This window comes from Oncorhynchus kisutch, linkage group LG11, assembly GCF_002021735.2.
Source record: "Oncorhynchus kisutch isolate 150728-3 linkage group LG11, Okis_V2, whole genome shotgun sequence".
NCBI classification, from domain to species: Eukaryota; Metazoa; Chordata; class Actinopteri; order Salmoniformes; family Salmonidae; genus Oncorhynchus; species Oncorhynchus kisutch.
Window position 1 is genome coordinate 44,677,264 of NC_034184.2, and position 69,259 is coordinate 44,746,522.

Consider the following 69,259-nt stretch of genomic DNA (forward strand, 5'->3'; position numbering starts at 1 on the left):
ATACCCCTGACTCCTCTCAAACTACTGAACTGCTTTTCCTCACTGTTGCCAGAGATTTCATAGCTCTCATTCCAAGCTGTTTCCTTTGGCCCTTAACTTGTCCAAATATGATGCTGACCATCATGCTCAGAGCTGCGCTTGGCTCTGGGTTTGTTTCCTAGCATCCATTCTACTCCCAGACCCCATTCAAACGCAAGTGAGGGGAAGGAATGCAGGCTTGCAGCATTTTCGAAACCCTGCGGTGAGAGAGAGTGTGGTTGCACCATTGGTTCCAAGAATCTGTATCTTTATACTAGGTTGCGCACAGAGGGCCACACAACTTAAACAAAGGATACAGTATTAGGAGCCTTGCATAATGATGGTAATGGGGAAAGGAGAAAGGGTATGTTCTACAGATAGTGATATCCAGTGAGGTGTAGAATACATTCGTCACAATCTCGCTAGCAGCCTACATTTCTGCTTCGATTTACTTTAGTGCAGTGGCCATTTTGTAACAAACACCAAAGATTGTCTGTTGCATTGACAATATAGTCAAGTGACCTCTCCAACAATTGAAATACATGTCCTCAAAGATATAGAGAAGGATGGAGGAGGCGTGATCAGGTGGGACCATTCTAGCCAATGGAAGGGCAGATACGTGTGTGAACAACAGGCTATAGAGATATATCGAGGACTCATATTTGTATCTGTGCAATTACAGTGTCTGTGAAAGCATGGTCAGCGCCATTGAGGCTATCTCCATTTTAAAGTTGAACCTTTTCTTCTTAATTGGCTGATTACTCCCAACTCATAGGAATCCCCACCCAGTAGACTACTTTAAAATGGTGAAGGGCAATGTCCATGCTAAAATGGGTTATAGCCATGATGAGTCCTCTATCTATCTCTGAAAACAGGCACGCAAATAGTTTTTTGTTGCAAAGTTTCCGAAATGCCATGTGGGTCCACTTATATCAATCAATCAATCAAATGTATTTATAAAGCCCTTCTTACATCAGCTGATGTCACAAAATGCTTTACAGAAACCCAGCCTAAAACCCCAAACAGCAAGCAATGCAGGTGTAGAAGCACAGTGGCTAGAAAAAAACTCTAGAAAGGCCAGAACCGAGGAAGAAACCTAGAGAGGAACCAGGCTGAGGGGTGGCCAGTCCTCTTCTGGCTGTGCCGGGTGGAGATTCTAACAGAACATGGCCAAGATGTTCAAATGTTCATAGATGACCAGCAGGGTCAAATAATAATCATTGCAGTGGTTGACGAGGGTGCAACAGGTCAGCACCTCAGGAGTAAATGCCAGTTGGCTTTTCATAGCCGATCATTCAGAGTATCTCTACTGCTCCTGCTGTCTCTAGAGAGTTGAAAACAGCAGGTCTGGGACAGGTAGCACCTCCGGTGAACAGGTCAGGGTTCCATAGCCGCAGGCAGAACAGTTGAAACTGGAGCAGCAGCACGGCCAGGTGGACTGGGAACAGCAAGGAGTCATCAGGCCAGGTAGTCCTAGGGCCCAGAAAGAAAGAGAGAGAAAAAGAGAGAGAATTAGAGAGAGCATACTTAAATTCACACATGACACCAGATAAGACAGGAGAAATACTCCAGATATAACAGACTGACCCTAGCCCCCCCGACACAAACTATTGCAGCATAAATACTGGAGGCTGAGACAGGAGGGGTCAGGAGACACTGTGACCCCATCTGATGAGACCCCCGGACAGGGCCAAACAGGCAGGATATAACCCCACCCACTTTGCCAAAACACAGCCCCCACAACACTACAGGGATATCTTCAACCACCAACTTACCATCTTGAGACAAGGCCGAGTATAGCCCACATAGATCTCCGCCATGGCACAACCCAAGGGGGGGCGCCAACCCGGACAGGAAGATCACGTCAGTGACTCAACCCACTCAAATGACGCACCCCTCCTAGGGACAGGATGGAAGAGCACCAGTAAGCTAGTGACTCAGCCCCTGTAATAGGTTTTGAGGCAGAGAATCCCAGTGGAGAGGGGGGAACCGGCCAAGCAGAGACAGCAAGGGTGGTTCGTTGCTCCAGTGCCTTTCAGTTCACCTTCACACTCCTGGGCTGGACTACACTCAATCAAAGGACCTACTGAAGAGACGAGTCTTCAATAAAGACTTAAATGTTGAGACCGAGTTTGCGTCTCTCTTATATCAGTGCATTCATAACAACCTAATGATTACAAAATGTATATACTATCAAATAACTATTACGTAGCATTAGCAATAAAAAATGTTGTTGATCAAATTCGACCCTGTCATTGACCTCAATACAAAAATTCCTCACTTCGTGGGCTTATTTTCATGGACAGATTTTGGGCTGAGTAAAACTTCTTGCTTTGCTTTTTCCTCTCTGATATCACTCATTTCAGAACCACCTCTGTAACCATAATGATTTCCTATGTCTCAGCCAGAGGGTATCTCGCTCCCTCTTGGTCTCTCTGCTGGTGCCCAGCCTAGTGGGACATCACAGTGGGCTTCATCGCTGCTGAGTGGGCCCCAACCATCTGCTCATGTAGAAAGGAGAGGGGAAACAGGGTAATTGTGATTAAATCAGAGAAGCCTGGTGAGAGGAGCTATAGGAGGACAGGTTCATTGTAATGGCTTAAATGGAATCAATGGAATGGTATCAAACACATCAAACACATGGAAACAATGTGTTTGACTCCGTTCCATTGATTCCATTCCAGTAAAATGAGCCCATCCTCCTATAGCTCCTCCCACCTGCCTCCACTGGTTTAAATCTAAAGCTCCTTCTGGTCCTGCATGTCCCAACCTGTAGCAGGGAAACAAGCGCCATCAAGGTTAACCCCTGTTGATATAAAAACACACATGCTCACACAAGCACACTCTGCATCTTATTAATCCCCATACATTCTGACATTGAATTAAGGGCTCGTTCACATGTGCTATCAACTGCCACACATACATAAAGCCCACTCACATCCCAAGTACTGTTTTTCATGTACTACCACGTAATAGGAGTATGTATGCAAGTAAGCACACATACACACATATGTATACTATACAGTGCCTTCAGAAAGTATTCACACCCCTGGACTTTTTACACATTTTGTTGTGTTACAAAGTGGGATTAAAATGGATTTAATTGTAATATTTGGTCAACGATCTACATAACATACTCTAATGTCATAGTGTGGGAAAACATCTAACAATCTAACCAAAAGTATTCAACCCCCTGAGTTATTACATCACATTTGGCAGCATAATCACCATTGACAGCAATTACAGCAGTGTCTTTCTGGGTAAGTCTCTAAGAGCTTTCCACACCTGGATTGTGCAACATTTGCACATTATTATGTTCCAAAATCTTTAAGCTCTGTCAAATTGGTTGTTGATCATTGATAGACAACCATTTCCAGGTTTTGCCATATATTTTCAAGCAGATTTCAGTTAGAACTGTAATTTGGCCAATCTGGATCATTCACAGTGTTCTTGGTAAACAACTTAAGTGTAGATTTGGTCTCGTGTTTTACGTTATTGTCTTGCTGAAAGGTGAATTCATCTCCCAGTGTCTGGTAGAAAGCAGACTGAACCAGGTTTTCCTCTAGGATTTTCCCTGTGCTTAGCTCCATTCCATAAAATTTTTAATTCTGAAAAACTCACCAGTCCTTAACGATTACAAGCGTACCCATAACATGATGCAGCCACCACTATGTTTGAAAATATGGAGAGTGGTACTCAGTAATGTGTTGTATTGGATTTGCCCCAAACATAACACTTAGTAAAACATTTAAACGTGTCAACTCTCGCAAGGCTGCAGGCCCAGACGGCATCCCCAGCCGCGCCCTCAGAGCATGCGCAGACCAGCTGGCTGGTGTGTTTACGGACATATTCAATCAATCCCTATCCCAGTCTGTTGTTCCCACATGCTTCAAGAGGGCCACCATTGTTCCTGTTCCCAAGAAAGCTAAGGTAACTGAGCTAAACGACTACCGCCCCGTAGCACTCACTTCCGTCATCATGAAGTGCTTTGAGAGACTAGTCAAGGACCATATCACCTCCACCCTACCTGACACCCTAGACCCACTCCAATTTGCTGACTGCCCAAATAGGTCCACAGACGATGCAATCTCAACCACACTGCACACTGCCCTAACCCATCTGGACAAGAGGAATACCTATGTGAGAATGCTGTTCATCGACTACAGCTCGGCATTTAACACCATAGTGCCCTCAAAGCTCGTCATCAAGCTCGAGACCCTGGGTCTCGACCCCGCCCTGTGCAACTGGGTACTGGACTTCCTGACGGGCCGCCCCCCAGGTGGTGTGGGTAGTCAACAACATTTCCACCCCGCTGATCCTCAACACTGGGGCCCCACAAGGGTGCGTTCTGAGCCCTCTCCTGTACTCCCTGTTCACCCACGACTGCGTGGCCATGCACTCCTCCAACTCAATCATCAAGTTTGCGGACGACACAACAGTGGTAGGCTTGATTACCAACAACGACGAGACGGCCTACAGGGAGGAGGTGAGGGCCCTCGGAGTGTGGTGTCAGGAAAATAACCTCACACTCAACGTCAACAAAACTAAGGAGATGATTGTGGACTTCAGGAAACAGCAGAGGGAACACCCCCCTATCCACATTGATGGAACAGTAGTGGAGAGGGTAGTAAGTTTTAAGTTCCTCTGCGTACACATCACAGACAAACTGAATTGGTCCACCCACACAGACAGCATCTCAGGAGGCTGAAGAAATTCGGCTTGTCACCAAAAGCACTCACAAACTTCTACAGATGCACAATCGAGAGCATCCTGTCGGGCTCTATCACCGCCTGGTACGGCAACTGCTCCGCCCACAACCATAAGGCTCTCTAGAGGGTAGTGAGGTCTGCACAACGCATCACCGGGGGTAAACTACCTGCCCTCCAGGACACCTACACCCCCCGTTGTCACAGGAAGGCCATAAAGATCATCAAGGACAACAACCACCCGAGCCACTGCCGGTTCACCCCGCTATCGTCCAGAAGGCGAGATCAGTACAGGTGCATCAAAGCTGGGACCAAGAGACTGAAAAACAGCTTCTATCTCAAGGCCATCAGACTGTTAAACAGCCACCACTAACATTGAGTGGCTGCTGCCAACACACTGACTCAACTCCAGCCACTTTAATAATGGGAATTGATGGGAAATGATGTATCACTAGCCACTTTAAACAATGCTACCTAATATAATGTTTACATACCCTACATTATTCATCTCATATGTATATGTATATACTGTACTTTATATCATCTACTGCATCTTTATGTAATACATGTATCACTAGCCACTTTAACTATGCCACTTTGTTTACATACTCATCTCATATGTATATACTGCACTCAATACCATCTACTGTATCTTGCCTATGCCGCTCTGTACCATCACTCATTCATATCTTTATGTACATATTCTTTATCCCCTTACACTTGTGTCTATAAGGTAGTAGTTTTGGAATTGTTAGCTAGATTACTTGTTGGTTATTACTGCATTGTCGGAACTAGAAGCACAAGCATTTCGCTACACTCACATTAACATCTGCTAACCATGTGTATGTGACAAATAAAATTGGATTTGATTTGATTTGATTAGTATACTTTGCCACATTTGCCTTGTTGAAAACAGGCTGTACAGGCTTCCTTCTTTTCACTCCGTCAGTTAGGTTAGTATTATGGAATAACTACAATGTTGTTAACCCATTCTATCACAGCCATTAAACTGTAGCTGTTTTAAAGTCGCCATTGGCCTCATGGTGAAATCTCTGTGCGGTTTCCTTCCTCTCCGGCAATTTAGGGAGGACACGTGTATCTTTGTAGTGACTGGGTGTTTTGAATACTTATTGACTCAAGCTCACATTTCAGCTTTTCATTTTTTTATACATTTGTAAAAAATCAAATACAAATGATAAACATAATTCCACTTTGACTTTATGGGGTATTGTTTGTAGGCCAGTGACAAAAAAAATGAAATGTAATCCATTTTAAATTCAGCCTGAAACACAAAATGTGGAAAAAGTCGAGAGGTGTGAATACTTGGCAGTAGGCTGCTGTGTGCAATTACTGCTAATGATATGCCTCCATGCAAGCTGTGGCCACAATTAACTTAGAATGAGCCAAGGCTGGGAACCAAATATTATTTAAAATATATTTTACCTAAACCATCCCTGAACGCTTGAAAAAATAAATAAAGTGACCCTTCCCCTATAGGCCCAAAATAATCATTAACACAAAGTGGATAGCAGAGAACATGTCTACCACTTACCCTTACTTCTTGGAAAGACCAGAACCTTTGATATGCAATTTAAAAATCTGTTCTTCATCCTGTATGCATTATATGGCAATGCAGGCATTTTGAAAGCACACAGGGCTGCGGGCCAGATGGTTTTGGGTTCGCAGACCACCGTGGATAAAAGTAGGGGTGGAAAGATCTCCTTGATAGTAAAAGCATAGCATGAATCCATCATCGTCTTTTTAGGTTCGAGAAAAAAATGCCCCTTTTTATAAAAATGTCATGCAATTCTACATGATTTTAGACATTGGCAGAATATTTTTTTAATACCACACAAATTACCGGAGTTACAGGTTAAGTATGGACAGAGAGATGTGTTCATTTTATCATATTTCTCCAATGCCAAATCAGTGTGTCTTGTTCGCAACAAAACTGTCCCTGTTTGCAAATAATTTAATCTGAGATTGGGAATATGTACTTTCAAAAGTTAGGCCTACCTTTCCACCCCAGACATAATAGGTCTTCTGACAAGGGGTAGATCTGTGCTTTTTGCCATTTTCTTTAATAGAAAGCAGGCCTCTCATACTCCCTCAATTCAAGTCTTGGTTTTAATTTAACAGCCCTTCACTGACAAAGAGGTAGGCTATTTAAAGAATGCATTGTGGGTGGAAGAATTGACAGAAAAATCTATGGATATATCAGGCTATAGCCTAATTTAATCTGTCAAACAGGTAGGTCTACCTCATTTAAAAAAAAAAAAGCTCAACACAAAGCCCTCGTTAATAAAGTCGAACTAAAATGATTTTGCCTGCTCTAAATTGCCTACTTTCAGCACCATAAGCTGTCCATTTCCGATTGATTGTGTCTCGGCTGCTGCTTCAAATTTCAGTACCACAATGTAAATTACTCAAATCAGGCGTATTGTGAGGTCAATAACTCTGAAAATAGGCATACATTATGGCCAGAAACATATTGTTTTTAAACAAATAAATTATAGTAGGCTAGAAGCAAGCTATAAAAGTTGGCCTCCACAGTCCTCATCTTCACGCTCTTTTTCTCAAACTGAACATAACATGAAATTAACAATTGTGAATTGTTTTGGACTAGGCCTAATCTAAATGTATTTTAAGAAGAAGCCTTTGACTCTCCTCCTGAACGGCCTCTGTCGGCTTAGACAGCACAGCCATTGGTTAGGCAGCACACAAAAGTTCAGCAAGGGCCCGATCCCGATTTAAGAATTTATGCCTGTCCTTTTCAGTCATGTAACGCGCTCTGCAGGTGTGGCTACCTTGTGCGCTCGGGATAAATGTCATTCAACTGCTAAAAACCCTCCCACTTGCTGGCCAACATATTTTCTTGTGGAGTTTTCATTCAATGGGGTTTTCAGTACATTTATCTTAAGTCATCCCTTTAAATATGGTTCACCTTTAATTAGAATACATACTGAATAAAATACATCCAGAAAACAGGGTCAGAATATAGAGATCAATTAAAGAAAGCCATATATGCATATTTGTCTCCATTTCAGCACCAACTGGTACATTTAAAAATACTCTGATTTTGTAGATTATTTAGGCACATTTTGGGGTATGGCCAGACAAAATGTATTCACTGTTTAACGGATTTTCCCACCAGAAAAGTGAGGCGAGTGAACAAAAAATAAACTAACAAATACAAACTTAAGTGGATAAGGAATAACAGTACTTTACTACATTGTCCTAGGCACTTGTGCATGCTCGAGGCCTAATTCTTAAAAAGAATGCATTTGTTACAATGTTGTTATTAACATGACAAATTAAACCCAATAGGAAGTATAACTTGTGACAGTTTCTTTATTCCAGATTTTTTTTTATTTTAAATGTCTGATAAAAAATCAAGAACAGCTTCACAAGACACCATAACTAAAGTTGGTCGTGTACAGTAGATCACCTACTGGATGTCAACAAACATTGGCGATTCAACATGTAGAATTGTCTGGAAATGAAAATGATGGCCAGTGTTCTGTAGTCCGAGGCAATAGTACAATCACCTGCTTCCTTTTACTGTTCAACAGCGCGACCTGTTCTGTCCTTTATTTGTTGTTTATTCTGGTCTCTAGGGTGTTCATTTATTTGCACGATTTATCCCTTCTTGCTTACACACGGGGCACATTGGCCTGACGTGTTGGAATTGTTGTTTGAGCCTCACCACCTCTTCCCCCTCAAGAACATCTGGACATCCACAATGGACACGCACATCTGGGAATGACACTGTGATTGCTGAGTAATACCGCGTCTCCACTTGCATTCCGCAGGTTAGCCCCTTGAAAGCAACTATCGGCTCGTGATATGGGATTGTCTTCTTGGAAAAGCTCTGAACCACATGTAATAATGTTCTCACCCCGGATGCGTTGGACTGCTTTCTGTTCCGCTTTAGACAACTTGCTATTGGCATACAAGCACCTTGGTTTCTCACATTCAACACAGTTGATGGTTGCACTCACCTTTGCACGGGCCATGGCAGCACTCCTCTTTACATGTTCTATATTTGGTGTCAGAGAAGGCCTATCCTTGTCAGTGTTGTCCAAGCTGTACACATCATATGTCTGGTATTCATGTCTGTCTGCTGTAAATGTTGAATCGGGCACAAACCTTAATTTCTTAAAATTGTTCTTCTGGCAAGTGTGGAGGACTCATTAAGCAGTACCAGCATGGATCTTCTCCCTTGCATTTCTTGATCTGTACCATCTATTGTGACATCTCGGAATGTACTGTTCCTTGTCAAGGTCTTTTCTGCTGAGGTCATGCATCATGTCAACTTCTGGATCAATGATGTTGAATTGTTGTGCAATATTGGCAATTTCTTCCTGTGTTGCAGGCTAATGTACTTCTATGGGTGTTCCTTTCCACTTCAGACGCTCAAAACGGCCAATCACGAGCTACAACAGGATGCATAAGCTTTTCAAAAAGCCTCTTTCAGCACCGGTTGTTTGGTGGCTGTTTCACGTAGGCGTGTCATTGTGCTACACTCCTTCAAACGCTTCTCATTTGATTCTTCCCATCTTCTCCCTTGCCAGGGCTGTTCCCTGAAGCCCCAAGGGAATTAGCTCTCTTGGCAGGGTTGGCCCAGCTATCACCTGGTGCTGTTCTACAGGCGATAAACATGTCAAGATCCAGTTGAACAAACAGGAGTGTGTGGCATGCATGAACAAAGGCATATGTGGTTCTGTGTGGTCTGGCCCACCATCAGATTGAATGGTCAACATTGTGGAAGGCCCTCCGAGTAGCACAGTGGTCTTAGGCGTGTCCATCTCTGTGCCACTAGAGATTCTGGGTTTGGGTCCGGGCACTGTCGCAGCCGGCACTGACTGGGAGACCCAATTGGTCCAGCGTCGTCCGGATTAGGGAAGGGTTTGGCCGGCAGGGTTGTCCTTGTCCCATTGGGCACTAGTGACTACAGTGGCGGGCCGGGCGAAGTGCACGCTGATACAGTCGCCAGGTGTACGGCGTTTCCTCCGACATATTGGTGCTGCTGGCTTCCGGGTTAAGTGGGCATAGTCTCCAGAAGCAGTGTGGCTTGGTTGGGTTATGTTTCGGAGGACACACGGCTCTCGAACCTTCGCCTCTCCTGAGTCCGTACGGGAGTTGCAGCAATGAGACAAGACTAACTACCAATTGGATACCATGAAATTGGGGAGAAAAAGAGGTATACATTTATTTATTTTTTATTAAAAAATGATTTGTTGAGAGAGACATCTTCACTGTACTGTAGTTCTCTCCTCGGAGGATGCTGAGATTTTCAACTGTTTGTCGAAGGGGTCTGGATTGCTGGAAAACCTTGACAGTGACATGAACATGAAGTAGATGGAGATGCTGGGATCACATGACAGATGGTACATGTCCACTAATGTGGTAATCATAGTCGGCAGCTGCTAGAACTGGCCCACTCACAGGAGCAATGCTTGGATGTTACAGGTCCCTATAGGCTGGCCAGGTACTCCGACAGGGATGATTGCCTTATCATCCACACATAACATTTCACACTCCTTCTGCCACATGCAGGCAAACTGTTTATTGTAGTTCCACTGTGCTGCAACAAACTGAGTCTTGATGTCCCTTTCTTATCACCCAAGACTGGACCATGAACCTGAGGTCAAACCTTCCTGTGTGCTGGAGAGCAGACATGGACCATGGATTCTTGGGTGTAAACTGCAGTCGTAGCCACTGTATTGATGGGATTTTAGTTTCTGGTGGAAGCCACTTTTCCACAAAAAAAAATTTCACCTTCATTTAACCAGGTAGGCAAGTTGAGAACAAGTTCTCATTTACAATTGCGACCTGGCCAAGATAAAGCAAAGCAGTTCGACACATACAACGACACAATGTTACACATGGAGTAAAACAAACATACAGTCAATAATACAGTAGAAAAATAAGTCTATATATACGATGTGAGCAAATGAGGTGAGATAAGGGAGGTAAATCAAAAAAAAAAGGCCATGGTGGCGAAGTAAATACAATATAGCAAGTAAAACACTGGAATGGTAGATTTGCAGTGGAAGAATGTGCAAAGTAGAAATAAAAATAATGGGGTGCAAAGGAGCAAAATAAATAAATAAATACAGTAGGGGAAGGGGTAGTTGTTTGGACTAAATTATAGATGGGCTATGTACAGGTGCAGTAATCTGTGAGCTGCTCTGACAGCTGGTGCTTAAAGCTAGTGAGGGAGATAAGTGTTTCCAGTTTCAGAGATTTTTTAGTTCGTTCCAGTCATTGGCAGCAGAGAACTGGAAGGAGAGGCGGCCAAAGGAAGAATTGGTTTTGGGGGTGACCAGAGAGATATACCTGCTGGAGCGTGTGCTACAGGTGGGTGCTGCTATGGTGACCAGCGAGCTGAGATAAGGAGGGACTTTACCTAGCAGGGTCTTGTAGATGACCTGGAGCCAGTGGGTTTGGCGACGAGTATGAAGTGAGGGCCAGCCAACGAGAGCGTACAGGTCGCAGTGGTGGGTAGTATATGGGGATTTGGTGACAGAACAGATGGCACTGTGATAGACTGCATCCAATTTATTGAGTAGGGTATTGGAGGCTATGACTATGTCATGCAAGTCATCAACTGATATAGCAAAAGGTAAGTACAAGTACTCCCCATGTCTGCGATAGTTGACCTAAGCTGTGTAGTCATTAAAATACTTCTGTACTGCATCCCAAAAGGGCTGGAATGAGGATTGTGGTTTGCCATTCAGCTTCCTTAAATCAATGATCAGATCTGGGTCATCACTATCAAGGAGGAACAAGGATACTCTCTCATCAAGTAGGCCCTGTTCATCATAGTTCGCTGAACTCGTCATCTGTCAGAAACCGATACATTTCTCTCAGCAAGTAGCTGTTCACTTTGGCAGCATGTGCGTATTTGTTCAGGACTGCTTTTTTCATTTCTCTAGTGTGGTATGTTGGTATTTATTTTCTCAGTGTGGAGATGACAGACGCCTATCTGGTCTCATGAACGTCATTGGGGTCACTTAGAAATGACATTGTTTTTGAAAGAAAACCAATAATTTTGTGCAATAAAATAACATCAAATTGATCAGAAATGAAGTGTAGACATTGTTAATGTTGTACATAACTACTGTAGCTGGAAACAGCAGATTTTTTATGGAATATGTCACGTTCTGACCTTTATTTCCTTTGTTTTGTCATTATTTAGTATGGTCAGGGCGTGAGTTGGGGTGGGCAGTCTGTTTGTTTTTCTATGATTTGGGTATTTCTATGTTTCGGCCTAGTATGGTTCTCAATCAGAGGCAGGTGTCATTAGTTGTCTCTGATTGAGAATCATACTTAGGTAGCCTGTGTTTCACTGTGTGTTTGTGGGTGATTGTTCCTGTCTCTGTGTTTGTGCCAGATAGGACTGTTTGGGGTTTTCACATTTCTTGTATCTGTTATCCAGTTGTTCATGTGTACATTTACGTATTAAAAGAACCATGGACACTTACCACGCTCTTCGGAATGGCACGTTGTGTTAGCTAATCCAAGTTTATCATTTTAAAAAGGCTAATTGATCATTAGAAAACCCTTTTGCAATTATGTTATCACAGCTGAAAACTGTTGTCCTGATTAAAGAAACAATAAAATGGGCCTTCTTTAGACTAGTTGAGTATCTGGAGCATCAGCATTTGTGGGTTCGATTACAGGCTCAAAATGTCCAGAAACAAAGAACTTTCTTCTGAAACTTGTCAGTCTATTCTTGTTCTGAGAAATGGAGGCTATTCCATGATACTAATTTAGTTTAGTTACCTTAGATTTCTAGGGAACAGGAACAATGGTGGCTATCTTGAAGCATGTGGGGACAGCAGATTGGGATAGGGATTGATTGAATATGTCCGTAAACACACCATCCAGCTGGTCTGTGCATGCTTTGTGGACGTGGCTAGGGATGGCATCTGGGCCGGCAACCTTGTGAGGGTTAACACGTTTAAATGTTTTAGTCACGTCAGCCACGGAGACGGAGAGCCCACAGTCTTCGGTAGAAGGCCGCATCGGTGGCACTGTATTGTCCTTAAATCACGTAAATAAGTTGTCTGGAAGCAAGACGTTGATGTCTGTGACGGGGCTGGTTTTCTTTTTGTAATTTGTGATTGTCTGTAGACCCTGCCACATATACATCTTGTGTTTGAGCCGTTGAATTGCGACTCCACTTTGTCTCTATACTGATGCTTTGCTTGTTTGATTGCCTTACGGAAGGAAAAACTACACTGTTTGTATTCGGCCATATTTCCAGTCGCCTTGCCATGATTAAATGTGATTTACGTTCTTCTAGTTTTGCCCGAATGCTGCCATCGATCCATGGTTTCTGGTTAGGGAAGGTTTTAATGGATTTTATAAACTCGCTCACCGAGTAAGCATATACGTCAATGTTATTATCGGAGGCTACTCGGAACATATCCCAGTCCATGTGATTGAAGCAATCTTGAAGCGTGGAATCCGCTTGGTCAGACCAGCGTTGGATAGACCTAAACACGGGCGCTTCCTCTTTTAGTTTCTGCCTATAGGAGGGGAGCAACAAGATGGAGGCCTGGTCAGATTTGCCAAAAGGAGGGCGGAGGAGGGCCTTGTATGCATTGTGGAAGTTAGAGTAGCAATGGTCGAGTGTGTTACTCGCTCGTGTACTGCAATCGATATGCTGATAGAATTTAGGTAGCCTTGTTCTCAAATTAGCTTTGTTAAAATCCAAATATACAATAAATGCAGCCTCAGGATATATGGTTTCCAGTTTGCATAGAGTCCAGTGAAGTTCCTTGATGGACGTCTTGGTATCTGCTTGCGGTGGGATATACACGGCTGTGACGATAACTGAGGAGAGTTCTCTTCTGAGATAATACGGTCAGCATTTGATTGTGAGGAATTCTAGGTCAGGTGAACAAAATTACTTGAGTTCTTGTATGTTGTTAAAACTACACCATGAGTTGTTAATCATGAAACATACACCCCCGCCCTTCTTCTTACCGGAGGGATGTTTATTCCTGTCGGCGCGAATCCCATTGGCTGTACGGACTCCGACAGCAATTCCACAGCTAGCCATGTTTCCGTGAAACAGAGTATGTTACAATCCCGGATATCTCTTTGGAAAGCACCTCTTGCCCTGATTTCGTCGACTTTGTTAACTAGGGACTGGACATTAGCGAGTAATAAATTCTGAAGCGGTGGGTGGTGTACGCGCATTCGAAGCCTCACTAGAAGACCGCACCGGCACCCTCTCCTCCAGTGGCGTTGTTTTGGGTCGGCCTCTGGAATCAGTTCAAATGCCTGGGAGGTGCAGACAAAGGATCCACTTTGGGAAAGTTGTATTCCTGGTCGTAGTGCTGCTTGTGCTGGTAAGTTGACGTTTCTCTGATATCTAATAGTTCTTCCTGACTGTATGTACTAACACTTAAGGTTTTCTGGGCTAACAATGTAATGTAAGAAATAATACATAAAAAAACTAAATACGTGATAACGGTATGCCCATGGCTGGGATATTGAGATAGAAAGCAGACTGCAATGATCCCAAGGCTGATCTTGACTTAGTTTTGGTGACTTGTGTCGTGTTTTCTGGTATCTGTTGTAGGATCCAGGGCCTTGTGGTAATTGTAGGAATCTGTCTCTCTTTTTGAACTTCTCTAGAAGGGGGGGGGGGGGGGGGGGGCTTTTGATAATCGGGTAATAATTGTCCAGGCTATTATGGACATGAAAAATAGGACATTTTATTTATATATATATATATATATATATATATATATATATATTACATTTCAGCCTGATTATCAGATTATTTTTTATTAATACACAAATGAACATGATTCACATATGATGTATAATAGAATGCAATATTCTATAATATAAAAATAAAAAAAAATAAAAAAAAGTTCATGTATGAATGCATCATCAGTTCATTAATCTACTTAATTGTATAGCCTAACAAGGCTATAACAAATTAAGAAAATACAAATAAATGCCTATCATAGACTACTCTTTCTCGGAAAAAATACGATGTTGTTAATAACGGAGAAACGTTAAAATTAGGTCAAATGAATAACACTGGAAAAAGTGCAATTCAATCTCGTAATTTAATGTGACGTGTAGGGTAATGGAGTAGACTACTTTAAAAAAAATTATAATCGAGAATGATTGACAATAAATCATTGTAATCAAATTAAAATAAAATGTTGATGTATAATGACTTCATTCCCTGAATGCATCGCTATAGCCGCTAACAAAATATTCATACACATATGATTAGGCCTCTCATAGACTAGGGTCAATCAAATTAAGGTCTGCCAAATTTAATGTAGCATTGGAAAAAATACTTAAATCCAGCCATAGGCTTTTCTCTATCATCACAAAAATAAAAATTGCTAACATGCACAATTAGAAGCATCAATTTATATTGAGCAAGCTTGACTAAATTCGAGCCCAGTAACTTTGCTCACCACATCCTCCTTCGATTGTCTCGTCTGGCTGCCACAAAAAGCCCCCACTATGGGGGGTGATTAAGATACTTTATAAAGCCTCGACAACCGCACCACCGGTCGCTGGTTTACTAACGGCTGCGTCAGGTGTTAATGAAAGTCATAACGTGCATAGTTTATATTTATATTAATTCAATCTCAACCATAAATTTTAGAAATGTTTCCTGTGCAAGCAGACTTTCCGACGTAGCCACCTTGAAGGCTACGCTTGTGTATTTCTGGTTATCGCTAATGGCCTAGAAAATATTATGTCCAATCTTTAGGTAATCTGTTTTTCCCTCAACACCTCATGGTATGTTATATTATATCGCCCCAAATGTAGTTTTCCAATCACAGTCGTCTTTTTTTTTCATAGGCTTTCCCAGATGGTCCGTGCTATTTGGGATCCTTGATGTCCCTACCCCTATCAAGTATACATGTAAAATGGTTAAGTTTAGTGTTAGTTTAGGGTTTAGGGTAAGGACGTCCCAAGAAATACAGATAGCAGTGACCGTTCATAGAGTGAGAGACTGGCACGGTATTTCACACAGACATTCATTTGTGGGGTTTTTTACAAGCGGCAGAAGCAATTTTCGAGCGTCTGCCACAGATAGTTTCCTTAGAGACGATGAAAATAATTACCAAGATGTCCTTGATCCAACTGAGAAATAAGTAGGCTATATTTATTTAAGTTGTGATATTGTTAGGAAATATTTAGGCCTACTCTGTTGATAAGGCAAATTTGGTTTATTTGAAAATAATTACTTTTTGTTGATAATGAGTTGATTACGTATTGTTGAAAGCACTTAGGCAATATTATTTACTGTTTCGATAGGGGAGTAGGCTAGCAATAACGTAATTTGATGTTCTGGTATTATTTATTAAATGGATTAATTAAATTGTAAATGAAAATATACACACGTGGTGCTATAGGATATATACATATTTTGCATTGTAATACAATACCCCTACATGCCATTGTACTATAGGATATATACAGTTGAAGTCGGAAGTTTACATACACTTAGGTTGGAGTCATTAAAAGTTGTTTTTCAACCACTCCACAAATTTCTTGTTAACAAACTATAGTTTTTGCAAGTCGGCTAGGACATCTACTTTGTGCATAACACAAGTAATTTTTCCAACAATTGTTGACAGACAGATTATTTCACTTATAATTCACTGTATCACAATTCCGGAGGGTCAGAGGTTTACATACACTAAGTTGACTGTGCCTTTAAACAGCTTGGAAAATTCCAGAAAATGATGTCATGGCTTTAGAAGCTTCCGATGGGCTAATTGACATCATTTGAGTTAATTGGAGGTGAACCTGTGGATGTATTTCAAGGCCTACTTTCAAACTCCATGCCTTTTTGCTTGACATTATGGGAAAATCAAAAGAACAGCCAAGACCCCAGAAAAACAATTGTAGACCTCCACTAGTCTGGTTCAAACTTGGAATCAATTTCCAGTCACCTGAAGGTACCACATTCATCTGTACAAACAATAGTACGCAAGTATAAACACCATGAGACCACGCAGCTGTCATACCGCTCAGAAAGGTGACGCGTTCTGTCTCTTAGAGATTAACATACATTGGTGCGAAAAGTGCAAATCAATCCCAGAACAACAGCAAAGGACCTTGTGAAGATGCTAGAGGAAACGGGTACAAAAGTATCTATATCCACAGTAAAACGAGTCCTATGTCGACATAACCTGAAAGGCCGCTCAGCAAGGAAGAAGCCACTGCTCCGAAACCACCATAAAAAAGCCAGACTACGGTTTGCAACTGCACATGGGGACAACGATGGTACTTTTTGGAGAAATGTCCTCTGGTCTGATGAAACAAAAATAGAACTGTTTGGCCATAATGACCATCATTATGTTGGAGGAAAAAGGGTGAGGCTTGCAAGTCGAAGAACACCGACCCAACCGTGAAACACAGGGATGGCAGCATCATGCTGTGGGGGTGACTTTGCTGCAGGAGGGACTGATGCACTTCACAAAATAGATCATGAGGCAGGAAGATTATGTGGATATATTGAAGCAACATCAGTCAGAAAGTTCAAATTTGGTCGCAAATGGGTCTTCCAAATGGACAATGACCCCAAGCATACTTCCAAAGTTGTGGCAAAATGGCTTAAGGACAACAAAGTCAAGGTATTGGATTGGCCATCACAAACCCCTGACCTCAATCCTATATAATATTTGTGGGCAGAACTGAAAAAGCATGTGTGAGCAAGGAGGCCTACAAATCTGACTCAGTTACACCAGCTCTGTCAGGAGGAATGGGCCAAAATTCACCCAACTTATTGTGGGAAGCTTGTGGAAGGATACCTGAAATGTTTGACCCAAATTAAACAATTTAAAGGCAATGCTACCAAATACTAATTGAGTGTATGTAAACTTCTGACCCACTGGGAATGTGATGAAAGAAATCAAAGCTGAAAGAAATCATTCTCTCTACTATTATTTCACGTTCTTAAAATAAAGTGGTGATCCTAACTGACCTAAGACAGATCATTTTTACTAGGATTAAATGTCAGGAATTGTGAAAAACTGAGTTTAAATGTAGTTGGCTAAGGTGTATGTAAACTTGTACGTATTTTATATTGTAATACACTACCCCTACATGCTATTGTGTGCTGGAGCTATGGGTTTATTTTTTCCATTGTCAATAGGCCTACAAATTCACACTCAAACTGAATTGAATGGGGGATGCATAACTACTTTTCACAGAAGAAGGAAACGAGGCACGACATACAACTTTTAACGAAGACCTTATTTGGGTCTTGATACAACATTTTGAACAGAAATACAATGGTTCATTGGATCAGTCTAAAACTTTGCACATACACTGCTGCCATCTAGTGGACACAATCTAAATTGCACCTGGGCTGGAATAATACATTATGGCCTTTCTCTTACATTTCAAACATGGTACAAAAAAATACAAATAAATGTTTTTTTTCTTTGTATTATCTTTTACCAGAACTAATATTCTCCTAAATTCCTTTCACATTTCCACAAACTTTAAAGTGTTTCCTTTGAAATGGTACCAAGAATATGCATATCCTTGCTTCAGGGCCTGAGCTACAGGTAGTTCAATTTGGGTATGTCATTTTAGGTGAACATTGAAAAAAAGGGTCTGATCCTTAGAAGTTAAAATCATGCCTGACAGGACCAATGAAATCAGAACGGTGTCCTAATATAGTGTGGATACAGGAATAGCGTATTCTACAATAATGTAACTATGTGCTTGTATTATTTGTTTAATTAATGAATTCAATTGGAAATGTGGATGGGTACGCTACTTCATTCAATGATTACGGTATTGTACAAGGTAGATACAAGAGTAGCCTATAGTCTACAATAATGATGTCGTTGAATGTGCTGTAGTATAATTTATTTCATTAATTCATTCAATTGTATACTTCATTCAGTGAATACTGAATGTCTTGCTTTTTCTGGGAGTATGTTAATGAAAGCTTTTCAGCTGTTGAACTATGACAAGGTTGAACAAATGTATAATTTCTTTAGGTCAAGAAGATGAGCCAGAGCAACCAATCAGTGTCACTCAAGCTGTTCTACCCACCACCCTCACTGTTCTCCCTCCGCAAGAAACCACATCCTCATTTCCTGTTCAATTCATTTGCCGCCACACTGAAAAGGACTATACAGACATACATACATATATACCTCTGTGCCCATCTCATTGCAAATTGATCCATCCAAGGCCAAAGCTGGACTCCTAAAATGTGAGAAATGTAAACAAGATGTTACAGTAGTATGTGTGTATGGATGGAGTTCCAAGAAAAACATGACACGATGGCAAAGGAGATAGTGATGAGAGTGAGAGCATGCGGTATGAAAATAAAGACCGCTTAGGATCTAAAATGAGTGTGCTGTTCCCTCTTGTGTCTCCTTTTTGTCCGTTTGAGGATACTACAGTCACCCATGGTGGAGGTTCTTGGAACACTGCTATTTAAGTCTGAGGAGAGTTTGACGAAAACCTTCAAAGGTGGTGGTGCTATGTTGCGCCTTTTCTTGAATACCAGGCAGATGTTTGAGTACAGAATGAAATGGTGTAAACTTAACAGGCTTGTTGAGTATACACTTTGAATAGGGGTTCCAACAGGGTTCTTTGGCTGTCACCAAAGGAGAACACTTTTTGGTTTCAGGTAGAAGTATTTTTGGTTCCATGTAGAACCCTCTGTGGAATGGAGCCCAAAATGGTTCTACCCAGACCGAGAAGGGGTTCTACCTGGAACCAAAAAGGGTTCTCCTATGGGGACAGAGGTGGTTTCTGAAGGAAAAAAATGAATTGGTGGTGGGGAGTTAAGATAATCAGAAATACTATGAAACATCCCCACTTTTAGCACACATTTGCAAGCAGGCAAAGTAACCTATGTGTGCTGAGGCATGTGTGATCACTCAACTTTGACAGGACCGACAAAAAAAGACATTCTCACATGCAAACAAAAGATAGCATGTGCCTAACTTGCACCGTTATGCAATTATTAGGAGACTAGATACAAATATCTAATCCTGGCTACTAATGTTCTAGCATTAATGTATTGAGGCAAGCAGATCAGAAATGTCAAGGTAGTACCCAAGCATATACCATGTGTATATGTGACACACACATTTGTATGGTCATATTTTTGATGTTTTTATTTGTTATTTTATGGAGCCATCCCTTAATGGAGCCATTTTCTACACATCCCAGGTATTTACATTTGATATATGTACATGATTACTGCCGCTAGGGGGAGCTGTGACGTCAATGGAGTGCATTAGTGAGATTGAGGTCTTGGAGATTTCTTCTTCAATCTTGGAGAATTACTATTTCTGAAAACTAATGTTTCTCCGTCTCATAATTTAACCCTATTAATTCAGGTATGTAATGTGCAAAAGTGCAATATGACTCAAAATATTGAGGCAACATGTTTAATTACAAAGTTCATGAGTTTGGTGATATGACGGCAATTGAAGGGAGTTTTAACCGAGTGAAAAACTGGTTGGTATTTTCCCCATTGTATCTAATGGAGTTAGGTTTGGTTGCTAATGGTTTACATACATGTAAGAGAAAGGATTAAGATGGCGTCCAAACTTTGTACTTTTTTCAACAATGTTTTAAATCCAATTTGTTTTATTTTCTATGAACAAAGGTTCTGTTTACTTTAGGTAATATATGTAAATATGTGATGTCACAATAAAATGTGTTAGTGTTAATATTTGTACGAAAATTGCGTTTAACAGTTCGCAAGCTTGATGCTAACCAAATGTAGCTTGGCTAAGCACTAGTAAACTCTAGTCAATGCCAGCTTACATGTTAGTGGTTAATAATGTAATGGTTGTAGCACTGTTTCGCATAGGCGTCCAATAATTAAGAGTTTTTTTCTGAAATTGACACTGATAGTACAGTGAGTTATATAACATGTGTATGGTGACTCTTAAGTTTGGATGATCGGACCAACGTGACTGCCATGGACAAGTCCCAGGGTACCAGGAATGGTGGGAGGACAATCTGAAGGTAATTATCTTTGCACACAACAGCAGCGTCCAGGCCGCTAGAGTACTCACCCTATCGCCTGCTGTACTAACGGGAGCTGCAGCTGTTTACTGAGGTAAACAATGCAATTGTATATAAAATAATTGCCTATACTGTAGTATATACAATTTGTGATTGACTTAGTGTTTTTCTATTGCTATTTTTGTATAACGTACTTGAGATCACTGATACTCCACCTGATGTGGTGGAAGTTGTCGAACCAGATCAGAATGCCTTCCAGGACCACCATCAGGCACAGACTGAGAAGGATGTGAAGATTTTTGACCAGGTTGAAATTAATTGTCTGCTGTTCATTTATTTTCTGGCCTTCCAAGAGATTTAAGATATACATTTGCAATAATATGAAATACAATTGCATTTAATTATATTATCAATCAGGGTGAGACAGAACATGGACAAGGCTCAGGAAAAACAGAAGGACAGCCACCGGAGGAGAATCAAGGGGACCAAGTGCTTCGACAGCTGGTCGAATGACTTGGCTTGGAAGAAGGACGAAAGGAAGGCAAGACCTGGGAAAGCTTGGTGCTCTTTCGCCCCTAGCTGGGGTCACCATCCGTTAAGGTGAATATAAAAAATCTCAGATGATAACTACTTGCATTTGCCGGCACGTGATGCTGTCAGCAGTACCAACGCTGGCCCAGGGGTTTCTCCAAATAGTCAATCTCATGGCTAACCCTTTTGGGTCACGTTAAATAACCGCCACTTCCAGGTAGGTCGTGTTAAGGTGCATGATTTCAGTGGTCATAACACCACCCTGGAGTTTCACTCACCACTCATCTTTCTATCTTTTCCAGGGAACGTACCTTACCTCCCTTATCAACCCCACTGACATAAAACATCTGACAAGCTAAGAAAGAGCAAGAAAACTATCATACTGGGCACATAATGTGAGATGCACAGATCCGCTTAAAACACTGGCACTGCAAACACTCAGAACAAAGAGGGCAGCAGCGCCTGGACTTTGCAGTTTCCCCTCTTCGGGTCCACCTTCCAAGACTGACTACCTGTTGAAAACAAACAAGTGACAGGCAGAACCTCCCATCCACATAGCACCCACCTCCTCTCTGTTAAACACTACAGAATTCAGTATTTTAGTCTGATTGCCATGTGAGTGTACAAGCAAATCTGAAAGTAAATCGACACACTTTTACCCCAAAAATATCAACGGTTATGTATTTAAATCTAAAATATTGCCAGATTGGTTATCACAGCTGTTTTATAATGTGTTCAGTGTTGTAAATTGTAACATATCCCTTGGTGGTATTTGTTAGTTAAACATTATTAATCATTGTATCATGTACTATAGATATATATATTCAACCACAAGGGTGTACTAATGAGCTATGATTTATTTATTTTTTATCATAGACTATTGCTCGGCCTCCAACCGCAAGGCACTTCAGATGGTAGTGCGTACGGCCCAGTACATCACTGGGGCAAAGGTGCCTGCCGTCCAGGGCCTCTACACCAGGCGGTGTCAGAGGAAGGCCCTAAAAATTGTCAAAGACCCCAGCCACCCCTGTCATAGACTATTCTCTCTACTACCGCATGGCAAGCAGTACCGGAGTGCCAAGTCCAGGACAAAATGCTTCTCAACAGTTTTTACCCCCAAGCCATAAGACTCCTGAACAGGTAACCAAATGGTTACCCAGACTATTTGTATTGTATGCCCACCCCCAACCCCTATTTTACGCTGCTGCTAATCTCTGTTTATCTTATATGCATAGTCACTTTAACTATACAATCATGTACATACTACCTAAATTGGCCTGACCAACCAGTGCTCCCACACATTGGCTAACCGGGCTATCTGCATTGTGTCCCACCACCCACCAACCCCTCTTTTTACGCTTCTGCTACTCTGTTCATCATATATGCATAGTCATTTTAACGATACCTACATGTACATACTACCTCAATAAGCCTGACTAACAGGTGTCTGTATATAGCCTTGCTACTCTTTTTTCACATGTCTTTGTAATGTTTTATTTATTTACTTACCTACACACACACACACATACCTTTTTTCCCCCCTCACCATTGGTTATAGGCTGTAAGTACGCATTTCACTAAGGTGAAATTGATTTGACTACTACTGAAATATTATTTCAGTGTAGATAAGGAAAGGCCTGTTCAAAATGAAAACATGCCAGCCAGACAAGCCAGTGTATGAATCAAATGTATTTACATATGTTTGGAGTGAAAATTAGCTGACTGTGATCTGTAAGGTAAGTAACTGTGGGGAGGGGGGCATTTAAATTATATATTTTTTTTACCCTTGATGCCTGTTTATTAATAAAAGATGGTAAATAACATTAATTGCAAAGGTTAGCCTATGCAAATGGATAGGAAAACAAAAGCTTATTAACAGCAATACATTTAGCCTAATTGGTAACAAATATGGTGGGGGAAAGTCAGAATCCTAGTCAGGCATTTGTTTGTCAAATCTAGATTAAATAGAAGTCTTCATGTTTATCAAATCTGTATGCGATTGTGGGCTAAATCAATGACAAACAGCTGAAACGTTCAGGCTTCATGATCTGTGATCAAAACAGGTTGGTGTGTTTTCGGTTCTGTTTAGGCTGAGGTTATGCTTAAGAATGTAACTGCACTGAAATGAATAGCCTGATTCAATGGCATTCTCCTGAATAATACATATTTTTCATCTGTTAAACTGTTTGGTCTATGCATAGACCCATACCGATTCAAACTTTCTGGTATTTTGCGGTAGGCAAAGCTCTAAATTGCAGAGCATTTAATAAACCAACCACATTTTCCTGTGATGTTGAGTCTGAGTGAGACCTTCGATAGTCTACTAGGCCTATGTGGAAATAATCGTGGAGTTAATAATTGTTATAACCTAGATCACTTTATATAATCTGGACCGTTGTTTTTCCTAAGGCTAAGCAAACAAGTGGTAGCATATGCTTTTTGACCGTCTCTTTAACAAGGGTTGGGCCTATATCCGCATATACCCCTTCAATTCAAACCTGGCTTTTGACCATAAGGCATCTCCACATAAATTTATAGCCTAAGGTTTGAATTGTGACAGTGATTGTCTGTTAATCCGGTAAACTGGGAAGTGGGGAAAAAACTAGGTCAAATCATGACATCAGTGATTTTCAGGTCAGAGTTTCTGAATTGCAATTGCGAGCTGGATGACCGTTTAAAAAAGAAAACAAAAGCCCATCCATAGTTTTCAGTGTTCACAGTTGTCTTGAACGCAGTGAAGTTGTTTTGAAAATGCCACTGGAGACCTAGATTACCTCTTATTTCTGAATAGGGACACCTACAACAAAGAAGCCCTTGTGTCTGTATTGATGTGAGAATAGGCATCTATACACAGTAATGGTGGCTGGCTGCGATATCAACTAGCCTAATCATTTTTGTATTGAGGTGATAGGGCTGTTATATTTTAAATGAAATTGATTACATGTACATTTAGACGTTTGTAAGGCGTTCATGGTGAGATCTTTAATAATAAACTAAACAGACACTTAAATCAACATGTGGCGCATAACACATGTAGATGTTTTTAAGGAGTTAATTGTAAGATTGTTCGTAATAACACGACGTGTACGTGTGACGTGAACGCGTCGGCAATTAGACGCCTTTGAAAAAAAACTTGTCTCCATTGAGAGTCCATGTTAATTCATGGCGCTAGAAACACCTTAGGTGACTTCGTGAGACGAATCAGTAGCTTCACGAGGTTTAATTATGGCCCTTATCACCCCCCATATGTTTGTGTTTCATTGTCCGACCCGAGGCTCGAACATGATCCCGAGCGTGTGATCTGAGGCCGTTTGGACTCTTGCGCATCAACTTGAGAAAGCATCAAGGTAGAGCGGACAGTGCATTATAAACAAAGCGCTGCATATAATGCCCCAAAAAATAACACATCTGCTATTTATTTAATTTTTTTGCTGTGTGTGGAGAAAAGGCGTTAAACAGCAATTCAACTTTGAACGACTTTAGGAATGTTTGTATGAATAAACAAATGTAATAAATCAGTTTGGAGAGCCAATTATTTAATGGGTTGAACTTGAATATGACAACTTTCAGAATGAATCAAACCAATTGTTTTCCCCCCTCATCAATATACACACAATTCCACAACATTTTAGAAATGTTTACAAATATCACAAATAAGTATTCAAATGCTTTACTCAGTACTTTGTTGAAAAGTCATTGTGCTTAAAGTCATTGTCCTGTTGAAAGGTGAACCTTCGCCCCAGTCTGAGGTCCTGAGCACTCTGGACCTCATCTTTCTCTCAACCCTGACTAGTCTCCCAGTCCCTGCCGCTGAAAAAACATCTCCACAGCATGATGCTGCCACCACCATGCGACACCGTAGGGATGGTGCCAGGTTTCTTCTATGGTTTTTCTCTGAGTCAACTATTCACGACTTTTTATGCACTGAAGTGTTAGCTAGCTAGCTTATGCATTCAGTACTTGATTCCTCCTCTGATCCTTTGATTTGGAGCACAACCTGTCAGTTCATGCTGCAAGAGCTCTGATGGGTTGGAGGACGTCCCCCGGAAGTTGTCATAATTACTGTGTAAGTCTATGGAAGGGGGTGAGAACCACAAGCCTCCTAGGGTTTGTATTGAGGCAGTGGTGACAGTCATTCAGCAAAAATATATATATATTTTTTTGCGCCTGTTTTGCATGTGTCATTTCAGTGTCACACATCACTTAGCAAACAATGTAAAAAAAAAAATCTATCAATCATTGACTTCATAAATAAAATGTTGCTTTCTTAAGGCAGCTCCAAAATGCAGGTGTTTCAGCCTAGCTCATTGCTTTCTGTGGTGGTGGTGGCGCAGCCAGTAGAAAATACGGAGTGTAGGGGTTGGTAATGTTCTGAAGTTGCACTGTGATTGGCTCAGTATTCTGTCACTCATGGGGACACTGTCACCACAAAATCTATGTTATATCTACTGTAGCTTTGATTGGACTTATGTCAACATCATACTTCAAAATCTTAGCTAGCAATCCTTAGCTTTTCAATCCTTGTCATATCAAGAGACATTATGAAGATAAATTACAGATAAAAAGTACCGGTGCTCATCGGCCAATGGACATAAACATTACCCAACAAGTTGGAAATCGCAACTTCAACAATGAGTGGTTTGAAAGGAATCAGTGGCTAACTACAAACTTTGCAAAGCAATCACATAGCCTGCTATTCAGTGGAGTGGGTGTGTGGTCCAGGTCTGGGTTTAAGGGTCTCTTTTCCAAGCTTAAAAAGGATTAACATTCAACATTAGCCATACTGTCAATCCAGTATGACTTCTGCCGCATTCAAAACAACTGGAAACACAGAATTGGGAAATGTCAGACTTCAGTGAGTGCAAGACAACTGGGAACTCGAGAGAGAAAAAAAGAGCTCTCTGGGAAAAATACGTTTTAAACGGTCATCCAACTCGGAAGTCGGGAAATCTCAGGCCTCTTTCTAGATCACTGACGTCTTGATTTTACCTTGTCCATCCGAAAATCGGGCCTGTAATTTCTAACACACTGGCTCGCTCTTTTCCTTTAGGCCCCCAGACTGATCCATTATTTTCCTTGAGGCCCCCATTATTAGCCAGATAATAATTTGCGCTAAAAAACTATTTAGACAGACCAACTGGGCTAGAAATGGACCAGGCCATCTGGCATTTGTCCGAAATGCCATATGGCCAGTCTGCCCCTGCTCAGTTAAAATGCATGGCGGCGTTGACGCCAGGAAGTGGCCCCTTAGAACACTTTTTCATGGACTTAACCCCAGCAGTGTTTGTGCATCACACACATGTCAGCTGTAAAGCCTCACCTCCCTTCCCGCTGTACACACTCATGTACAACTGCTCAAAAATTAACATATGCAGACAGATTTAATAAACATTCACCCTTCTCAGCTAAGGACATCTTAAATCCAGGCACGTTGGGTCACGAAAGTTCACTTTTTATGGCTGTGCAGAAAAGACTATCACTCTCTATGAGAGGCCTCTAGTGGCCAAAAGCCCATATTAGCATGGGTAGTGCCATTGATGGCTTCCATTTTAATGCAGTCAACTGGGTGGGACTTCCAACTTCATTGGCTGATCTCTCCTCATGGCCCAGTTGGAGTCATGTCCAACTGGGTCAGAGATCGCCTCATGGTGCTGCCTGTGCGCTCAAAGATGCCATAGAAACTATATTTAACTAAATGTAAAGTGTTGGTCCCATGTTTCATGAGCTGAAATAAAAGATCCCAGGAATTTTCCATACACACAAAAAGCTTATTTCTCAATTATTTTACACAAATGTGTTTACATCCCTGTTAGTGAGCATTTATCCTATGTCAAGATAACACATCCACCTGACAGATGTGGCGTAACAAGAAGCTGATTAAACAGCATGATCATTACACAGGTGCACCTTGTGCTGGAAAAAGAGGCCACTCTAAATTGTGCCGTTTTGTCACAACACAATGCCACAGGTGTCTAGTTGAGGGAGCATGCAATTGTCATGCCGACTGCAGGAATGTCCACCAGAGCTGTTGCCAGAGAACTGAATGTTAATTTCTCTACCATAAGCCACCTCCAACGTCATTTTAGAGAATTTGGCAGTATGTCCAACCGGGCTCACAACTGCAGAGCACATGTAACCACGCCAGACCAGGACCTCCACATACGGTGTCTTCACCTGTAGGATTGTCTGAGACCAGCCACACAGACAGCTGATGAAATTGAGTTTGCAAAATTGGTGGTTTTGCACAACCAAAGAATTTCTGCACAAACTGTCAAACTTTCTCTGGGAGGCTCAACTGCGTGCTCGTCATCTTCATCAGGGTCTTGACCTGGCTGCAGTTTAGCATCGTAACCGATGTCAATGGCCACTGGCACGCTGGAGAAATGTGCTCTTCACGAATGAATCCTGGTTTCAACTGTACTGGGCAAATGGCAGACAGCTTGTATGGAGGTGTGTGGGCGAGGTTTGCTAATGTCAACGTTGTGTAGAAAGTGCCCCATGGTGGCGGTGGGGTTATGATATGGGCAGGCATAAGCTACAGACAACAATCAATGGCAATTTGAATGTACAGATAAAGTGACGAGATCCTGAGGCCCATTGTCGTGCCATTCATCCTCCGCCATCACCTCATGTTTCAGCATGATAATGCAGGGCCCCAATGTCACAAGGATCTGTACACAATTCCTGGAAGCTGAAAATGTCCCGGTTGCATACTCAAGACATGTCACCCAATGAGCATGTTCAGGATGCTCTGTGTTCCATCTCCCGCCAATATCCAGCAACTTCGCACAGCCTTTTAAGAGTGGGAAAACATCCCACAGGCCACAATCAACAGCATGATCAACTCTATGTAAATGAGATCGTATGCTGTCGCACTGCTAAATTGTTGCGTTTATATTTTTTGTTCAGTGTATATAGGGGCGCTTTCTCTATGGAGTTCTGCTGCAGCCCATGGGCTCCTCTGTCTGTCTACACCAGGTATCATTGCACTGATCAGGCTTCCGTCAGCATCTGTCATGGGCATTTCTTAGAATCTCCTACATCACGTTCTACAACCGAATAATACATCAAGTATGCCATACAATAAGTCACTGGACTAGGTTTATTACTGTGTCACATACCACATTTCAAACACTTTGTTTGGCATCTGTGTCCACAATCAGTGCCATTAGACTGATGAAAAATGGATCATATTGTTAAAAAAACTGACATGTCTGTTGAGTCATGACATAGATGGAGGTGCAAGACCATATTTAGGTATAATTACAGATCACAGATCATTCCCAAGCCTCTCAATCTCATTCAGACAGAATGTCATATCTTGGTGGGAGAGCTGCGGTGAGATGACTATCATGCGGAAGAAGTTGACTCGTCCACCCTGAGGCTGGTAGCCCAACATCATAGTACCCTGCTTCATCATTCGCTCCTTAATCACTGGAGCCACCTGTTGATGAAGACACAAGATCACCCAAGCATTGTATCAGCCAGACAGACAAACTAACTGGATTAAAAATGTAGAATATATCATAGCAATTGAGGTAAAACAAATAAATAACTGGAATCATAGTAAGCACTTCACACACACCAACCTTTGACAATCTGTCATTGTAGTCTGGACTGTTCTCCTTTCCCCTCAGACTGGGTGGTATGAACCAGAAACACACGTTCACAAACAACGGCTGTTCAACAGAACAAAAGCGGAAGACATAGGTGAGATAAATGGGAGAAGAAAATGTTTATGTATTTTCTAAAACAATGACTCACCTTCCCGATAAGTTCAAAGCCCTCTCTTCTCTGCATCTCCTCCACCAGATATCTATGGTTGGACGGTCAACACACAGATCAGTGTTCCACAACATTTGAAACATCTTTCATTGACATACAGTACCAGTCAAAAGTTTGGACACGTACTTATGCACATTTTTTTTCTTCTTCTACATTGTAGAATAATAGTGAAGGCATCAACTATGAAATAACACATGAAATCATGCAGTAACCAAAAAAAAGTGTTCATGCTCAAATTGCTGCAAAGAAACCACCACTAAAAGACACCAATAATAAGAAGAGACTTACTTGGGCCAAGAAACACAAGCAATGGACACTAGACTGATGGATTCTGTCCTTTGGTCTGAAGAGTCCAAATTTGAGATTTTTGGTTCCAACTAAGAATACCGAAGACTGAATTAAATTATTTTGAAACCGCAATTAAGGGAATTAACTGGAATGATATTTTGTCCTATATAGATGTGGAAGCTGATCATCAGGTTTTTCTATCCACAATCCAGACTACAATAAATTGTTTCCTAAAGAAAACCAAATCCAAACCTGGCCAAAAGAGCACTCTTCCTTGGCTAAATGGAGAAATCTGGAAATTGATGAAAGAACGAGATTATGCTCTAAAAACAGCCCTAAAATCCAAATTAGAGCATGACAGACATAGGTTTATCATGTTGAGAAATAAGGTGATGAAAGACAGGCCAAGGCAAACTTTTTTATTAACATAATTGGTGAAGCAAAGGGAAATTCTAAATTGGTCTGGGAGAATCTAAAAACGTTAACAGGGAAAGACCATACTAATACTGCAAAAATAATAGAAATCATGGTGAATAACAATCTAACATGGATGCAGTCGAAATAGCAATAGCCTTCAATTCCTACTTTATTGACTCTGTCAGGGTACTGACACAGAACCCCTCCACTGGTTTCTTGGGCTCAGTGCTAGTAAATGATGCTCAACCTGTCTTTATCATAAGGGAGGTTTCTGAGTCAAAGTTGAACAAGGTGATTAGCTCACTAAAGAACTCAAAAGCGAAATATGTGTTTGGGCTGGACTCTACCTTTCTTCAAAACTACAAAGAGTCACCCATTGGCTACATTACTAAAGGTCACCAACACATCTATTGGTCTGGGGGTGTTTCCAAGGGTATGGAAGTTGGCCATAATAACGGCCATCTTTAAATCGGGTGACCCTGCTGACGTGAGTAACTACAGGCCCATTAGTATACTACCTGTGGTGTTGAAGGTTGCTGAAAAGTGTGTAGCAGAACAACTGATTGTCCACCTCAACAACAACCCCTTCACATTACACTCGCCGCAGTTTGGCTTCAGAGAGAAACACTCCACAGAAACTTCCAACTGCTTTCTTCTGGAAAATGTGAAGTCCAAGATGGACAAAGGGGGTGATGTTGGGGCTGTGTTTCTGGACCTAAGGAAGGCTTTTGATACTGTTAACCATGAGATTCTCATTACAAAATTGTCCAAGTTCAACTTTTCCCCCCGATGCCTTGATGGATGAAATCATACCTTGACGGCAGAACTCAGTGTGTCAGAGAGAGCAATGAGCTGTCGCCCACTCTTAGCTATGTGCCCCAAGGGTCAATACTGAGGCCCCTCCTGTTCAGCCTGTACATTAATGATCTGCCTTCTGTCTGTACTGGGACTGAAGTTCAAATGTATGCAGATGATACAGTGATATGTGCACACAGAGAGCAAACAGCAAGCTGCACAAGAACTCACTACTGTAATGGTCCAGGTTACAAAGTGTCTCAGTGACTCGTGTTGGCATCTCAATGTGAAAAGAACTGTCTGCATGTTCTTCACAAAGAGGGCAACAGATGCTACTGAGCCAGATGTCTATGTGTCAGGGGAGAAGCTCCAGCTGGTATCTGATTTTAAGTACCGTAATTGCTGGACTATTAAGTGCACCTGAATATAAACCGCACCCACTGAATTATTAAAAAATATGTATTTTGTACATAAATAAGCCGCACATGTCTATAAGCCGCACATGTCTATAAGCCGCACATGTCTATAAGCCGCACATGTCTATAAGCCGCAGGTGCCTACCGGTACATTGAAACAAATGAACTTGGTCACTATCTTCCTCCTCCTGTGCACTGAAACCACTGAAGTCATCTCCTTCGGTGTCGGAGTTGAATAGCCTCAGAATTGCTTCATCCGATGTTGGATCGTTTTCATTGTCGCTCTCGTCACTTTCATCCGGAGGCAAATACCCAGCTGAGCTCATGCTGCCCCTTCAACACGCAGCAGTCCAGCCTTTCGAAAGCCGTTGATGATAGTGGATTTTTTGACAATGCTCCACGCTGTCAGGACCCACTGGCAGACTTGACCATAAGTTGCTCTTCGCATGCGGCCCGTTTTAGTGAAGGATTTCTCCCCACTTGTCATCCAAGCCTCCCACTGAACAAGGAGCGCCACCTTAAATGCACGATTTACTCTGATGTCGAGTGGCTGCAAATACTTTGGGCCATCTGCTTTTCTTCCCTCTGAAAGCTTCTGTTGTCTTTTTGCACTGAGTCAGTTCCTCACGCTGCTGTTTCCAACGTCTTATCATCGACTCATTAAGGCCAAGCTCCCGTGCAGCAGCTCTATTTCCTTTTCCAACAGCCAGATCGATCGCCTTCAACTTGAAAGCTGCATCATATGCATTTCTCCGTGTCTTTGCCATGATGAGGGTGACAAAATTGATGACAAAATTACTACCGTAATCAGAATGATGGGAAGTTTGAGCGCGCTCGATATATGTCACATTATGTGACGGTGCTCAGTTTTTTGGCGGCATGAATCTTGTGAAAGCGGGAAAAATCCATAAATTAGCCGCGTCATTGTATAAACCGCAAGGTTCAAAGCGTGGGAATAAAGTAGCGGCTTATAGTCCGGAAATTACGGTACCTTGGCATCATACTTAATTCCAACCTCTTAAAAATCCATGTGAAAAAGGTCATTCAAATAACCAATTCAACCTAGCTAATTTCTGATTTATACGTAATTGTTTGATATAGAGGTAGCAAAACTGTACTTCAAATCTATGATACTCCCCCACTTAACATACTGCTTGACTAGTTCGGCCCAAGCTTGCTGTACAACATTAAAACCCATTCAGTCAAACAGGCTCTCAAAGTACTTGATAGGAAGCCCAAAAATCATCACGGTTACATCCTCAGAAAGCATGAGCTCCTGAGTTGGGAAAATCTTGTGCAATACACCGACACGTCTTCTATTTAAGATCCTAAATGGCCTGTCTCCCCCTCCACTCAGTATTTTTGTTAAACAGAGAACCCAAACATATGGCAGCAGATACACAAGGTCTGCCATGAGAGGTGACTGTATAGTTCCCTTAAGGAAAAGCACCTTTAGAAAATCCGCTTTCTCTGTGAGAGCTTCCCATGTCTGGAATACACCTCCATCAGACACACATAACTGCACCACCGATCACACTTTCACAAAAAACATGAAGACATGGCTAAAGGTCAATCAGATTTGTGAACATAATCCCTAGCTGTGTATTGCCGCTTTCCATGTTGTCTGTAGCTTGTGAGGTGTGGAAACACTGTTGCTTTTATGGATTTTGTCTTGTTGCTTTTTGTGCTATGTTTCTCTGTCTGTACGCTGTCTTGCTTGTCCTATGTTGCTCTGCGTGTGCTCACTGCTCATTGATTGTCTGTATTGTAATTGTTTTTAATAACCTGCCCAGGGACTGAGGTTGAAAACTAGCCGCCTGGCTAAAATCGGCACTTTTACTGAAACGTTGATTAATGTGCACTGTCCCTGCAAAAATAAACTCAAACCGCTGTATCTTTGTGAGACACAGAGTAGGTAAACAGATGATCTCTACATGTGTGTTTCACACCGTGAAGCATGGAGGTAGTGGTGTGATGGTGTGGTGGTCTGTGATTTACTGTCTTGTGATTTATTTAGAATTCCAGGCACATTTAAGCATTCTGCAGCGATACGCCATCCCATCTGGTTTGCACTTAGTGGGACTAGCATTTGTTGCTTTTCAACAGGACAATGACCCAACACAGCTCCAGGCTGTGTAAGAGCTATATGACCAAAGCGAGTGATGGAGTGCTGCATCAGATGACCTGGCCTCCACAATCACCCAACCATAACCTAATTGAGATAGGTTACTTTGAAAAATCTCAAAAATTAAATATATATTTGTATATAACTTTTTTTGGTTACTTCATGACTCCATGTGTGTTATTTCATAGTTTTGATGTCTTCACCATTATTCTACCATGTAGAAAATAGTTAAAAAAATAAAGAAAAACCCTTGAATGAGTAGGTGTCCAAACGTTTGACTCTACTGTAGATTCGATACATTAAAAAACAAATGACAACTCTAAGGTGTGTTAAGTAAGGAGCTTGACTAGTCAGACTTACAGCAGTAGGTTTGTGAATGTCTATGTTTGTACCTTGTATGGGTGAAAGCCCTGTCAACACGCTCTTCCAAGCCTTTTGACCCTACAGCTTTCCACATCAACCACAGCTTCAGGCAGTCAACCTTACGGCCACACTGTATCGACTTGTCCCCCGTGTCCAGACTCGTGTCATAGAACTTGTCCTGCTGGAAGAGGTACTTTGCATCCGCACTGTGGCAATGTTTCAATAGGTGCTGCGGAAAAGGGGAAGAGATCAAGAATAGCTGAGATTTAACACAAAATAAATGGTTTGACGTTTGTTTGAGCAGGTGTCCACATACCTTTGGTAATGTAGTGCACCTTTGTAATGAGTGATTTTCAAGACGGCAACACCAATGACATACAACTTAGGGACATTTATCTTGGTAAAAAATAATAATAGCCTTTAATATCAATGGTGTAAAGTACTAAAGTAAAAATTCTTTAAAGTAGCAAAGTCGTTTTTTGGGTAATCTACATTAATTTATATTTTTGACAACTTTACTTCACCTTTTTTTTACCCCTTTTCGTTATATCCAAATTGGTAGTTACAATCTTGTCCCATCGCTGCAACTCCAGTACAGACTCGGAAGTGATAAAGGTCGAGAGCCATGCGTCCGCCGAAACACGACCCTGCCAAGCCGCACTGCTTCTTGACACACTGCCCGCTTAACCCGGAAGCCAGCCGGAGGTAACACCATACAACTGGCGACCAAAGTCAGCGTGCATGCGCCCGGCCTGCCACAAGGAGTTGCTGGAGCGCAATGGGACAAGGACATCCCGGCCAGCCAAACCCTCCCCTAACCCGGACGACGCTGGGCCACATTGTGCACCGCCTCATGCTTAGCAGGACAGGAAAATTGTCTAATTCACACACTTATCAAGAGAAGATCCCATGTCATCCCGACTGCCCCTGATCTGGTGGACTCACTAAACACATGCTTCATTTGTAAAAGTGTTGGAGCATGCCCTTGGCTATCTGTAAATGTTTGTAAAAAAAAATTTCAAACATTGCCATCTTGTTTACTTTATATAATAAACCTTTTTTTTAATATATATATTTTTGATACTATACTGGGTGACTTTCACTTAAGTCATTTCTATTAAGGCATCTTTACTTTTACGCAAGTATGACAAATTAGTACTTTTTCATCACTGTTATATATATATATATATATATAGATCTTTACACACATGGTTGTCGTCACCCCACCTTCACATTTCTCACTGTCAATTGTGAATTATAATCGTGAATTATAAAGTTTTACTTGTGAAACAACCAACATCTACCTGCCAACCATTTGATCTCAATCAGTTTCATGGGAATATGCATTTAGATGTTAGTTATGTAGTTTTTCAATTATGTACAGCGGGTGGATTTTTAGAGTTGATGGCATTAAACTGTAGCATAGCTGTGTTTTGTTTCAATCAAAATCACATTTTGCCTCGTGGCACACACGTGAGTTTCTTTAATTTACATTAATGTTATACTATTTGGTTCTGTTATGTACAATAGGCCTACTATCATTATGTGATCTTGCATACATTGATTCAGCTTTGCTCTGAATTTATTAAAACGAACACCATTCAGAGTAGCTTGTTCCGTACAAGTAGAGCAGAGACTGTTCGCAAGTAGAGAATCCTGCACATGCGCAGACGTGTTGAGACCATTAGACCCTGGGAATATGGATCAAGAAAAATCGGATCCGCAGCCAATACGTTCACTCCAAACTGCATGTCGACATATAAATTGTATCCAGGAGTTCATCTGACTATGGGTAAGTAGAACAAAACGGATTACTTGCCCAAATATCCCTTTAAACAAGTATAAAGGACTTGAGACAAACAGTTCAATACATAAAAAAAACATGTATGATGTGTAAATATTTGTCATTTTAAAGTGAATTTTATGGTTGTAAAGGCAAGGGATGCAAACGTCATCGCATCTCAAGAACAACCCTTTGGTGTGGATCTCGTGAAGGGGTGTCTTACTGTGGTGTCCTTGAGCAGAATGGCTGAACACTGCAAGCCCGTCAGCATCATCTTGTGTGGATTCCAAGTCACTGAATCGGCTCTGATCACAAACACATCATCACACCTGAGTCAAAGTCCTATGTTGAGCCATTCAGAAGGCTTGCCCAGTCATGCGAGACATCAAGACACCTAATCTATACTTTAGTACACAAGCATACACAGGCTGAATTCATTTAAAAGCTTTGTGCAGCAGCAGCACATTTAGATGTTTTGTGTACAACTTAAATCCAGTAACTGTATTCTGGGCATGCAGTCCTACCTCTCAACTCCTCTCATGAGATGTTTGTGTTCCTTTGAGAAGAGAACACTCCCCCCCCAGGCTGCCTGTGCCAAACCACAAGAGAATGCCAGTCAGTACAGATGTAGGATCTTAAATTTGATTACCCCGTTGCAGAAGAACTTTTGTGCAACGCAGGAAACTTTCATTTGTAGTGTATTTGAGGTTTAAAAAGGCTTCTGAAATTCATTATTTCAGACTTGATTTGCCCTTATGAGAAATGCATCAACCCCTTCAAAAATCCATTAATTCTAATCCAAATAATTCACATTTCCTGTTGCTGCAAGATTATTTTCCTGCTATAGCAAACTGGCTCAAATTAAGATCCTACATCTGTATTCTTCAGGTCAAAATACATGGGAAAGATGGTCAACTGTTGAAAAGGATGTAAATTAGCCACTGTCGATCTTTTACATTCTTTTAGGAATGGGGTATGAAGTTTTGATCAACATAATAGATGCCGTCGGGCATAATCTTGACAGAAGACTACTTTTGTGATCTGAAAACATTGGACAAAGTTGGATTCTGGAGTGAAAGATCACTTTTTTTTTTTTTACTCACATCCACATGCATCCACAACCCCTGTCTGTCACAGATGTCAGCGATGGGCTCCAGTGGGTCAAAGGCGCCTTGTACAGTCGTTCCTGATGTGGCATGGACAAAGAATGGCACTGCCCCCTGGTAGGTGAAGAGGGGTAATGAAAGATGCCCTTGCATCTCTACCTGCTGCCTTGTAGTGTGATATGTGCATTGCCGACAGACAACTAGGAATTGCAGATAAAATATTTTAAATGCTAATAGAGTACTAGGAATTCATCAGATCCTTGTGCAAGATATCACTGATTGTCTATCAGCAATTCCTAGTAGTCTATTGGCAATTCCTACTGTTATCGGTATAAATACTGAATATCACAGCACATAAAATAGAATTTACACAGTAAATTAAAAAGGTAAACTTGCTTGAGATTTCGCCAGCTCAATTGTCTCACCAAGGTCTTCTGGAATCATGCAACCCCTTTAGGACAACAGAGAGCACGTGTTAAAATCTGTAAATCATGTATGCCTAAGAATGATGAGATGACTGACAAGTCACAAAGAAAGGTTCTGATCACTTTACCTGTCATCCACTTTGACCTTAAACACGTTCTCAGTCCCAATACCCTGAAATGCAGCCGCTTTCATCACAGAGTAGTGGCTCTGGAGGAAAGTTTGGGTAATGAATGAATGAATGGGAAGTTGAATAGTGTATTACTTCAACCATACTGTCCATTTTCCCCACCTGTTGAGATGTAAAGACAGCTAGTCGAGGGAGGGACCACATTCCCTTAAGTTTTACTTCTGGGAAGGCCCGGTAGCGTGCTACGTTCATGGCATACATGTTAGACATGGTACCGCCTGGGCAGAAGATGCCATCTCCCTCTGCCCACCCAACTAGAGAACGTAGCTTGGAGAGTACCTCGTCTTCCATCAGGACAAACACTGGAGCCACCTCATAGGTATACCTGTAAAAGAACAGTCCATCACAAGCATCTTCATACCAAAACTTACATACCATAAAGTATATGTGCATATAAATATATATTGCTTTCGCCTACTGGCTAGTGTTAAGAGCCTCCGTAAGGAATCGTCCTGTCAAGGCATGGTAGTCCACCCCTGCAAAGAGCTGATTGAAGAACCGCGGATGATCTGGAAAGAGATATGCGCTTTACAGTAGTGCATGCATTCAGGACCGTCCCAAGCCATCGCATTTACCAAGAATCTAATGTAACCAAAAACCACACTCATCTCCGTCTGTCTAATGTTTCCCTGTGAGGTCGGGTTAGCTCTGGTCCCGGGCGCTAGTGCGGCTAGCAGCAAACCGCCCTAACAACCTGGACAGAGCTAGAGAAGGGGGGGGGGCAACTTACTGGTCTTGACACTGTACTTGGCCACATCCCGTATTCTCTGCAGCAGCTGGTGTTGCGGCTCCCCATTCTCTCGCAGCTCCAGATCTAGCAGAGCAGCTAACTCCTCTGGCTCGCGCCACTCACACACCTGTGACCAGGGGTAGAACAAGCACAGGCAACCCATCAAAATACAGCACTGAGTAGTGTGTACCATGTTTGATTGTGATGCACACAGTCAGGTGTGAAGAAAATGTCAGTTAACTTACAGGCAATTCCACAGTAAGTGACAAACTATGCACACGGACTACTTATAACAAACGGAACAAATCATCATTCTTTTACCAAACTTTGCATCTGCACTCTTCAGGTAAATGTGTTTTTGTACAATTCTGTGGAAACTGTTAAAAGTAGTCCTTGTGCATAGTGTAGTCCGGTTAACTTTGCAATCATTGGTTTTTGTTTGCCATACGTTTTAAAGTGAAAACTGAGTCTGTCTCACTTACCGTGGAATTGCGTTTATTTTTATTTAACTAGGCAAGTCAGTTAAGAACAAATTCTTAATTACAATGAAGGCCTAGGAACAGTGGGTTAACTGCCTGGTTCAGGGGCAGAACGAGAGATTTTTCATCTTGTCAGCCCAGGGATTCGATCTAGCAACCTTTTGGTTACTGGCCCAAAGCTCTAACCACTAGGCTACCTGCCGGTAGTGGCTACCTGCCGCTACAGGTCCAGTGGTTCCTAAACAAGTTTGCTACATGACCCACCAGGACAGGTATGTTACTCAGGACTACCCAAAAGGCCTGTACAGCAAAAAACACAACAATATAGTGCCTTCAAAAAGTATTCACACCCCCCAACTTTTTCCACATTTTGTTGCGTAAACTGAAATGTCTTGACTCAATAAGTGTTCAACCCCTTTCTCATGGCAAGCCTAAGGATGGATCAATAACTTTGTAGTTACTCCACAATACTAACCTAAATGACAGAGTGAAAAGAAAGAAGCCTATACAGAATAAAAAAATATTCCAAAACATGCATCCTGTTCGCAACAAGGCACTTAAATAACACTGGGAAAGAAAAAAAAATTGGCAAAGAAATTTACTTTTTGTCCTGAATACAAAGCACTATGTTTGGGGCATATCCAAAACACCACATCACCAAGTACCACTCTTCATATTTTCAAGCATAGTGATGGTTGCATCATGTTATGGGTATGATTATCATCGACAAGGACTAAGGAGTTCAGGATAAAAAGAAACAGAACACAGGTATAAGCACTGGCAAAATCCTAGAGAAAACCCCGGTTCAGTCTGCTCTCCAATATACACTGGGATCCTAATTCCCCTTTCAGCAGGACAATAACCTAAAACACAAGGACAACTCTACACTGGAGTTGCTTAACAAGACATGGAATGTTCCCGAGTGCCATGGTTAGTTTTGGCAATGATCAACAATCAACTTGACAGACCTTGAAGAATTATTTTAAGAATAAAGTAAAGTACAAATATTGTACAATCCAGGTTTGCAAATCTCTTATAGAGACTTACTCAAAAAGCCACCAAAGCTGCTTCACCAAATATTGACTTAGGGGTGTGAAGACTTATGCAAATTAAATATTTCTGTACTTCATTTTCAATTAATTTGCAACAACTTGTTTTCACTTTGTCATTATGGGGTATTGCGGGTAGATGGATGATAAATAAAATATTGAATGCCATTATGAATTCAGGCTCTAACAACAAAATGTGGAATAAGTCAAAGGGTATAAGCACTTTCTGAAGGCACTCTATATGGCACAATGCAGAGAACAGGCATGTTAGGCTAGAGATTAGACAGTTAACAGGGATGTGAGACCTTCTCTTTGACGTCTGTGCCTTTACATAGCACCTCCTCAATGATGACTTTAAAAGCCTCGGTCAGGAAGAGCTGGCCTTCACTGTTGTCCAGAAGAGGTTCATTCATATCCTGCTGACCATACAGGGGAGAAGGTCCTGTAGTTGTCCCATCGTCCAACCAGGAAAAAGGAGAGAGGGTTGAATAGAGTTGTAGTAGTTTCATGATACTGCATTGTTGAGTCAGTAGTTAAAGTCAATCATTAGAACTACCAACAAGTTCTTTGCATGTTTACGGTCTTTACACAATAGCAATTCATGGTATTGCAGATATCTAGTCACAGGCTCTAGAACCCTGGACAGTGCACCCTCCTCCCGTCAGATAACACACAAACATTCCAAATCACCTTGCTCTGAAACAACACTCTGATTACTCCACCAGTCAAGAAAGGAAGACCATCCCAGGTTCCAGAATCTAGGTAGGTGACTCATGACTTAAAACCACAGTCTGCAAATAAGACCAAACAGAAACAATTGAGCAAATGCATCCCTTGATATTCCACATTTCTAAAGGGGTCATTTACACTACATACATTTACGGAAGCAAAACAAAAAATATATAACCTGCATATTAGAGGTCAACCGATTAATCGGAATGGCCGATTTCAAGTTTTCATAAATCAGTAAATCGGCCTTTTTGGACACGATTATGGCTGATTACATTGCACTCCACAAGGAGACTGTGTGTCTGGCAGGCTGACTACCTGTTATGCGAATGCAGTAAGGAGCCAAGATAAGTTTAATGCTAGCTAGCACCTCATCTTAGAAAAACACTATAAATCTTAAACATAATCACTAGTTAACTAAACATGGTTGATGATATTACTAGTTTATCTAGCTTGTCCTGCGTTGCATATAATCGATGCGGTGCCTGATAATTTATCATTGAATCACAGCCTACTTCGCTAAACAGGTGAATTAACAAGCGCATTCGCGAAAAAAGCACTGCCGTTGCACCAATGTGTACCTAACCATAAACATCAATGCCTTTCTTAAAATCAATACACACGTATATATTTTTAAACCTGCATATTTAGTTAACATTGCCTGCTAACATGAATTTATTTTAACTAGGGAAATTGTGTCACTTCTCTTGCGTTCTGTGCAAGCAGAGTCAGGGTATATGCAGCAGCTTTTCTGGACCTCCAATAATCGGTATCGGAGTTGAAAAATCATAATCTTCGACCTCTACTGCATATACACATAATTGTAGAGTAAAGATGCAAATCTCGTGCGTCACCTTACCTAGTAGGTAGTGTGCGAGACAGCCCCTAGACTTGCTCCCATCCGAGCAGTAACATGCATAATTGGGCACATTCCTCTGTGTTGGACTCATGCCAGATCTCACAACGCCTGGATAGGTATTTGAAGTATCATCATATGTAAGAGCAATCTGTCAGTTGATGACATAGCACACAACCATTGGTGGATGCTTGCAACATCTGAGCAGGGGAACGCGATCAGAGTCTCCTCAAGCCAAATGCTCCTACAGTAATTGGTTGCGTTGCCCTGCTCAGACGTTGCATGCATCAATCAATGGTAGAGTGCCACGTCATCGACTGACAGATTGCTTTTTTAAATTGATTTATCCGTTATTTTACCAGGTAAGGTGACTGAGAACACGTTCTCATTTGCAGCAACGACCTGGGGAATGAATGAGCCAATTGTAAACTGGGGATTATTACATACGATATGCTTAGCTGATACTATCCAGAGGTTGTAAGATCTGGCATGCATCAGCACCCAAAATCTTAAAAGCAGAGCAATCTTTTTAAAACAGCTGAAATATACAGAATAAAAATAAACACAACATGTAAAGTGTTGGTTCCAGGAGCTGAAATAAAAGCTCCAAGAAATGTTCCAGATGCACAAAAAGCTTCTCTCTCAAATGTTGGGCACAAATTTATTTACATCCCTGTTAGTGGGCATTTCTCCTTTGCCAAGATAATCCATCCACCTGACAGGTGTGGCATATCAAGAAGTTGATTAAAGAGCATGATCATTACACAGGTGCACCTTTTGCTGGGGACAATAAAAGGCCACTCTAAAATGTGTAGTTTTGTTGCACAACAACGCCACAGATGTCTCAAGTTGAGGGAGAGTGCAATTGGCAAGCTGACTGCAGGAATGTCTAAAAATAGTTTTGAAAGGTCATCAAACAGGGAATTCCTTGTCGTGGAAACTGAGGCAACTTTCTAGAGATCAGACTTCATGATTTGACCTTGTTTTAAATCAAGAATTCCCAGTTGTATTGAAAGCACCATATATCCAGAAATACTGTAAATAATGAAGAGATGGTCTTGTCTCCGCCCTATCAAATGGGAGTTGTTGTCCAGCAGACCGATTTAACTGGAGTGGACCCTGTCGCTTCGCCCCCTCCCCCTTGGTATATCTCTTTCGCCTGTGTGACTCGGACTGTGAAATCTGACACCACTTGAAGCTGGGATGTTTCGCCTACCATTTCAGTCGCTCTTCCAATTGTCCAACTATTGGCTAAACGCGATGGTCACATTCCCCTGCTCAGACATTGCACGCATCAACCAATGGTTGCGTGCTACGTCATTAACAGTGTCATCGACTGATAAATTGCTATAACATATGATGTGATTAGCTGATACGTTAAATACCTATCCATGCGATGTTAGATCTGGCATGCAACAACAACGCCTGGTCAGAGGAACACACCCTAGGTCACAGCCACTAACAATGCACATGCCTGCAATCCTTAGATCCTAGCAAAGCAGGATGGATTTGTCGCTCTAGCACATTCAGAGATCGATTTATAGCAAACTTTATCAAAGTATTCAAAAAATATATATAGAGATATTTTTACAAATAACACTTTCGGTTATTCATAGTCAGACAATATTAATATGAGCTGAAAGGTCAGTTCCTAATATGTTCAGGAAGCCAAGCGAAATCCTTGTCTGATGTTCAGAAGAGCGGGGCATAAGTTTTGATCAAGAGAGACCTTTAGAAAATATGCAAATGTTCTCTAAGACTAAACATACAAATATGTATTTTACAGTTATAAGCAAGGTAAAATCTTAGTGAGTCATTTAATAATTTGATTGTACTATATTTTGAAAACATACAAGTCACTTCAAGCCTTATATATGTTTTGTTGAATAGGAAATACATAATTCAGATTTAATATTTTCATATTTGTACAGTGTACATGAGCTTGTGTCCTCAAATGTGACTAAGGTTATACCTCCGCAATTTATAAAAATTAAGAAGAAAAAAATACTAGAACAGTATTGGAGTATGGAGCATTAATAGTTATTGTTTATCGACCTCATGATAAATAATCACCTTTGGGATTACATAGCCTACATTTTATTTACGGTAAAATTCTAACGTAAAATCAATTTCGTAAAGGTTCAGCTGCTAGCTAACGTTAACATTAAGCTAACTAGCGAATCATAAGCAGCACGTGTTTCAAGTTAGAAAAAAGAATAACGAAAAAAAAAAAAAACACCTTTATGATAAAGTATTGCATGCATCATCGAATTTGCAGACTAATGTGAAATGACCTACTATTGATAATGTGATGAGTAGGTTGGATAGTCATAAATTAGGCTAATAATATACTCACGTTCACAAAAGACAATTCTGCTTTTCTTCTTTCTTTGCACACATCCAGAGCCCAACCCCAGCTAGAGGGACATTTTTAAGGATGGTCATTTTTAAAGAGTACCCGAGAAAAACGTGCCCTTTTATAAACAAAATTCATGCAATTCTACAACTAATTACTTTTCATGACTAAATAGTCTTTCATACTATAACATTTACACAATAAGAAACTCTACTGACAAACTGAGATCAATAAAAACGACCTTGTATTGAATGCAAACATCTAATCGATGCCTTTGAAAAGGGGAGACATATTGTAGGCTATGACGTCCATCTAGATTAATTTATTGTCCTACAAAAAAACTTTCCAGGACCCTGGACTCCTACTATAAAGATAGAATATACGCACTCACCGAAATTATGGCTGATGCTCTCCACTATAGTGTCAAAAGTTTAGTTTTTCTGGATCAAAATGGGGTTTTGGTGGTGGGCGTGGCCAAGTGCGTGGTCACTGGTGCTGTTTCCGACCGAACATTTTCGAGACCCGCCTGTTGGCCCCAGTGACACAATGTAGCTGTTTTAAAGCTAATTTCATGCAATTCTACACATTTTTCCATGTGGTGGATATGAAATGTTGCAGTTTTAAAACAAATTTGCTGCAATTTTACACATTTGGCCATGGTTTTATGCTATCTGAGCGATTCAAGCATTATAACAAAATCAATGGGGCCCCCATGCCATGACAAAAATTCTTCTGAATGCAGTTATGAAAATGTTTGATTCTCCTCTACTGTCTAGCTTTTACTTAGGTCATTGCTAATTCTCAAAGAGGATCTTATTGAAAAATGTACTGGTCCATTATCTTTCCTACATAGTTTATATCTGGTTTTAGTCATTCAAGTTTACTCTGAAAAAGTTTTCCACACAATTTTTGTTTTTACTGTTTTTATTCATTTGATTTATTTTGCCTTTATTTAACCAGGTAGGCTAGTTAAGAACAAGTTCTAATTTAAAACTGCGACCTGGCCAAGATAAATCAAAGCAGTGCGACACAAACAACAACACAGAGTTGCACATGGAATAAACAAAACATACAGTCAATAACACAATATCAAAAAAGTCTATATACAGTGTGTGCAAATGAGGTAAGATAAGGGAGGTAATAAGGCAATAAATAGGCCACAGTGGCAAAATAATTACAATTTAGCAATTAAACACTGGAGTGATAGAGACTGGAGTGATGTGTGCAGAAGATGAATGTGCAAGTAGAGATACTGGGGTGCAAAGTAGCAAAAATAACAGTATGGGGATGAGGTAGTTGGATGGGCTATTTACAGATGGGCTATGTATAGATGCAGTGATCTCTGACAGCTTGTGCTTAGGGAGATATGAGTCTCCAGCTTCAGTGATTTTTGCAATTCGTTCAAGTCATTGGCAGCAGAGAACTGTCAGGAAAGGCGGCCAAAGGAGGAGTTGGCTTTGGGGGTGACCAGTGAAATATATCTGCTGGAGCACGTGCTACGGGTGGGTGCTGCTATGGTGACCAGTGAGCTGAGATAAGGCGGGGCTTTACCTAGCAAAGACTTATAGATGACCTGGAGCCAGTGGGTTTGGCGACAATTTGAAGCGAGGGCCAGCCTATGAGAGCATACAGGTCGCAGTGGTGGGTAGTATATGGGGCTTTGGTGACAAAATGGATGGCACTGGGTGATAGACTGTATCCAATTTGCTGAGTAGAGTGTTTGAGGCTATTTTGTAAATGACATCGCCATGTCAAGAATCGGTAGGATAGTCAGTTTTACGATGGTATGTTTGGCAGCATGAGTGAAGGATGTTTTTTTACGAAATAGGAGGCCGATTCTAGATTTAATTTTGGATTGGAGATGCTTAATGTGAGTCTGGAAGAAGAGTTTACAGTCTAACCAGACACCTAGGTATTTGTAGATGTCCACATATTCTAAGTCAGAACCGTCCAGAGTACGGGCAGGCAGGTGCTGGTAGCGATCGGTTGAAGAGCATGCATTTAGTTTTACTTGCATTTAAGAGCAGTTGGAGGCCACGGAAGGAGTGTTGTATGGCATTGAAGCTTGTCTGGAGGTTAGTTAACACAGTGTCCAAAGAAGTGCCAGAAGTATACAGAATGGTATAGTCTGTAGAGGTGGATCAGAGAATCACCAGCAGCAAGAGCGACATCATTGATGTATACAGAGTAAAGTGTCAGCCCGAGAGTTGAACCCTGTGGCACCCCCATAGAGACTGCCAGAGGTCCGGACAACAGGCCCTTCCATTTGACACACTGAACTCTGTCTGAGAAGTAGTTGGTGAACCAGGCGAGGTAGTCATTTGAGAAACCAAGGCTGTTGAATCTGCCGATAAGAATGTGGTGATTGACAGAGTCAAAAGCCTTGGCCAGGTCTATGAATACAGCTGCACAGTTTTGGACATAGGCAGCTCAACAAACAAAAAAACAGTTAGGTGGCCCACCCAATACTTTTCTATGCAGACAAAAAACTGCATTAAGATAGGCTGTTTGTTCAATATTGGCAGTTGACAATTTCGGTTGCCTAACTCAAGACACGTTGCAGTTTTTTTAAATGTTCAAATATTGAAATTAGATGCTTTTCACTGACAACCGCAAATTTGTTATGCTATTTGTTATGCTGCATGCAGCTGCCCAAATTGCGAGCTTCCCATAGAGAATGATAGAGGCCTCTAGTGGCCAAAAGGCTGTCTTAGCATGGGCAAAGTCACTGAGGGATTCCACCATTTTAATGTGGTCAACAGGGTGGCACCTTAATTGGGGAGGGTGGCACCTTAATTGGGGAGGATGGGCTCATGATAATGGCTGGAGCGGAATCAGTGGAATGATATCAAACACAACAAACAAAATGGTTTCCATGTGCTTGATGCCATTCCATTCCCAGCCATTATTGTGAGCCGTTCTCCCATCAGCAGCCTCCACTGCTTCCAACTATATTGGCTGATCCCTTCTGATGACCCTGTTGGAGTCATGTCCAACCGGGTCATCAGGACGGATTAGCCAATCCTGAAGAAGAAAATGGACTACTTCAAAATGTAGATTCTCAATGTGGACACTGTGTGGACAGACGTGAGTGCTACGGGTCGGTAGTCATTTAGGCAGGTTACCTTTGTGTTCTTGGGCACAGGGACTATTGTGGTCTGCTTGAAACATGTTGCTATTACAGACTCAGACAGGGAGAGGTTGAAAATGTCAGTGAAGACACTTGCCAGTTGGTCCGCGCATGCTCAGAGTACACGTCCTGGTAATCCGTCTGGCCTTGCGGCCTTGTGAATGTTGACCTGTTGATCGGCTGCGGCAAGCATGGTCACACAGTCGTCTGGAACATCTGACGCTCTCATGCATGTTTCAGTGTTACTTACCTTGAATCGAGCATATGAGTTATTTAGCTCGTCTGGTAGGCTCGTGTCACTGGGCAGCTCTTGGCTGTGCTTCCCTTTGTAGTCTGTAATAGTTTGCAAACCCTGCCACATCTGACGAGCATCAGAGCTGGTGTAGTGCGATTCGATCTTAGTCCTGTATTGATGTGTCACGTTCTGACCTTAGTTCCTTCATTTTGTCTTTGTGTTAGTATGGTCAGGGCGTGAGTTGGGGTGGGCAGTCTATGTTCGTTTTTCTAGGTTGTGTTTATGTGTTTGGCCTGGTATGGTTCTCAATCAGAGGCAGGTATTGTTCGTTGTCTCTGATTGAGAATCATACTTAGGCTAGCCTTTTCCCACCTGTGTTTTGTGGGTGCATGTTTTCTGTTTATTGTATGTCACTTTTCAGAACTGTTTCGTTTCATTCCCCGTTGTTATTTTGTTTAGTGTTCTGTTGAATAAATTAACATGGACACGTACCACGCTGCATCTTGGTCCTCTCCTTCCAACAGCCGTTACAAATCAAGGACCAAGCAGTGTGGTATCGGGCAGCAGCGAGTTCTAGACTCCTGGACATGGGAGGAGATTTTGGACGGAGAGGGACCCTGGACACAGGCTGGGGAATATCGCCGCCCCCGAGAAGAGCTTGAGGCAGCCAAAGCCGAGAGGCGGCATTATGAGGAGCTAGCATGGCGGCGAGACAGGGACTAGAGGCAGCCCCAAACATTTCTTGGCGGGGGCACACGGGGAGTGTGGCTAAGTCAGGTAGGAGACCTGAGCCAACTCCCCGTGCTTACCGTGGAGAGAGGTGGATCGGGCACGCACCGTGTCCCCGGTTCGCCAGCACAGCCCAGTGTGGTCTGTTCTACCCCGCCGCACTGGCTGGGCTATGGGGAGTATCCAGCCAGGAAGGGTTGTGCAGGGGCGCCACTTAAGTGGGCCGAGACTATGACGGAGTGGGGTCCATGTCCCACGCCAGAGCCGCCACCGCGTACAGACGCCCACCCAGACCCTCCCCTATAGGTTCAGGTTTTGCGGCCGGAGTCCGCACCTTTGGGGGTTACATGATGCTCTGTCTGTTTAATGGTTCATCAGAGGGCATAGAGGGATTTATTTTAAGCTTCTCCAACACAATCAAGTTTGCTGACGACACAACGGCGGGAGCCTGATAACCGACAGCAATAGGAGTCTACAGGAGGAGTTCATTGACCTGTATTTTGGAGTACCTGTTTGAGGCTGTTTGGGTGATTAGTTGGACCAAATTGTATGTGTACAACATCTAAAGACCTACATTACTTCCCGAGAGCATTGCCATTCCTAAAAGTATGTATTATGATGTTCTTGGAGCCTTTGTTCATGTTTATATCTCTGTCCCTTGAACTGCAGAACGAGCATTAGGAAGTCTATCGCTGGTGAGGTAAGTTTCTCAAAACCTAGTGAAATCTCAAAAAAAGTGTCTGGACACCTCTATAACATGCCACTTCCAGCAAAAATAGAGATTTGGTTAAAAAAATGTTAAATTGTCCTTTAATTGTCTGCACATGGTTGTGAATTGTTGCATTATTCAAGAGTGTAATATGATTTAGATGAGATGTTGTTTGTTAAAAGCATGCTTACTGGCTACTGTGAAAGTTATGGTAAATGTTTTATTTTTTATTTTATTTCACCTTTATTTAACCAGGTAGGCTAGTTGAGAACAAGTTCTCATTTGCAACTGCGACCTGGCCAAGATAAAGCATAGCAGTGTGAGCATACAACAAAGAGTTACACATGGAGTAAACAATTAACAAGTCAATAACACAGTAGAAAACAAAGGTGGGGTCTATATACAATGTGTGCAAAAGGCATGAGGAGGTAGGCAAATAATTACAATTTTGCAGATTAACACTGGAGTGATAAATGATCATTGGTGTGCAGAAGAGCAGAAAAGTAAATAAATAAAAACAGTATGGGGATGAGGTAGGTGAAAAGGGTGGGCTATTTACCAATAGACTATGTACAGCTGCAGCGATCGGTTAGCTGCTCAGATAGCTGATGTTTGAAGTTGGTGAGGGAGATAAAAGTCTCCAACTTCAGCGATTTTTGCAATTCGTTCCAGTCACAGGCAGCAGAGTACTGGAACGAAAGGCGGCCAAATGAGGTGTTGGCTTTAGGGATGATCAGTGAGATACACCTGCTGGAGCGCGTGCTACGGATGGGTGTTGCCATCGTGACCAGTGAGCTGAGATAAGGCGGAGCTTTACCTAGCATGGACTTGTAGATGACCTGGAGCCAGTGGGTCTGGCGACGAATATGTAGCGAGGGCCAGCCGACTAGAGCATACAAGTCGCAGTGGTGGGTGGTATAAGGTGCTTTAGTGACAAAACGGATGGCACTGTGATAGACTGCATCCAGTTTGCTGAGTAGAGTGTTGGAAGCCATTTTGTAGATGACATCGCCGAAGTCGAGGATCGGTAGGATAGTCAGTTTTACTAGGGTAAGCTTGGCGGCGTGAGTGAAGGAGGCTTTGTTGCGGAATAGAAAGCTGACTCTTGATTTGATTTTCGATTGGAGATGTTTGATATGAGTCTGGAAGGAGAGTTTGCAGTCTAGCCAGACACCTAGGTACTTATAGACGTCCACATATTCTAGGTCGGAACCATCCAGGGTGGTGATGCTAGTCGGGCATGCAGGTGCAGGCAGCGACCGGTTGAAAAGCATGCATTTGGTTTTACTAGCGTTTAAGAGCAGTTGGAGGCCACGGAAGGAGTGTTGTATGGCATTGAAGCTTGTTTGGAGGTTAGATAGCACAGTGTCCAAAGACGGGCCGAAAGTATATAGAATGGTGTCGTCTGCGTAGAGGTGGATCAGGGAATCGCCCGCAGCAAGAGCAACATCATTGATATACACAGAGAAAAGAGTCGGCCCGAGAATTGAACCCTGTGGCACCCCCATAGAGACTGCCAGAGGACCGGACAGCATGCCCTCCGATTTGACACACTGAACTCTGTCTGCAAAGTAATTGGTGAACCAGGCAAGGCAGTCATCCGAAAAACCGAGGCTACTGAGTCTGCCGATAAGAATATGGTGATTGACAGAGTCGAAAGCCTTGGCAAGGTCGATGAAGACGGCTGCACAGTACTGTCTTTTATCGATGGCGGTTATGATATCGTTTAGTACCTTGAGTGTGGCTGAGGTGCACCCATGACCGGCTCGGAAACCAGATTGCACAGCGGAGAAGGTACGGTGGGATTCGAGATGGTCAGTGACCTGTTTGTTGACTTGGCTTTCGAAGACCTTAGATAGGCAGGGCAGGATGGATATAGGTCTGTAACAGTTTGGGTCCAGGGTGTCTCCCCCTTTGAAGAGGGGGATGACTGCGGCAGCTTTCCAATCCTTGGGGATCTCAGACGAGATGAAAGAGAGGTTGAACAGGCTGGTAATAGGGGTTGCGACAATGGTGGCAGATAGTTTCAGAAATAGAGGGTCCAGATTGTCAAGCCCAGCTGATTTGTACGGGTCCAGGTTTTGCAGCTCTTTCAGAACATCTGCTATCTGGATTTGGGTAATGGAGAACCTTGAGAGGCTTGGCCGAGGTTGAAGTAGCCAGGCGGAAGGCATGGCCAGCCGTTGAGAAATGCTTATTGAAGTTTTCGATAATCATGGATTTATCAGTGGTGACCGTGTTACCTAGCCTCAGTGCAGCGGGCAGCTGGGAGGAGGTGCTCTTGTTCTCCATGGACTTCACAGTGTCCCAGAACTTTTTGGAGTTGGAGCTACAGGATGCAAACTTCTGCCTGAAGAAGCTGGCCTTAGCTTTCCTGACTGACTGCGTGTATTGGTTCCGGACTTCCCTGAACAGTTGCATATCACGGGGACTATTCGATGCTATTGCAGTCCGCCACAGGATGTTTTTGTGCTGGTCGAGGGCAGTCAGGTCTGGGGTGAACCAAGGGCTGTATCTGTTCTTAGTTCTGCATTTTTTGAACGGAGCATGCTTATCTAAAATGGTGAGGAAGTTACTTTTAAAGAATGACCAGGCATCCTCAACTGACGGGAAGAGGTCAATGTCCTTCCAGGATACCCGGGCCAGGTCGATTAGAAAGGCTTGCTCACAGAAGTGTTTTAGGGAGCGTTTGACAGTGATGAGGGGTGGTCGTTTGACTGTGGCTCCGTAGCGGATACAGGCAATGAGGCAGTGATCGCTGAGATCCTGGTTGAAGACAGCGGAGGTGTATTTGGAGGGCCAGTTGGTCAGGATGACGTCTATGAGGGTGCCCTTGTTTACAGAGTTAGGGTTGTACCTGGTGGGTTCCTTGATGATTTGTGTGAGATTGAGGGCATCTAGCTTAGATTGTAGGACTGGCGGGGTGTTAAGCATATCCCAGTTTAGGTCACCCAACAGAACAAACTCTGAAGCTAGATGGGGGGCGATCAATTCACAAATGGTGTCCAGGGCACAGCTGGGAGCTGAGGGGGGTCGGTAGCAGGCGGCAACCGTGAGAGACTTATTTCTGGAGAGAGTAATTTCCTAAATTAGTAGTTCGAACTGTTTGGGTATGGACCTCTGCAGTAAACTGCAACTCCTCCCCCTTTGGCAGTTCTATCTTGACGGAAGATGTTATAGTTGGGTATGGAGATCTCTGAATTTTTGGTGGCCTTCCTGAGCCAGGATTCAGACACAGCAAGGACATCAGGGTTAGCAGAGTGTGCTAAAGCAGTGAGTAAGACAAACTTAGGGAGGAGGCTTCTGATGTTGACATGCATGAAACCAAGGCTTTTTCGATCACAGAAGTCAACAAATGAGGGTGCCTGGGGACGTGCAGGGTCTGGGTTTACCTCCACATCACCCGCGGAACAGAGAAGGAGTAGTATGAGGGTGCGGCTAAAGGCTATCAAAACTGGTCGCCTAGAGCGTTGGGGACAGAGAATACGAGGAGCAGGTTTCTGGGCATGGTAGAATATATTCAGGGCATAATGCGCAGACAGGGGTATGGTGGGGTGCGGGTACAGCGGAGGTAAGCCCAGGCACTGGGTGATGATGAGAGAGGTTTTATCTCTGGACATGCTGGTAGTAATGGGTGAGGTCACCGCATGTGTGGGAGGTGGGACAAAGGAGTTATCAGGGGTATGAAGAGTGGAACTAGGGGCTCCATTGTGAACTAAATAATGATAACTAACCTGAACAACAGTATACAAGGCATATTGACATTTGAGAGAGACATACAGCGAGGCATACAGTAATCACAGGTGTTGAATTGGGAAAACTAGCTAAAACAGTAGGTGAGACAACAGCTAATCAGCTAGCACAACAACAGCAGGTAAAATGGCGTAGACTAGGCAACGGGGCCAACAGATAAAACAAACAAGCAGAATGGAGTACCGTGATTAATGGACAGTCCAGCGTGCATCAGCTATGTAGCCAAGAGATTAGTGTCCAGGGGGCAGCGGTGGATGGGGCAGGGAAGCTGGACTGGCGAGTGTTATCCAGGTTAAAAAAAACGAACAATGACTAAATAGCTTGTAGCTAGTTAGCTGGTTAGCTTCTGGAGGTTCTTGAGTGTGTTCTAAAAATAAAAATAAATAATAGCGATTCCGTATCACATTGGGTGAGGCAGGTTTCCGGAAGGTATAAACAAATGAAAAGTCAAAAGAGATAGAAAGTAAATATGGGTCCGGTGAGCGTATGGGACGCGGCGATTCAGGCGGTTAGCAGGCCTGTGCTAACAAGCTAACAGTTTGTAGGCCCGGGCTAGACAAGGTAGCAGTTAGCGGACCGGAGCTGGACAAGCTAGCAGTTAGCAGGCCGAATTAGCAAGCAGGGAGATAGCGAGGGCTAGAGAGTTAGCCTTTGGGGGACGTCGCGATGGGGTGAGTCTGTTTATTCCTCTTCATGCGGTGACATCGATAGACCGGTCATGGGCCCGGGTATTGTAGCTCAGGAGTATGCTACGGTGGTAGCGCAGGCCGGGCTAGCTTCAAGCTAAGTGGGTGGAAACGCTAGCCAGGGGTAATCATCCGGGTTTAGCGGTTTAGCTAGATAATTAGCTGTGAAGATCCTGCTGAAAAATCCAGCTGAAAAATGTTCCGTTTTCGGTGGGAATCCGGGGATGAATCCGGGGATGAAAAATAAATAGGTCCGTTATGCTCTGGTTAGAGTCGCGTTGTTCGAACTGGCGAGAGCTTTCCGAACTACAGGTTAGCTGATGACCGGTTAGCTGAAGACCGCTAGCATAGCTGGTGGTTAGCTGGCTAGCTTCAGTTGAGGGGTTCCGAAGTAAATATAAATACTTTAGGAAAAATAGCTACATTGGGTGAGGCGGGTAGCAGGAGAGTATTTGGAAGCTTAGGTTTAGCAAAATGTTTTTAAAGGGATAGCTATGTAAAAAACGAAAAATATGTTAAAAAAACGAAAAATAAACGAAATATACAGGGACACGACACGACAGGACGACTTACTGCTACGCCATCTTGTGAACTATTGCTGCCCAGTAAGAAGGGTGGAATTACCGAGTCACATCCAAACGTAAGGCAATGATGTCATGTAAATGAAAAACTAGAACTCTGTTTGCGACACCTCTGCTATGTCTCTACTCCACCTCTCATCAGTCGGAATAAAGCTTTAAATTCCACGTGAGCAACATCCCTTTTTTAAACCTGATTTGAAGTACGGATGGACAATTGTAAGAATGCCTGTGCTTGAGTAATCTCATGAAAAAAAAAATTGTACTCAAGTACTTGCATGTCAGTGTGAAATGGGGCTGAAGGCCAAAATGTTTGAGGTATGTTATTGGTTGTTTCTACACGCTAAGATAAAAGGGTTCCAAAAGGGTTATTCGGCTGTCCTCATTGGAGAGCCCTTGTTGGTTCCAGGTAGAACCCTTTTGTTTTCAAGTGGAACTGTTTTGGGTTCCATGTAGAACCCTTTCCACAGTGGGTTCTACATGGAACCTGAAATGGTAGTACCTGGAATCAACAAGGGTTCTTCAAAGGGTTCTCCTATGTGGACAGCCGAAGAACGCTTTCAGATTCTCGATAGCACATTTTTTCCTAAGAGTATATTACTGGAATTTCTGATACACACCTGGAAACAAAATGTAACATATTTTCACATACTCAAAACAACGAACATGTTTTTTTTGTTTAAAATTGTGTTAGTGCTGGTAAATAGTTATATTTCAAAATGTTTGAGTACTTTACTAATAATCAAATACGAACCTTGAATCGAGTACTCGAGAACTTGCGTCCATCCCTGATTTAAAGCTACATCATTTGTTTTCAGTTTGCCTGGAAACCCAAAGTTAGATTGCTTTGAATTCTACGTTGGGCAGAAATGAGTGTTTGAATCAGGATAGTTTCCTCTCACGACCTCTACAAGCCAGAATGTTCAATACAATTATATTTTAACCCTCCTGTTGTGTTTGTTTCATGTTCATTAATTCTGTGTTCACGGTCCAAAATGACCGCCCCATTATAGCTGATTGTAGGGGAGAGGGTGATCACGCCTAGAAACCAAGGTTATAATAGAAAACTGGCTAGATTTAGTCTGCGTTTTAGTTTTTTATTGTAACCTTGGTTCCTAGGCATGATCACCCTCTCCCCTGCACTTCTGTGAACAGAGCATGCTGCACGTTGTAGCATGTTTTTGTTGTTGTTTCCAAATCCCAGCATAGCTGTTGCTCTTATCCAGCCTATTAGCCAATTTAGTGCACCGTAGGCAGTGGCTTACTGTTGGCTTTGCATCTGCTATGCATCCAGCTCAGCAAGGTACACATGCTCAGACCCCCATGGGAGGGTCTCGTTGTCTGGGCAAGTCAAGTGTTTTTAAATGCAACATACAATGTTTTTGTGTAATGTCTGGGTCTTATTGTTTTGGCCTAGTCGTGGTCTAGTCGTGCCTAACAGTGTAGCTTTTTAAAATACAATGTGAGACAGGAGGGGAGTAAGCCTACAGTGCCTCGACTGTGGGCTCTTGTATTCAAGTGGGTGCCTAACACAAATGCCTAACACAAATGCCTAACACAAATGCAAAAGCAAAAACCTCCCATCACTAGGAGCTGTGGAGGTGGAAACACAAAAGTCTGAGGCTTTTAAGGTAAAGCAGTGGAAAATCCCCAAGTGGAAAATACCCAGTGCAAAGTCTATGTTCTTATCATGTAATGACAATGCAGTGTTGTGTTGAGCCTGACCATTCCATTTCTAGGCTTGTGGCTGAAGCGTGACATAAGGTAAAATGACCCCACTGGGCACACCACATAATTTCAACGTGGACAATTGGGTCATATTTGGTTGAGACCTATATTCACCCGCTCAAAAAAAGAGGACACAAGTTTGTTGAATTCCCAATGTGTTATCACTTTGCTTTCAACCATCTAAAAACACAACCAAATTCCAATGGAAAAACATGTCTGATTTTTGGTTAAGTTGTCACCTAAATGTGTTATCACTGCACTCTAAACGATTTAAAAGCTCAACAAAGTTCAAATGGGAATACAATGGCAGATATTTTGTTTATATTTCTACACAACTTAATCATTTAGATTTTTGGTTGAGAGGGAGACGTGAATCCAACATATGAATTATTACCTCATAGATTAAATTGAAATCAACCCAAGCTTGAAACTCTAGGCCTACACATGCTTTTATTTCCTCATACCTGGATTACTGTAACTCTTTGTATGTCTCAGTCAGATATTGTCTCCATTCACTTCAAAATGCTGCAGTTCAGCTTTTAATAGACACCAGAATATTTTAACATACCACACTTATTTTAGCTTTTTCTACACTGGCTACCAGTCACTTTTAGAATATATTTTAACATGTTTATTAATCACGTTTAAGGCTAGGCTTAGTTAAGCCCCATCCTATGTCTTGGATCTTTTATCTCGGGCACGGCACTGTTGACCATTCCAAAGTCTAGGTTGAAAACAAAAAGACTTTGGAATGGTCTGCCAGATGAGATCAGCTGATTCAGTGCCTCTTTTTAAATCCCTGCTGAAGACACACTTTTATAAAGATGCTTTTAATGTATGATTTCAATGTATGATTTTAATTAGCCATCTTTTCTAATTCTCCATCCTGCTGTCTTTGTTTCTTTGTTAGTACTTTTATTTCATTATGTTAGGATGTGAAGCACTTGTTTAATTGTATTAAAAAGCCCTATACAAATGAAGCTATTATTATTATTATTATTATATGTATACACTCAATGACCCCAGGTTACATCACTGATGATGTGTCCAAGAGCATGGTGAGATGTATTCTTCCATTCACTTTTCTGGCAAAACCAGTGATGACCAGGGACAGACTGGTTGACAAACAAGAATAGTGTGGTGACGACTGGAGAGACAGTGGACAGCTCGGAAAGACGGAACCCGGGCCGGGGCAGGTTGGCAACTCAAACCGCATTCCCTGTGAGAAGGAGACACAAAATAAGCAGATCGACTCATGGAAACAGAACGACTCATGGAAACATACTCCCAGGAGAGCCCGAGAGGGGGGAGAATGTGACGGTCCAAAGGTTTATGATGCATTGAAATGGACAACCGACTATGAGCATGGAATGTGATTGCGGGAAAGGTCTGCAAGAAGGGCCTTAAGGTTCATCAGTCCCGGATTAAATGTTTGGAGGGAGAAGCAGGGGCACAATGCTCAGGTAGCGAACCTGGTGAGATGCAGGAGGAGCCAGGCCCAGGGTCACCCCACCTTACAGACCCTGGCGCCTCCACGTGTCTCTACTAGATCCGGCAGGCTACACTATCCTGCTAGTGCCCCGTGAAATCATTTGGGTATTTTAAATGTGGTCACCATAATCCCAAACGAAGAATAGTCCAAGAGAATTGACCAGTTCGGGATCTTCTTACTAAGTCAAAGGGAAGATTTTCTTCAGCACTGTAGCTAGGCGGCTGGCAGACTTCCTCTCCAACAACAGCTACATTGACACTTCAGTGCAAAAATTAGGCATCCCAAAAATGTCTGGTTGTCTGGAGCACACAGGAGTGGTGACCTAGCTCATCAGCAATGCGTGAGAGAACAAGGGAGAACTGGCTGTGCTCTGGCTACGGATTGATGCCCCACAAGCTGGTGCAGTATACAATTACCAAACACCATGTCCCAGGCAAAGTGGCAGAACTCATTCTGGTCTACTACGGACGGTTCAGCATGAGAGTCTCATCAGGGTCAGTAACATCAGAATGGCACAGACTGAAGGTGGGAATCACAGGCTACACCATCTCCGTGATCCTGTTTGCCCTGGCAATGAACATGATTGTGAAGTCTGCTGAAGCTGAGTGCCGGGGACCCTGAACCAAATCTGTGGTGCAACAACCACCAATCAGAGCCTTCATGGACAACATGACAGTCATCACAGAGTCAGTGCCAGCTGATTGGATGGGAAAAATTGAGGTCGCTGGTATTGAAGGGCAATGTCGTGGACAGATTCCACTTCAACATCGCAGGAACACCGATCCCGACCATCTCAGAAAAGCCATTGAACATGTTGCCTGAAAGATCCAGGCCACCTGTCAGGAGCTGGAGAGTTGGCTGAAAGTGGTTCGCTGGTCAGGACTGCCCAGCAAGTTCAAGGTGTGGATGTACCAGCATGGCATCCTCCTGAGGATACTCGGGTCTCTGCTCAGCTACGATGTCCCCATCTCTACTGTTGAGAATGTGGCGAGGAAGGTTGTGAAAATGTAAAATTTTCCCCCGAGTGAAATAGTTCCTAATCGTTCTGATTGTGTTCTGATTTTGACATCATGTTGTCAAATCATGTTTGTGTGGATGGTTGAGCGCTTGCAGATGACTCTCAGGATCCAAACAACCTGTTTTTTTACTGTTATTATAAATTAAGATGAGTATTTGCCTTTGATATATATATAATGTACTATGTTTTCTCATTCTGGTTGAGGAGTGCCCAGAGTGTCAACTCTACGATCACATGAAAAAGCGGGCCCTTGTGATACATTACATCGAAGTTAGACAGGCATGGTCTGCCCCGGGCATCAATCTAATAGGCCTTTTTGAGAAGAGAACTGCAGCTGGTAACCAGTATGCCCTAACCATGACTGACCTCTTCAGCAAATGGGCGATTGCTGAACCACTGGAGGGAAAATCAGGAACAAAGAACGCTTCAATAGTCATCAATAAACTTCTTGATTTTGGACTTGTGGGACAAGAAGTTTATTTCACCTTTATTTAACTAGGCAAGTCAGTTAAGAACAAATTATTATTTACAATGACAGCCTACACCGGCCAGACCCTAACCAGGACAACGCAGGGCCATTTGTGTGCCGCCCTATGGGACTCCCGATCACGGCCAGTTGTGATACAGCCCGGGATCAAACCAGAGTCTGTAGTGACACCTCTCGCACTGTGATGCAGTGCCTTAGAATGCTGCGCCACTCAGGGGTATCATCACTGACCGGGGAGGAGAGTTGTAAACGATGTACCTAGTCTTACTGTCACTGATATCAGACATTGGTCATGAAAAGTCTAACACTTTCGACTCATAACCATGCAAGTGCTATGTTTGTCACTTTTTCATTTTCAGCTCAACAGATCCATAATAGACACAAGGTTTTCCCAGCTAGATGCCAATACGGAGATAGTAGCAGAAATGGAGACCAAAGATGTGAGTATACACATATATTAGAAGTGTAGTAATTAAAGTAATGTCTGTAACACAAACATCTCCCCTGGTACACAACAGAGTAACACTTTCTCTCAATAGGTGAAAACACTTCCCTTGTGTACATTCATATTCTGGTTGTGCAGTTGGACTAACAGCAGACATGTCCATGTCTTGTTACCTGAAGGCCTGAAATGCAAATTGACTGAACTTAATTACTTTACCTTCTTCCTCGGTGCGTGGGAGCTGATACTGAGAAAGGGGACCATTACATCCTTTAGGTGCGTGTCCACTTAAAATTTGCGACATATTGAAGACCTAAGACTAATTTAATGTCATGTTAATGTCATGTCATGAAATACGCATGTACAGTGCCTTGCGAAAGTATTCGGCCCCCTTGAACTTTGCGACCTTTTGCCACATTTCAGGCTTCAAACATAAAGATATAAAACTGTATTTTTTTGTGAAGAATCAACAACAAGTGGGACACAATCATGAAGTGGAACGACATTTATTGGATATTTCAAACTTTTTTAACAAATCAAAAACTGAAAAATTGGGCGTGCAAAATTATTCAATACAGGACTAAGATTGAATCCTACTACAGCGGCTCTGACGCTTGTCGGATGTGGCAGGGCTTACAAACCATTACGGACTACAAAGGGGAGCCTCGAGTTACCCAGTGGCGTGAGACTACCAGACGAGCAAAATGCCTTTTATGCTCGCTTTCGAGGTAAGCAACGCTGAAGCATGCATGAGAGCACCAGCTGTCCAGACAACCATGTGATCACGCTCTCCGTAACCTATGTGAGCAAGACCTTTAAACATGTCAACATTCACAAGGCTGCGGGGGCCAGACGGATTACAAGAACTTGTACACAGAGCATGCGCGGACCAACTGGCAAGTGTCTTCACTGACATTTGAACCTCTCCCTGACCGAGTCTGTAATACCTACATGTTTCAAGCAGACCACCACAGTCCCTGTGCCCGCAAAAAATGAAGGGAACCTGCCTAAATGACTACCACCCCCTAGCACTCACGTCGGTAGTCATGAAGTGCTTTGAAAGCCTGGTCATGGCTCACATCAATACCATCATCCCAGAAACCCTAGACCCACTCTAATTGGCATACCGCCCCAACAGATCCACAGATGACACAATCGCACTCCACACTGCCCTTTCCCACCTGAACAAAAGGAACACCTATGGGAGAATCCTGTTCATTGACTTCAGCTCAGCGTTCAACACCATAGGGCCCACAAAGGACCCAGGGACTAAACACCTCGCTCTGTACTTGGATCCTGGACTTTCTGACGGGTCACCCCAAGGTGGTAAGGATAGGCAACAATACATCTGCCACACTGATCCATAACACGGGGGCCCCTCAGGGGTGCGTGCTTAGTCCCCTCCTGTACTCTCTATTTACCCACGACTGCGTGGCCAAGCACGACTCCAACATCATCATTAAGTTTGCTGATGACACAACAGTGGTAGGCCTGATCACCGTCAATGATGAGACCTATAGGGAGGTCAGAGACCTGGCAGTATGGTGCCAGGACAAAAACCTCTACCTCAACGTGAACAAGACAAAGGATCTGATCGTGGACTACAGGAAAAGACGGGCCAAACAGGCCCCCATTAACATTGACGGGGCTGTAGTGGAGCGGGTCGAGAGTTTCAAATTCCTTGGAGTCCACATCACCAATGAACTATCATGGTCCAAACACACCAGACAGTCGTGAAGAGGGCACAACAACACCTGTAAACATCAGGAGACTGAAAAGATTTGGCATGGGTCCCCAGATCCCCAGATCCTCCTGGTGGGAGCAGTGATCAGGGGAAGAGACGGTCTGGGAACCTTCTTAACCCCAAGTATGACACTGCTAAGGGGAAGGAGAGACACAGGCTGGTTCAGGAGGAGGGGAGAGTAGCTGTGGAAGAGGAGAGGTCCAGCAAAACAGTCGGAATGAGTCAGCAAGGAGCCTGGACAAGGTGGGAGCAGGCAGTGGAGAGGAATGTCATGTGGACTGATATCTGGCAGGCAGAATCAAGTTCCTGATCCAGGCAGTGTACAATGTCCTTCACAGACCATTTAACCTGTTCTCCTAGGTGTAAAGTGAAGTCTCCTGCATGCCCGCTATGCTCCAAGAGTTTAACATTGGAGCACATCCTGAGCTGCTGTCCAAAAGTTCTGGGAGTGGGTTGTTACCTCTGGTGCTATTACCAGGTTCTCCAGACTATCACAGAAGCAATCTGCACAGGAATTAGCAGCAAGTAAGTACGGCCCACCACTCACAAGATTGCTTTCATCAGAGCTGGAGAGCAACCAGGGTCCCGATCCAATCTACCAACAGGGATCCTAGTGACTACTCAGGCTGGCAGCTTACAGCCAATCTGGAGAAACAACATAAGTTCCCACAACACATTGTCAAGACAACTCTGAGACTAGACATCATCCAGGAGGCCCACAAGAGGAGGCCCACAACACGGGCTGTTGAGACACACTGTTCTCGGCCAAATTATCTTCCATGCATTTAGATACCATCTGTGGTCACCTTCGTAACCGAGAGAGAGAGAGAGAGAGAGAGAGAGAGAGAGAGAGAGAGAGAGAGAGAGAGAGAGAGAGAGAGAGAGAGAGAGAGAGAGAGAGAGAGAGAGAGAGAGAGAGAGAGAGAGAGAGAGAGAGAGAGAGAGAGAGAGAGAGAGAGAGAGAGAGAGAGAGAGAGAGAGAGAGAGAGAGAGAGAGAGAGAGAGAGAGAGAGAGAGAGAGAGAGAGAGAGAGAGAGAGAGAGAGAGAGAGAGAGAGAGAGAGAGAGAGAGAACGAGAGAGGACAGAACAGTTTAGTTTTGGGCATTTTCAAATTCAGGAAATCCAGACTTCTAAGACAAATGTCTTCAGAATAACAACACACAGTTTTAACCATTTTTATTTAACACTGCAGAGTTACAGACCAGTGAGTCAGAGGGCTAATCCTTAGGAAGAAATCCCGACCATCCAGCAGGCCCAATCTGGTGAGATTTGTTATTGCAATACACATATATCACTCAAGGTGCGGAAAAGGGAGGTGGTTTATGACACCTCACGCCCATTCTAAATCTTAACGCAGTCCTCTCAGTATGGAGGATTGTCTGAGTGGGCCCTATGCAGAACTTACCTCAGAACAGCAACATGCAATAAATGGACTTTGGGACAATATATTTCACCAGCCAAAATGGTGGTTACAATGATAGATGGTATATGAAAACTAATGTCATTTTTGTTATGTTATTAAAAGTTAAATGACAATATTATAATGAAAACATTGTAACTTGAAGAGTTTTCATAAAATGTCCCTGATGTTTGCATACTGTGCATTGTGTGGAAAGTGTCCAGATCAAAGAATGTTTTTATAAAGATGAAATGTGAAGTTAATTGTCTAAAATAGATCTGAGTCAAATCCATACCTTGCCTCGTAACTAGATATGCCCAGAGAACTTGGCATAAAGACGGAAACTCCCCTTTGTGAGCCGGGGTTATAAACTTGTGAGTTAAGAATTTACAATTGAGACTAGGTGACAACGCGCTGCAGCCAAGGTTCGAGTAGTCGCAGCCAAGGTTCGAGTAGTCGCAGCCAAGGTCCGAGTAGTCGCAACCCCAAAACGCAACATGAGGTTGAAGAAGACAAAAGAACCTCTTAACAACCTATGCTACAGATCAGTAGCTGTGTCTAAGAGGGTGAATTCAAGCAGTACCACCCGGTTATTCTATCCAAGGAATTGTGTGTCTACACTGCTTTCACTCCCACGCTGGAACATCTATACACTGCTGATTAGCCATTCAGAGAAGACCCCTTTTCAGAACGAGGGTGAGGAAACAGACCACTAAGAGAAAGGACACTGACATTGTGTGGACAATCAGAGACTTACACCCGGTAATGAAAGAAGTGCCGCCATCAGAGGAAAAGAGACACCCCATCGGAGACCTTCGACAAGTAATTATATCATTATATTCTGACCCATAAGCGTGGCAGTTCGGGGCAAGGTGTTAGGGCTAAACTAAGTTTAGTTTACAAATGTATCCAAGTGTTCTTTTCTCTCGTGCACCCTCTCTTTCTAAAATCCCAATTTTGTGTAACACGGGTCATATTGCGTTGGCCCGCAAGGGACCTGTTTCATTGTACTAAGTTATAATCAATAATCAACTCAATTGGTGTGTTACGGAATGATTTAGTGAGACTCGGGTTTGTGCAGATTTACGAGTGTAATGCGATGCTATTGGCAGCAGAGAAGTCAAGCCCAGGAGAGCGGAAACTGATTTACAACAGTTGTGTTTAATAACCATAAACCACCATCAACAGAATAATAATAATAAATGGGTCAAACAAAACCCGGTAAATACCAGCATATCATGCACAAGCACTACAACAAACAATTACGGACAAGGACATGGGGGGAACAGAGGGTTAAATACACAACATGTAATTTATGGAATTGGAACCAAGTGTGATGGAAAACAATACAAAACCAATAGAAAATGAAAAGTGGATTGGCGATGGCTAGAAGGTCGATGACTTCGATCGCCAAACGCCACCCGAACAAGGAGAGGGACCAACTTCGGCAGAAGTCGTGACAGAATAATGCAATGTTCAGGATGAGACTAGAGGAAATTGATTAATTAGCTACTGCTGTAAAATCGATATTCTGATATTCGTTTAGTTAATTTGGGAAATGGAAACTCAATAAAAAAAAGTTTTTCCATGGTGCCCCAGGTTACGGAGTTAATAATTACCTGATTAATTGAATCACGTAATTGTAAACAGGTAATCATTCGATGAACAGCAGTCGTCACATTAATCAATACAATGTTACGACATATGAGTCTAAGATAAAACTAGGCCTCACTTTTGAATGAATTCCATACCAATTGTGTAGCAAGATACGTATACGCCAATAATAGCTATAGGCAGGATTATTGTTGAGAGGGGCGTGTGCAAGGTTTTTCCTTTTCACCACGATACTGGTAGGTAGAGAACCACTCATGTTGTATATCTGACGAAAATCAGTGTGTGGGGGGATTTACTGAATGCTACGAGCTAGGGCAAATGTACCAGCCGATGCAGGCATTCTGAGAATAATATTAGCTGGGCCCAACGTAGTGTTATTTCTGTCGATCGCATTCAGAAGCGATTAGACTCGGTCATAAGTCATTTCTAGAGCAGAGGACATATGAGCCGGCCATTACGGAAATTTGAGTAGATATATTTGTGTCACCGAAGCAAAGCATTACCTCTCTACCTCTCGCGTTTTGGTAACGTGAAGAGCTCAAGGGTTGAACGTGAGATGTCCCTTAGTAAGCCTGTTCACTTGTTGGAGGGACATTTCCTTGTGCTGGGAAAAGGAAATCCCGCACAAGTGAAGCTAAGCATTGCACCAGATGCTAAGCTAACAAAGGGGGAGCATCCATTCCCCCCCCCCCCCCCCTTTGTTCAAAGTGAAATCCCCCCGGGGGGATCCTGTGTGATTTCAGCTTGTGCTATCAGTGACCTCTGGTGAAGAATTGGCAGTAATAGCTTTTAAATAATTTGGGTTACACTGTATGGTATCCAACAAATCTCAACTGATTGTAATACATAAGTTAATTTGCCATACTACCTTTTCAGGTCGTTTATTGAGATAATACACAAACTGATGTGTTCCAACCAATGAGACATTGTTAAACTTTTCCACATGAACCTAGAACTTAAAGTTTTCAGGTTAATTAAAGTTTAATTCCCAAATAGCCTAGACAGGTATGATTCATGAATAACATTGATTAATCAATTACATTTGCATTTACCAGCTCATTGGTATCTACGACCACATTACTAACAGTACTGTAAAATTCCACCTTTGCTGGTACCAGTAATTGTTTTGAAATAGTACAGGTTACACCATATGGCAGGTATTCCCAAACTGGGGTACGCGTTTCCATCGGGGATACGCCAAATAAAAATGTGATTCACATTTAAAAAATTAATCATTTTAAGTAACTTTTCTTGAACATATTTTTTCTTCACATTTTCAAACAGTCCATTTACATTTTCCAACGGGGCTATACATTTGGGTGAGGTTTTTTTCTCGCCTGAGTAGCCTCATTTCACTGCCAAAAAGAAAATTACACCATCTATTGTTCAGCAAAATAACAACACAATGTCAAATACAGGTAGCCTAGTCAAATAATTAACATCCAATCACATTAAGTGTTACTCTCTCACAGGAATTCTACTAACCGTATGTAGCCAAACGTAGCTGCTGCTCATGTTGGTATCTGTACTGATGGTGCAAAAGTGATGACAAGGTGACATAGTGGAGTGGTAACGCGCATGCAAGCAGTTGCTCTCGACGCCACTTGGGTACACTGCAGCATCCACCGAGAGGCTCTTGCTGCCAAGGGAATGCCTGACAGCTTGAAAGACGTTTTGGACACTACAGTGAAAACTTTGTTAAAGAAGGCTCCTGACCTCTCGTGTATTTCTTGCACTATGCAATGATATTGGCAGCAACCATGTAACGCTTTTACAACATACAGAAGTGTGCTGGTTATCAAGGGGCAAAGTATTGACACGTTTTTTAGAATTGAGAGACGAGCTTAAAGTTTTCTTAGCTGACCATAATTTTCACTTGTCTGACCGCTTGCATGATGAGTTTCTCACACGACTGGCCTACCTGGGTGATGTTTTCTCTCGCCTGAATGATCTGAATCTAGGATTACAGGGACTCTCCGCAACTACTGGCAGCTTCATTAAATAGTACCCGCAAAACACCCGTCTCAACGTCAACAGTGAGGAGGCGACTCCTGGATGCTGGCCTTCTAGGCAGAGTTCCTCTGTCCAGTGTCTGTGTTCTTTTGCCCATCTTATTATTTTCTTTTTATTGGCCAGTCTGAGATATGGCTTTTTCTTTGCAACCCTGCCTAGAAGGCCAGCATCCCGGAGTCGCCTCTTCACTGTTGACGTTGAGACTGGTGTTTTGCGGGTACCATTTAATGACACTACCAGTTGAGGGCCTGTGAGGCATTTGTTTCTCAAACTAAACACTAATGTACTTGTTCTTTTGATCAGTTGTGCACCGGGGCCTCCCACTCCTCTTTCTATTCTGGTTAGAGACAGTTTGGGCTGTTCTGTACACAATTTTGTGCATGGAATAGTCTTCATTTCTCAGAACAAGAATAGACTAACGAGTTTCAGAAGAAAGTTATTTGTTTCTGGACATTTTGAGCCTGTAATTGAACCCACAATTGCTGATGCTCCAGATACTCAACTTCTCTAAAGAATCCCAGTTTTATTGCTTCTTTAATCAGAACAACACTTTTCAGCTGTGCTAACATAATTCCAAAAGGGTTTCCAAATGATCAATTAGCCTTTAAAAATGATTAACTTGGATTGGCTAACACAACGTGCCAATCGACACAGGAGTGTTGGCTGCTGATAATGGGCCTCTGTAAGCCTATGTAGACATTCCATAATATCCAGCTACAATAGTTACAATAGTCATATACAGCATTAACAATGTCTACGCTGATCAATTTTATATTATTTTAATGGACAAAAAATGTGCTTTTATTTAAAAAACAAGGACATTTCTGAGTCACCCCAAAATTTTGAACGGTAGTGTATATTCAATGTGCGGGACAAAATTGAGGCTATGATTAAGAAGTTTATGTTGCCACAGAGGTGCATATTGCCAATCCTAATATTTGATAAAACCTGATATATGAGCGTTGCGCATGGGTGTTATGTTAACAGGATCCAGGGGAGGGGGGTGTGTGTCCCTGCATGCGTGCATGTGTGTGGCAGTATGCATGATATTGGAAATGCCACTCCTTCAAGGGAAAAAGACTGTTATGTAAATAGCATATATTATGAAATTACAGTGCTGTACTGGCCAATGCAATTTTAGTAAAGCATATCAAAAGTAATGTGAGAGAGGTTATAAGGAGAAGTAATGAAGAGGAAAGCAGAGGGGGAGGAGGTGGAGAAGGAGCAGGGGGTAATAACAGCTGTCACAAAAGGCACAAACACCTCCCTCTGTGAGAGAGGACATTCAGAGGGGGCCAAACAGCTGTCCCAGACCTGTCAGATGTGACATTATCTTACATATCAACAACCTAAATTGATTTTACCCAGCACCCATTGTGATAAGTTGATACCACCCTGTCTCAACCCAATACACCTGGGGTTAACCAGGTTTGGGAAGCCACTTCCATTGTGTAGGCTACTGTAGGCTAAATAATGTGAAATTCCAGTTTAGTATCTACATCTCTGTCCATCAAGCTACTTTATTGATACACAGCAAATTGTAATGCATGTTATAGGAATACACTTCATATGTTAGCATGGCAGAAGAAAACTCACAAAAACTGAAACAAACAACCCGTAATGCTTTAAGGCTGTTGACTCACTGGGAGCACACAGGTTGAATCAACGTTGTTTCCAGGTCATTTCAATTAAATTACGTTGAACCAACGTGGAATAGATGTTGAATTGACATCTGTGCCCAGTGCGGAGTCTATGGCCTAATGTTATTTAGATTACCTCCTGATTACTCCGTTAGCCAAAGGTTTAATAGAGCCTGTGAAGAGACTGCCACCCAGTGGACATAAAGGGAAAGCGACGTCAAAAAGTAGTCTCGGAAATTGCCGGAAACTTGTTCATGTGGAAGGCAACCTGCATGCCTAGGAAGACGGCCTTTCTAGGGTTGCAAAATGTCATAAATGTTCCCAAAATGTCCAGGTTTTCCAGAAAACAAGGGTTGGAAAATTTTCTTCAACAATCAAGAGGAAATAAGCAGGAAATCCGGAATACTCGACACAGGATTTCTGGAGAGAAAAAAAAAACATTTTGTGGAAAGTTGCCAGACTTTTGCAACGCTATGCCTGTCACTACCACATAATTATCCTCCATTACTATTCCAGTCTTAAATAGATCATAAATCAATTGACTGATCAGATCAAGGGAGAGGGGGCTTTCTTTGATGCTGTCGGGGTATAGAGTTGTCTTGGCTATGATAAAGCACATAGGTGTGGAGTTGAATGGACCAAAATACAGAATGGACCAGTATGGCCTATGATTCTACGATAAATCCTGTGATATACCTAGGATTCCCCAGGTTCTTCCCTTCTCTTTAGTGGCAATATGCACCTCTGTGGCAACATAAACAGCAACAGTATAATGTTTAGGTTGTATCCTTTTGTCTCTACCTCTTCTATTTGGTGAACAATTATAGTTGTAGTTGGTGGCCAACACTGTTGACTGTGTTGTGTGTGTTAATCATTACTGCCATCCCCTGGAACAGTACGGTTATTGCAATGATACAAATGCTCACATACTTTGTCTGAAAGTCACAAGCTGTCAAATCTTTGCTTCCTCCATCCTTCATTCCTTAATACCTCTCAAAGCTCGGTGGAGGAGAGGATCAGAGAAGAATGGGACAAACTCTCAAAATACAGGTGTGCCAAGCTTGTAGCATCATACCAAAGAAGACTCAATGCTGTAATCACTGCCAAAGGTGCGAAAACAAAGTACTGAGTAAAGGGTCTGAATAGCAAGAATGTAAGCTTTTCAGACAAAGCCATTGAGTGTAATAATTGACACAAGTGGCACACTAATGTAATGGACATCTTTCACCAGTATTTGACATGATTGGCTATGATTTGACATTTATGTCACAGTCTTTCTATACAAATTCAGCTTGTTTATCGTAGCAGTGAAATGTATACCAATTCAATGAAATAGACAGTGTCCTGTGAAAGGATGTTTATAACAGTAAAGACTCAAATCAAATGTTGTCCCTTTTATGATTATCCAGTTTGGTATTGTCTGTGTGTAGTCATAATGCTTTATCTGCCAGAATCAGTTGACGGTTTACTAAAATGAGCTGCAGCGCAAACATCTGTCAGTCACAAGGTGGAACAAGCCCATACATTTTTATCTGGGCAAGGCCATAAGTTAATGTCAATTAAGACTAACTCTGTTGGGCATAAAGGGTCTGAGCAGAGCACAGAGAAGGGTTTGTTTCCAGTTTAGCAATGGTGGTTACCTAGCTACACAAGCCAGTTTTCAACACCTTCACGATCCCTTAGCTAGACAAGCGGCAAAAAGTCTAAATCCTGTAGAGTATATTTAGAACACACCTTCTCATTACCAGGATTCTGGATTGTGGAGGAGAAGGTCGCAAGTCATTTGACAATTGCCAGTTAAGGTTTTGAATGAGGCGGAAAATAAATAAGAGAGTGGGAAGGGGGTGGTCTTGGTCTGAATGCTACCTCCTCTCTGTTTCTTAGTAAGGGTGGCTATTTCTCTAGGGTGGGAATGACAGTGTGAGATTGACTGTTTGCTAATGAAAGCGCACCAAGTGTAAGAAGCTTGTCTGTCCTTTGGTGAAATATATTTTGTACAGTTATAGTTTTGAACAATTCCCACCCCAAATAGTTGTTTACACATTTCTTGCAGCCAAGAATTGGTATGGCAAGACAACAACAGGTCAAGCATGTTCTCTGTGCTCCCAATTACAGTGCATTCGGAAAGTAATCAGACCCCTTGACTTTTTCCACATTTTGTTACGTTAATATTTTGTTACGTTACATCCCAAATCTAAAATTGATTAAATAAAGAATTGTCCTCCATCAATCGACACACAATACCCCATAATGACAAAGTGAAAACAGGTTTATAGAAATGTTTGAAAATGTACACTTAAAAAAAAAAATGAAATAAATGATTTACATAGGTGTTCAGACCGTTTGTTATGAGAGTCGAAATTGAGCTCAGGTGCATCCTGTTTCCATTGATCATCCTTGAGATGTTTCTACAACTTGATTGGAGTCCACTTGTAGTAAATTCAATTGATTGGACATGATTTATATTGACACCTGTATATATATATATATATATATAAGTTCCCACAGTTGACAGTGCAGAGCAAAAACCAAGCCATGAGGTGGAAGGAATTGTCCGTAGAGCTCCGAGACAGGATTATTTCTGCAGCATTAAAGGTCCCCAAGAACACAGTGGCCGCCATCATTCTTAAATGGAAGACGTTTGGAACCATCAAGACTCCAGCCGCCCGGCCAAACTGAGCAATCGGGGGAGAAGGAAC

At 42.3% G+C, this 69,259-nt stretch overlaps 1 protein-coding gene, 1 long non-coding RNA gene and 1 pseudogene across 5 annotated transcripts; 2 read left to right on the plus strand and 1 right to left on the minus strand.

The window, feature by feature from the left end:
- Nucleotides 1-19,499: 19,499 nt before the first annotated feature.
- Nucleotides 19,500-22,197, plus strand: LOC109899071 (uncharacterized). Of its 3 annotated transcripts, none has more exons than XR_004211638.1 (5): nt 19,500-20,104; nt 20,667-21,048; nt 21,159-21,341; nt 21,575-21,887; nt 22,149-22,197. It is a non-coding gene; the product is annotated as an uncharacterized LOC109899071 (long non-coding RNA). The 3 variants fall into 3 exon arrangements; XR_004211639.1 differs by having other exon boundaries at nt 19,504-20,835; nt 20,941-21,048; XR_002256424.2 differs by having other exon boundaries at nt 19,506-21,048.
- Nucleotides 22,198-28,346: 6,149 nt separating this feature from the next.
- LOC109899624 (cysteine sulfinic acid decarboxylase) lies at nt 28,347-43,700 on the minus strand. Of its 2 annotated transcripts, XM_020495033.2 has the most exons (16): nt 43,554-43,700; nt 43,163-43,223; nt 39,912-40,012; nt 39,527-39,663; nt 37,694-37,820; nt 37,382-37,472; nt 37,066-37,288; nt 36,904-36,983; nt 36,747-36,801; nt 36,348-36,464; nt 35,769-35,833; nt 35,468-35,549; nt 33,491-33,690; nt 29,037-29,088; nt 28,862-28,951; nt 28,347-28,716 (listed from the first exon to the last, which is right to left on the minus strand). In XM_020495033.2, the coding sequence occupies exons 3-16, from the start codon at nt 39,994-39,996 to the stop codon at nt 28,543-28,545; spliced, it is 1,578 nt and encodes a 525-aa protein (XP_020350622.1). In that variant the 5' UTR covers nt 39,997-40,012; nt 43,163-43,223; nt 43,554-43,700; the 3' UTR covers nt 28,347-28,542. The 2 variants fall into 2 exon arrangements, with proteins under 2 accessions (XP_020350622.1, XP_020350623.1); XM_020495034.2 differs by lacking the exon at nt 43,163-43,223.
- Nucleotides 43,701-55,726: 12,026 nt separating this feature from the next.
- LOC109898833 (uncharacterized) lies at nt 55,727-60,682 on the plus strand (annotated as a pseudogene).
- Nucleotides 60,683-69,259: the final 8,577 nt, after the last annotated feature.

Bases quoted from the DNA above. Each gene is read 5' to 3' on its own strand.
- LOC109899624 (XM_020495034.2), bottom strand. From the start codon at position 39,996: ATGAGTCACCTACCTAGATTCTGGAACCTGGGATGGTCTTCCTTTCTT. The intron at 36,465-36,746 runs GCAAGTTTACCT...TTCACCTACCAG, and splicing joins TTGAGCTGGCGAAATCTCAA to GGGGCAGTGCCATTCTTTGT. The intron at 33,691-35,467 runs GTAAGACACCCC...CCTTTTCCGCAG, and splicing joins TTCTGCTCAAGGACACCACA to CACCTATTGAAACATTGCCA.